This window comes from Juglans regia, chromosome 12 (genome assembly GCF_001411555.2).
Source record: "Juglans regia cultivar Chandler chromosome 12, Walnut 2.0, whole genome shotgun sequence".
NCBI lineage: Eukaryota > Viridiplantae > Streptophyta > Magnoliopsida > Fagales > Juglandaceae > Juglans > Juglans regia.
In genome coordinates, this window is record NC_049912.1 from 13,309,672 (window position 1) to 13,381,760 (window position 72,089).

The 72,089-nt window shown below is 35.6% G+C and overlaps 1 protein-coding gene across 2 annotated transcripts; it reads right to left on the minus strand.

The window, feature by feature from the left end:
* Positions 1-22,644: 22,644 nt before the first annotated feature.
* LOC108992475 (electron transfer flavoprotein-ubiquinone oxidoreductase, mitochondrial) lies at positions 22,645-46,503 on the minus strand. Of its 2 annotated transcripts, XM_018967053.2 has the most exons (18): positions 45,772-46,503; positions 44,347-44,423; positions 43,318-43,424; positions 42,675-42,756; positions 42,489-42,597; positions 39,491-39,537; positions 39,305-39,379; positions 38,095-38,211; positions 35,900-35,968; positions 34,238-34,330; positions 32,990-33,092; positions 26,463-26,587; positions 25,949-25,998; positions 25,801-25,867; positions 24,512-24,591; positions 23,774-23,902; positions 23,623-23,689; positions 22,645-22,891 (listed from the first exon to the last, which is right to left on the minus strand). In XM_018967053.2, exons 1-18 carry the CDS (start codon positions 46,310-46,312, stop codon positions 22,808-22,810), a joined length of 2,022 nt encoding a protein of 673 aa, XP_018822598.1. In that variant the 5' UTR covers positions 46,313-46,503; the 3' UTR covers positions 22,645-22,807. The 2 variants fall into 2 exon arrangements, with proteins under 2 accessions (XP_018822598.1, XP_035539366.1); XM_035683473.1 differs by lacking the exons at positions 22,645-22,891; positions 23,623-23,689; positions 24,512-24,591 and having other exon boundaries at positions 45,772-46,478.
* Positions 46,504-72,089: the final 25,586 nt, after the last annotated feature.

A 72,089-nucleotide genomic window follows, 5' to 3' on the forward strand; every position in this document is an offset into this window, starting at 1 on the left:
TTTTCTCAACCATCAAGATGTTGGTTACAGGGTGCATCTACTTGTGTCAAACCAGTCATGATATTAATACATAAACTCAAGAAAACATGCAATCTCATATTATAGCACCAATAAAAAGTAAATCCCTCACTATATTAATCATCCTTTTTCATTATAAGACCCTAGGGCTAAGGGATCCTTGATTATTTCAAGGTCCTGATGTGCCATGAGTCTAGAACAAGTCAAGAACAAGAGATCCTTCAAAAACCCACATTGAAACAAGAATAAAAATACAGAGACAGAGTCTTGCTAAATACCATAGCAACCAACATTACTCGGAAGGAGGAAGCAAACCCCATTCCCCACAACCCTAGTTGCAGAGACTAGCCTAGAATCATCCTGTAAACAGATGATTTCAAAACTTTACAGAAACCCTAACAAAGCAACACTTGTAATGGAAAGCGAAAGTAAAAAATAGAGAACACTACAAGAATAACCAATAATTGCTACTTGCATCCTTGCTCCTCGACCCCTTTTATCCTTACTTTCCTTCACCATTTCTCCCTCTCTCTCCTCTAACCTTTGCCTTCTCTTTATCTCCATTCTACCCTCTGGAATAACTCAGCTTCTTAGCAGAAGAAATGTAAAGGGTTTGAATGGTTGAGAGGCTTAATGCTTCAATGGACTCAGGGCTCAACAGTTGAGTGGGGCTCGAGCTCTTGGGCCTTCAATACCTAAATAGTTAAACCATCAGTAGCCCATGACAAAGAATAAGCAAGTGTTGGAAAAATAACTTTTAAACTACACAGCCCAATAGACTAGGTCCATTTCATAAAAATGTAACATTTAATCACATTTGTATGACCAATCAACCTCAACTGCCTTACTTTGAACAGATATAATAACAAAATATCCTGCCAATCACTATATGCTGCTCCCCATGAAGAAGTTCACTCAAACAAGCATCCAGAGATGGTACATGATGACGATTCATCAAATTAGCAATTTCAAAATTGAGATGTAGCTTCATCAAGAATTGATCTCTCTTGCTTGTTTCATGCACTGCTTGAACAGTAGAGAGAGCTGCATCGGGAACATTAGCATAAACAATGTCTGAATAGTCAGCCCAAAGATTTTGAAAACCAAAAAAAAATTCCTCAATAGAGAGACTCCCCTGTGTGAAATTAACCATCTCATACTCCAATTGAAATTGCCTAGTCATGTTGTCTTGATTGTAAACCTTGTTGAGGTAGTTCCACATGTCAGCGGTAGTTTTGTAAGGCCTTAGATTGAGAACAAGGTGAGGCTCAATCGAGCTAAGGATCCAGGTCAAGCATCCTTGATTTCCCATTTAGACAAAGCCTCTACATCTCTAGGTGCGGGATCACTCCCATCAATATGACCCCACAATTCTTTCCCTTTGACAAATAATTGATATTGAAACTCCTAAGCAGAATGATTTTTGCCAGTAAAATGACTATGGAATGAGTCTAAGTTATCTGATGACATGATGTAACCGAAAAGAAATTATCCAACCAAAAGATTGTTGCGAGAAGCATGAAAAAAAACAGACATGCCCAGAAAAACCCAGACCAGAAAATCAAAATAGTTGGCAAAAAAATTACCACACCAGAAAACCACAACAGAGAGTGCCAAAATTGAAGCCAAACCAGGAAACACATCAATTAGCGTTGAAATCCAGAAGAAATCACACTGAGAGCACCAACACGCAGAACAGAGCCAAGAACTTGCACAGAAAGCACCGAAATCCACTTAGGCATTGTCGATGATCCACAAGAAGAACTTAGATGGCGCCGAAAGCCACAAGGAACCCCAAACTTCAGCTTAGACAGCGCCAAAAATTCCCAAGGACTCAGATAGCGTCGAAAATACCAGGAACCCTAAACTTCAACTCAGATGGCACCAAGAATCACACGAAGGCCAACCATGAACTCAGACAATGTCGAGAATGAAGAACCCACAAAGAAGCCCCCCTGAGAAAGGAAAAAACAATCGTATAAGGCAGGAAAACTATGAACCTACTTTTGATACCATGTCAAAATGCTAAGCAACCGAGAATACTCAAAGAACTTTTTGGAAAAACTATTCTGCTATGTACGCAGCTTCTTCTCATTAAGTAGGCAAAATGCCATTCTTTACAAGGTAAGAACTAGGGTTGAAAAATTACTACTCGACAGGCATCTCGAATTCGACTCGATTAAACTCGAAATCGACTCAAATCGTATATTAAATGGGCCGTTTGTAAACACATAATTAGGCTCGATTATTAAACGATACAAACTCATATAAAACTCGACTAACTCAAATAATGTTCATGAAAAAACTCGAGTGAAGCTCGACTCAACTCATCAACTCGACTCGTATATATTTATACATTTTTAATACAATATATATATAATATAATAACTAAATGGTATATATGTATTATTAATTGTGTATATAGAATTATAGTGTGACGCCTCCAGATTTCGCTTGGGATCGGATGGACATCCGAAGCGTCAAAACATGCAACACAAGATTACCTACCCCCATTCATGACATATAAGATGTAATGTTCCTAACATGCATCTAGCATTATGCAATATTCGCAATGGATAATTTTTTTTTTTAGCAATACTAAGCACCAAACTTATAATATGCCAAATAGTTAAAACATAACCCATGCATACTTAATGAAATAAACATCCACGATTACAGCACGGTCTCAAAAGACTGTAATCTCAAAACAACGGAGACCCGCCTCCATAATTACATTGCCAAAATATACTATTGGGCTAATTCGTTGAGTAACTCGCATAACTCGACTAACGATACCAGAATACTATTCAAAGACCTAACTATGGAGGCTGCAAGCTACGCGTTGCGTCTACGACGTCTAGTCAACCTCCTTCAGTCTGCCAGTGTTTGTTTCCTACTTTGATCGTGACACATCGCCTACCATTCAGGGGAAATGGTAGTTGGGACTACCACAATGAGATTTGATTACAAATCTCAGCAAGTTAACAGGAAACTCCCACACAGGTTAATGATGCATACTTGTCAGTAAAAGCATGAATGCATAATCAAAGTCATAAGTAAGTATAGCAAAACTTGACATATAGCATGGCATAAATGACATAACTTGAACTGAAACTAAAACTTAACTTGACGTGACATAACATGTACGTGAACTTAAAACATAACATGGACTAGCAACATAGCATGAACGTGAACTTGAAACTAACATAGACTTGAAACATAGCTTGAGCATGAACATACATAATTTGAACATGAACTTGAACATAACATGAACCTGAGCATAGCATAACATAAACGTGAACTTGAAACATTACGTGAACATGAACATGACATAACATGAGCGTGAACATAAATTGACATCAACGTGAACTTGAAACATGATATGGACTTGAAACATAGCATGAACGTGAGCATACATAACATGAACGTGAACTTGAACACAACATAATGTGAAATATGACTTGAACGTGAAATACATGAATTTGGAATCTTATTCAATAGACTTAATTAATAAAAGTGACCAAATGGGTGCTACACAGGTCCCCTTGAGCGGTGTGTCCCTGTCGATTACTGCATCACAACACAGGTATCTATAACAGTTGTGAGTGCGTTAATACGTACTCCACAGTTGCTGTGGACCCACGTATTTTACGTGTCACAATATTTGTGTCCCACGTAGTGTATGCTCTACAGTTGTTATGGCCCCATACTTCATACTCCATAGTTGTTGTCGCCCTATGAATTGTTTGTTCAACATTTGTTATAGACACACGTAAAATAAAGTGTGACTCCATTGGCGTTAATGTCCGGCGCGCTCCGTGACCAGTTAGTTAGGCTCCATTTACAACCTGTTGACTATACTTCGTCAACTCAGAGAATTTCACACCTATTTAGACCCTTCAGCGTGAGCAAAAGAGTTCCACTAAGATATTAACTCATCCTAGCGCTTAGGGTCGTGATTGACATGAATAACTTAACAAGATTGTTCTCGAGATACACAGACTGTATTCGAGACGGGATGACATGAATATGAAAAGATAGAAGTCCTGACGTAGCGTAACGTGACATGAATGTAAGACAACAGACATGACATACTTTGAGAAATAAATATAACATATAACATTTCATACATGTAACATAAAATATTTCGTAACATGGTATACCATATAACAAACAACATTTCGTAACATTGCGTAACATGTGACAATGAATATTACGTGACATGACATGCATATAACAGATGACATACGTAATGTGACATACTTGCAACAGATAATAACATGAGACAAAATATATTGTGTAATAGATAAGATTTTCATGGCAGAATAATTCGTGTAATAGATAAACATGTGATGACATGGCATGACATATATAACAACATACGAACATAAACTGTAGTTCCATTACCAATCACACATACACAGTAAACTGATCGTAAGTTAAGAGCTAACTTACCTCGATCGTTGCGTTCTACGAGAATAAAGTGCGAAATACGAGAAACTGTAAGAGAGTATTCTAAAAGTTATAAATTTAATTGCTAACAATTAGAAATTTGAAAAGAGACAACTAAAAGTAAAATTACCATTTTGCCATCTACATGTGGGAAAATGATCATTTTACCGTAACTTAAGGATTTCACATCCTAACTCCAAAAATTACCAAAATTTATACTCTTCAAGTAAATTTGATCCTAAACTCAAAGATCAACTCAGAAAAATTTAAAATCATTCACAACTATGGAAAACTCACTATGGCCAAAACATTCATAGGCTATTTCTCTGGATTTTGGTTGCAATTTCTTCCATCTTCAAAACCCATGATTAATTGAAAATTTTGTAACAAAGATCTTCATATCCTAAGTTTAAAAACACACTTAAAATATAGATTACGAAAAAGATAATCATCAACACCAAGCTTCTTGTAACAAGACCCAAACTTTTTAACAAAAAGTAAACTCTTAAATCATAAGTTTCGACCTTAATAAAAACATTTCAAAGAATTCCAAAAAATCAAATATTACTTCTAACATATTCATAACATCATCCTAAGATCAACCATGCTTTAAATCATCAAATAAAAGTCACCAAAAACCACAAAACAACACTTGGAGTTTTTGGTTTTACACTTAGTCCAAAAACAAAAACTTTTCTCTCAGTTAACTTTGATCAATCTCTTGATCCATGACTTAAAGACATGTCATCTTCAAACTAAAACATCACATGGTTTAAAAATGTGTCCTAAAGAAGCTCCAACCATCAATCTTAAAATCACATGGCTAAAAAGCAATAAAACATGGATCTAACCCAAAAACATCAAATCTTAGGCCTAACCAAAATCCTCTTGCATTGAAAGATCATATCTTTAAAAATATTATGAAATATCTTCAAAATAATATCCTAACATGTATATAAGAGGCTTAGGATCATCACATAAAAATATCAAAGCCTTTAGAATAAGATTAAACCACAAAATATTCAAATTTTCACAAAACAAAAACTATTTTTCCACTTCCAATTTTCAAGTTTCTAGATCTAAGAAAATCTATCATCAAAAGCTTTATTCATGCAACAAAACCTCAATGTACATTCATAAACACATACTAACAACACTCCATAAAAGTTTCGGACCAAGATAAGTCTATTAGCTTGGTCAAGAATTCCAAAACATAACATACTCTCCAGTTTCACGCCCAAAATGACTTTCCATAGTTAAAAATACTTTTGACCAATCAAATGAGCATGGAATGAGACTAATAAGATATTCGTGGAAACTAAACTAAAATTTGAACAACTTTTATGAAGAATTGATCGTGTAAAAATACTTACAAAGGGTAAACAATCTCAACACAAAAAGACCCAGAAATTTACCCGAGAGAGCTCTTTTGAGTTTCTTTCTAAGAAATGGGAGAATAAGTGATAAAAGGGAGTGAAATGTAACGCCCGTCCTTGTGGTGGGACTTTTTCTAAAATATTTTTATAAAAAGGACGAAGGGAATTATCGTCCTGTTTAAAACTTTTCACTTGCATCCCCAGGGTGCGAGACTCTACGTTTATAAATAAAATGTGATTTGATCATAAAAGAGGGTTACAGCAGAAAACATAAATCTTATAATAAAAAGGCATCGTACGTTTAAAACTCGTGCCTAGACTTCCGTGCTCTTCCCCATGGGCCGTGTCCGTCCTGATCGTGCAGTTCCTGTGAGGGGGAGGGACATGCATAAAAAACTGAAATGAGTCGAAGACTCGTAAGCATTACTTCATACGGTTAAAATATAACAACATAGGTTTTCATTCATGCATTCATCATTCGTACATACTATTATGTGCGTGCCTACGTGTCTTGTGTGCGTTCGTTTGAAAACGTCACTGGACGGGGCTTTTCTTTCAAAAGGCTTTCCTCTATTTAAAACGTGTCCCCCGTAACTGCCTTCATTTCTTCAAGAGTCGGTGTACGGGGTTTTACTTTAAAAAGAGCTTTATCGTCGTAAAACGTTTCCCCCGTCAGTGCCTTCATTTCTTAAAGAGCCCGTGCTCTTGTGCTCTTGTGCATACATGTGCATTCGTGCGTTCGTGCGTGCGTGCGTACATCCATTCTTTCTTATCGCTTTCATAGGCCAGTACACACAATTACGACCCGTGTGTTTGGGGTTAGCGGTCTTCCTTTGGACCCGGATTCCGCCCGTGGCCACGGGTTGGGAACCCTTTTTCATAGGGGGCAGCACTGGGTGCACTTCCAGCGCTACTTACCCGGCATTGCAATCTGCCCATTCATCGATACCCTTTCATTCATGTCATGTGGCCGTTACGTGTCTTCATATATTCATACTTTCGTTTTCTTTCTTTTCATTCATTCGTTCATGTCAGCTCGAAGGAGCTGGCAGCTTTCATTCGGTTCGTTCTTTCATTTAACAGTCCTTTCTTTTCATGAGAAAACATTTCTTTTCGTGAGAAAATATCTTTTGGGGCGTAAGCCCGAAAATGGTCTTTCCGTTTTCTTTTTCAATTTCATTTCAGTTCTATCCTCTTTTTAACAAAGAACATACATGGGCTTAAGCGTCAGCTTCCGTGGCATCCTATAAGTGTCACCTTGAACGTCGTCAATCATGGCATCCGCGAGTATCACCTCGTGGTGCACATGAGAGCGTCGGTTCGTAGGATTCACGAAAGCATCTGCTTTCATGCCTTTCATGCATCTTCATCAGTTTATGGATTTTTCTTAGAAAATACATACAATAGATACAGCGTATAGTCATCCATTCACATGCGTACAATTAATACTTTGGGGTGCGTAAAAAGGGGCTGCCAATGAGGGGCCGTACATACTTATACTTTTGAACATTGAGCATTTTCTTTCTTAAAACGTTTTTAGTCTTTTCGTGAGCATTTTAAGGGAAAAGCGTTTCTTGTATCTTTGATAACTCTAGAAGAGTATGAACGTAACACTTACCTGGACTCCATGCTACTTGCATGTCATTCAGTCCATTCACGTGCTTGTCAGATGGCAACCTACATGCATACACATAACCTTAGCATCATTCTATATCTAATGCATAAGTAACTTAAACTATAAATAGAACTACGCTATACTTAGAACACTCTCCTTCTATCCCGTGCACTTACGTGCCCTTCACTATGTTAAACCCTTCGAGGACCACTTACGGTCACCACAACTTCCAACTCAAAGTCTTGTCTCGAGTGCTCATCCACTAAAGTGAACCCCTTATTCACCTTAGGATTAAGACACTAGGACATTCGTCTTACTCTTCTTACAACCACATTCGACGCATGATTCCGACCGATGGAATCACACATCTCAATCCTAACGATGCATCCGTCACTATCTTCATGCATCTTGGCCCACACTAAATCCTCATTCCCATCCATAAAGACACATGGCTCTAAGCCAACTCTGAGGCTTAAGTACCGTGCAACTATGCTCATGACAGATTACCCATTACATATGGTGAATCCGTCCGGCACGTGTCTCTCACCATGTTACACAGGTACCTTACCCCTTTATCACCTAAGATCAACGTATATAACACGTTGATCACCTGCTCGTAGGGACAAGGGCCATACTCCGATACCAATCTTCTCTTAACCCGGCTAGCATGACTCTTCACGCTACCCGTCCCTTTTGACAGTTCATCCCAACACTTAACACGACAAGACTCCATCCATAACTACGTTTCATGTCACGTTATATAGCCCGAGATTGCTCCAGTGCTACACCGTGACCTTGTCGTGTTACCTAACATTCTACTACATCACTCCTGACTCATCACGAGTACAGTTCCTCTCGTACTCCCGTCACATCGTGACATCTCGTCACGTTCCCATTACGCCATTTCTACACTTTAACACTTCACCCATCATAAGCATGACTTCCAACAACCACGTCACTTCGTGACGTTGCCCAATCACGCTTCCGCTGCATACTCTTACACTTATTCCACTACTTCACCCATCACAAGCACGACTGTCAATAGTCATGTCACTTCGTGACATTCCCCAGTCATGCTTCCGCTGCGCACTCTTATACTTGTTCCGCTACTTTGCGCATACTCCTGGCCATAAGTCCATCACAGTGACACCTGTCACTTCAGACTACAGGCTATGCCATAACTACTTCGGGACACTGTTTCACAGTTCCCGACGCTATCCATCACGTTCCACGCCCATCAATCATATAACCATCATTATCTCTACGACACGCCACAAGGAGTGTCGCTGCTACGTGGAGTACACTCCACGTATACTCCCTTCATACACACCACGTTACCATTATGGCATACCTACCATATGGTACATCACTCCATCACAGGGAGTACGTTCCACTCGTACTCCCTTTACATAAGCTCCATCACCACTATGGCCTACACGCCATATGGTGCATCCCCAATCATATGGAGTACATTCCACATGCACTCCATCCATACACACCATATCACCACTATGGCATACCCGCCATATGGTACATCATTATATCACATGGAGTACACTCCTCGTATACTCCCTTCATACACACTACGACACCTCACCATTATGGCATCCTTGCCATATGGTGAATCACCCATCATATGGAGTACATTTCACATGTACTCCATCCATACACACCATATCACCACTATGGCATACCTGCCATATGGTGCATCACCATATCCCATGGAGTACACTCCTCGTATACTCCCTTCATACACACTACGACACATCACCACTATGGCATACACGCCATATGATGTATCTCACCATCTCATGGAGTACACTCCACTTGTACTCATCCCTTTCCACCATACCCCAAGAGGGTATATTTTACATATACTCTCCTTGCCTCACATTATGCCACACATAAAGTACACACAGCGTGTACTATTCCCATCCCATGTGCCACATCACCATTATGGCATATCCGCCACACGGTGCATTACTCCACCACATAGAGTACACTCCACGTATACTCCCCTCATACACACTACGGTATGTCACCATCATGGCGTACCCGCCATATGGTGCATCTCACTATCACATGGAGTACATTCCATTTGTACTCCCTACATATACAACACGCCACATGCACACAGAGTACTCTCAGTGTGCACCGTATCCATTCCACATACACCATGCCACCATTACAGCACATATTTCCCAATCACACTACACAGCACACTTCCCAATTACGCCCAACACATCACAGTACACTACACGGCACAATGCACCTCCATACAACACAGATAAGCCCAACACTTTGCTACACAGAATGCCCAACACTTCATCACAATGCCTCAACTCCACAAATACTAACAGCATAGTCCACAACCTAGTCAACTAATCAATATCCGACATAATTAATAAGGGATAGAGGGTTATACCATCGACGGGATAACCCGTGCGTTGCTTGCAGATCGTCATAGCCGATGATGTCGGAAGAGTCGTACGTGGCGGCTAACTCACGTACGGTGACTATTTAGGCGTTTAGATAGCTAGGTGTGGTCTTGGAAAGGCTCGTGATAGCCTTGTGATGATGGTAAAGAGCATAACATGGCGGATCTAGCCATGTACAGTGGCGGTCAATCACACGCAGTGACTGTCCATCACGTGCAGTGATTACCCATCACATAAAGTGATGGTTTAGACCTAGGGCTTGGCTAAAGGAGGTGTGGTGAATCTCGTGGTGGCATCGAGGTGGCGCCACGGTGGCTCACGGTGGCAGATCTGGCCATTCCATGGAGGACAAGCCGTGGGAGAGTGAGAGAGAGTGTGGGTTGGCTTGGTGGCGGCCTGAGGAGGCTGGACATGGCGGTCATCAGCCATGGGTGGCGGTGCACGGTGGTGCACGGCGTGCAACCCGTGCGTGCGTGAGTGAGGAAGCCGTGAGGTGGAGGAGGGGGTTTCTGGCCATGGGTCACATGGAGGAGCTCGGGGAAAGGGAGAGGAGGTCCATGGCGTCGCATGGTGGTCGTGGGTGGCCGCGTACGGCGGCGCACGGTGGGAAATGGGCTAGAGACCCATTTCGGGTACTTGCCGTGGAAGGAGGGGGAGGACTGCTTCATAGGGGCTGGCTTCGGTGGAGGATGATGGCCAGTGGGAGAGGAGCTTGCCGTGGGAGCGGTGGAGCCATTGGGCGGCGCACGGCGGCGCTACGCTCACAAGCCCGTTCGGGCTTCACACTTCGAAGGGAGAGGAAGAGGGAGCGTGAGGTGGAGGGGTTGGCATGGTTGAGCTCGCCGGCGTGAGGAGCAGCCGGTGGTGTCGACGGTGTGGCCTGGCGACACATGGCGGCGCTGGGCTGTGGGTTGGAAGGCTTCGGCTTGGAGTGGCCTGCGTACTTCGTACGCTGAATGAGAGAGGGAGGAGAGAGAGGGTTACGGGGAAATGAGAGGGAAAAGAGAGAGGTCTGGGTATTTAACCCAGTCATTTCGTCTGGGGGTCTACACGATGATCTAACAACGAGGAATTGAAATACTGATTTGAAGATGCGTAAAACATTAACTTAATTAAAAGGACTTAGAGGAATTAAGGTAGATATTATTTTAAACTAACTTTAGCTTATAAAATAATATTCTTCATTATTAATAGAATGATGAAGTCTCACTTAACATATTTAAAAGGGTTAAACCATTTATTTAATAAAAGTTCTCAACATAATTTAAATATCATAATATCTTAAATAATTGAAATCATTTTAATAATAATATTAAAATGATTTCCGGCAATTATAATATTTTTGGAGCTCTTCAATAATATTATGATTGTTGTATTTAAGATCAAATATTAATTCAATAGTGATGGAAATACTCATTATAAATATTTCCAGCATATTTAAAACACCGGGCGTGCACTAGAAGTCACACGATATCTTTTGAGACACGCTATCATGGTTCGACACGCATAACGTGACTCCCAATCGGTAGTGAGAAAGGCAGATGATCACATAATCTCTGCCGTTAGGGTTTGCTTACGTCATCAAGACGAAACATACGTCAGAAAGAGAGAAGCGTACGTAAGAAGAAGGAGCTGGGTATTACATGAAATGTGTCTTGCATGGCTTTAGACTCCTGGAGGGGGAAGTTGTGGGCTTGAATGACTCTTGATTAGAGGTGGCTATATGACATAATGTGGAGAATAGTGAGGGGTAAGGACTATCTGCAGCAACTGTGAGATATGGAGGTTGATGGGGTGGATTTCTCCTTCACATCAAGGCACTATTGGGTGCAGCCAATGGCAGTGGATGGTCTGCCATGTGCGCGAGGAAACTTCTTCAAGAAGCTTTGCCAAGGTGGCTAAATTCATGGGCCTCAACCAAGTGGGCTTCAATTTGGAGTTTAAAGGGGGTTTGGTTAGGGTTTGAAGTGCTATCAAGCCCAAATCCAATTTTTCTTGGCCCAATCAAATTTTTAAGGTTTAAAAGTTTGGATAATAAAGTCTTAACAAGGAGTTGATTAATTAATAGCGTGTGGAAGTGATTTAATCAAGTGATTAAACACAATGATAGAAATCAGATTAAAAAGGGTTTGGAGGCCAACTGTAGGGTTTGGGAAACCGTTTAGGGTTTTAGTTTCAACGAAACTTTTGGAGTTTCAATTGGATCCCAACCATTTAGGGTTTCTCTAGGATTGAAACCCTCTTTGGTCTGGCATAGAATGGTTGATCAGATGAAACAAAGGTTTGCTTAGGTGGTATGATCTCACACCTTGATTTCCTTCACACTTTTATCTAATGGTTTCTCTTTGTGCCAAGTGTCTAATACTATTCACTATGTGTGGCTAAGATCTTGCCAAGTGTCCAAATAAAACTTCTCTAACCTAATTTGGACATTTCACACTGTGATTTTGAAAACACTATAGTGGGTGCGTTCATCGAGGTTACTGTTCACTTAGAAAAATGCTAAATAAACTTAGTACTGAAAAATCCTAAATATTTATATTAACCTATAGTGAAAATCGTTTATCGAAATTCAACCCCAAAGTGCCACTAGAAATAATTTCATAATTTCGAACAGGCATTTCGTCCGAAATTATGAAAATGGGTTATTGTGCCATAAAATCCTAAATAATCAACTGAGTCTAATGGCGTAGACCATAACGCATTTTGACACTTCTAACTATCTTAAATAATTAAACTCATATTTCTAGTATCATAGTGAATGATATCACTGAATATATTGACAGACTAAAACCTGAGCGATTTGTTGATTCGTAAAATTTTATGGGATATTCATGAGATTTCTAAAGTCAATAGAAATTCCACCAGTGAATTTCTAGCTGACTGTTACATATAGTGACTTATAGTTATAGGCTTTCTAGTTTCTTCTATAAAAAGCTATGCTTACAGGCTATAGGCTATAGTCATAACTTATAACTTATCACTTATGATTCTATCATTCTATGACTAACTATTGAAGATTTTACAACATTGTTATTAATCTATCATAATATTATTATTAAAGACTTGTCACTTATGATTCTTAGATTCTATTATTATATATTCTATGAAGTTACATCATACTTATGATTCTATCATTTTATAAAGTACAAATAATAACTTATTAGTTATTACTAGTTATTAATCTTATTACATTATATATAATTAATCAATAATCACTAAACTCTAGAAATATTGTATTCATAAGATTATATAAATTATAGTAATATACATGTTTATTGTTAATATCTATTATTATTAATTAATAAGCTCATACTACTAGAATACTAGACTAGTGTCTATTGAGTATTGTGTAGTGACTCTAGTGACTAGTAGTATTAGTTTAGTATTAATTGTTACATAATACATATGTATAATGTATTATAAGTTATAACTACAAGCATAAATAATAGTTTTAGTATATTATACTAAGTAATATAACTATAATATTATAGTTTTTGATATGTAACTATAATATTATATTATGAGTACTAAATTATAATGTTTAATAAAATATAATGTTAGACAATTTTATATAATTAAATACTATAAATAAATATAGTTTTCTCTTACAACACTACTTGCTAGTTTTAAAAATTATAGTATATAGCAATTAACATGTATTATAATTTATAGACTATAGTATTTTTTTAAATAGAATAATATTTAAATTAATATAGACTTATAGTATTTAATTTTGTACTTAAGCTAAATTGGTCCTGTGACTATGAGGGCCTGAGGCCGTTGGATCAACCTAAATATATTACAGAAGCCGTTAATTCCATTACCCTAGGGTTACAAACTTAAGTCTTTAGACTATTTGTGCCGTTTCACTCTCAACTCTCAAGTCTCGACCTCAGACTCACACTTCGACTCACTCTTTCCCGAATCCCTTCTCTCATTGCATGGAATGATGGAATCAAAGGTTCAATCCTTGATTCTTGAATGCTTGCAGCCAGGGGTAGGGATTCTCGAGCCTCGAGTGATACCGGTTGGCGGTGGTAATTGCGAGAAACCCTAGTAGTAGCAGATGCAGCCGGCGGCCATATTCTCAGCCTCTAAGATTGCAGCTGGTCCTCGACAAATGGGTCATTAAATGCATGCATTTATGACTCCTAACCAACTGAATCCTTGATTCTATGGTTCGTGATTCTCTGGTTCATCGATTCGTCTGTCTATGAGTCAATTACCCTTGTTATTTTCTTATTTCTAAGCATCTGGTTGGGATTTAGGAGCTTGGCAGATTTGATTGATCTTATCTAGTTATATTTTTATCTGAGTGTCTTTGAGGATTCATTCTGGTTCTATCCTAACTCTCTATACATTCTAGTATTGTTAGTTGTTACATTGTAGATCTAGATCTAATCATCTAAGTACACTGTACACCAAACATGTTGTGTGGTCAATGGTGTGACATTGTTCTGCCATACATCACCAGTCGTATATGCATGCTTTTGTAGCTTTGTGACTGTCTAATGTCCATCACTTTGATTGATAAGTTTATGCTTTATTTATTTTTATTTTGTAATGGCAAAATATGCCCTGTTAGGACTTTAGGCTATTTTGTTATTGTTTACAATTACAAATATATGTTGAGAGCTTTATATTTCATATATGAGAATTGTGGGAAAAAAAACATTCTGAACAACTTGCCTATAGATCTGTGCTTGAAGCAAAATTTACAGCCCACTGTGAGTTTAACTTATTCCCCCTCCTACCTCGTGCTATGTTATATTTATTTACTATAGATTTTCAATTTTTCATTTGCTTCTCTAAGTTGTCTCGAGTTATTTGTGTATATTGTTGACTGGAGTGTGGAGATTTGGTTATGGCTATATGTTCTTGCTCCCAACATTTAAATATGTTTTCTTCTAGTTTTTGCTTAATTCTTTATGTTCTTGCTTGAAGTATTTAATGATGATTTATGGTTCATGTTTGGTTATTGTCTCAAGTATTGAAAGATGCTTTATTTAACATGTATTGGTTAATTAATCTTATCTAATATGTTCTATGTTTATATTCTTGCTTCAAGTATTTAAATATGCTTTCTTGAATTTGTTTTGGTTGATTATAAATTATCATATCTGGTTCTTGCTTCAACTATTTAATTATGTTTTTTTTAACATGTTTTGGTTGATTAATCTTATCAAATATATTCTATATTTATGTTCTTACTTTAAGTATTTAAAGATACTCTATTTAACATGTTTTGGTTGATTATAAATTATCATTTATTTTAGATCTTTATGTTCTTGCTGAAAGTATGAAATAGTGCTTTCTTTAACATGCCTTGGTTGATAAATATGGTGTTTTTTTTTAGCATATTTTGGTTGATAAATCTTATCCAATCTGTTGTATATTTATGTTCTTGCTTCAAGTACGAAATGGTGCTATGTTTAATATGTTTTGGTTCATAAACTTATCCAATCTGTTTTAAGTTTATGTCCGTGCTTCAAGTATGAAATGGTGGTGTGTTTAATATGTTTTGGTTTATAAATTTATCCAATATGTTCTATGTTTATTTTATGTTGTTGAGGTGCCTTGCTTCTAGAAACACATCAAGCCACCAAGGCAAGACTATATACTGAAACTATTGGAGTCAAAATTGTTTGAATTTAACATCTTCTAGTTGATTAGTATCAACTGTATCAACCTTGCCTTCTGGAGGCACATAAAGCCATCAAGGCAAGGCTATATAACAAAACTGTTGGAGTCAAATTTTTTTGACTTTGACATCTTATAGTCTTTTAGAGGCACCTTGAGCCATCAAGACAAGATTTTTATTTTAGTTGATTAATATAACCTGTATGGTCAATATTTATATGCTTATTTTATGTTTTTGATTTTGTGTTTAAAAAATCTTAGACTCTAGCAAATGAATGATCCTATGAATGAACTTGATCCAGTGGAGGAGTATGAAAATGAAAACTTTATTGGGATTATCTTAGTAAAGCCCATAGCCCATACTGAGGCCCCTAATACTGTCTCTATTAAGGGCTCAACAGAAGTTCAAACAGTAGCATATGATAGAAAGAAAAGAAATAGGACTTCTGTTGCATGGAATGATTTTGTTGAAATTGAACGAGATGAGGTTAAACAACCACAATGTAAGTGGTGTAAAACTTTTTTTAAAGCATCTCGATCAAATTCTACTATTACACTACGTACGCACTTGCTAACTTGTTTGCCAAACATGGATTCTAAGAAAAAATAGAAAATCTTAGCAATTGAGTCTAAGGAGGCAGATGGTGGCTTCACTATCTAAAACTTATGATCGTAGTAGAGTCTGAGAGCTTGCCTCTCATATGATACTTTACCATGAATATCCATTTTCTTTAATGGAGAATGTGGTATTTAATAAGTTCATGAATGCAAACACTCCATTTGAGAACAAATGTCTCGAGCTGCTGCAAAGAATGAATGCATGAGAACTTATGAGACTGAAAAGACAAAAGTTAAAGTCTTTGCTTAAACTTATTAACAAAGTTCATATCACAACTGACATGTGGACTTCTTGTCAAAAACTTTCATATATAGTAGTGAGATGTCATTTCATAGATACTGATTGACATGTTCAGATGCGTGTGTTGAACTTTTGTAACGTGTCACCTCCACATATTGGTCTTCTTAGAGCACTCTCATTGGATTAGCTAAAAGCTAAATCTAATGAGTATTTAGCTATTAAAGAGTAAAATATGCTCATATTGGATTAGTCAAATTCCAAATATTTGGAATTTAGCTACAGTGACTTTCAAAATTTTTTCCAAATTTGAAGGTTACTGTACATACATCAAATACATATTTTATTAATTATTTCTCTCCCTCTTTCTTTCTATCATATATTTTATCACAATTAATATATTAATTTGACTTAGTGATATATTAATTTAATAATAACATGATTATTAATTAACATATAATAAGTAGAATAGTAAAATATGATCAAATTAAATAAATTAATAATTAAAAAAATTAAATATTTTTGAAATTAGTAATTATTCATTACCATATAATGAATAAATGTATAATCTAATGTGTAGATTTAATGTGAATAATCAAAATCAAATTCATCTTATATTATTTTATTATTATATAATGAAAAAATAGCTATTCCAATGTGGAGATTTATGTGAATGGAATAGTCAAGAGTCAAATTTCTCTTACATTCATCAAAACTGTCCTTTAATTTTGGCTAATCCAATGAGAGTGCTCTTATTACTGATGCTTTAGGAAAGTGTTTCCAATATTGAGAAATTGAGAATAAAATTAGTTCAATTACTGTTGACAATGCAAGTTCTAATGATATTGCCATTAGGATCTTGGAAGATAATTTTAGATTGAAGAAAACATTGTCTGTCAGAGGGAAGTTGTTTCATGTATGTTGTTGTATACATATAACTAATTTACTTGTGCAGTATGGACTTGGGGAGATTAGGCAAATCGTTGATTGTGTGAGAGATGGTATAAAATATTTGGTAGCATCAAAGAGTAGGCTAAAACAGTTTAGTGAAATTGCAAAACAGTTACAATTGCCCTCAAAGAAACTGATTTTAGATGTGCCTAGAAGATGGAACATCACATATTTAATGTTGGATGCTGCAGTTCAGTTCAAAGAAGTTTTTCCTAAATATGGTGATAGAGATAACAGTTTTGAATGGGTTCCAATTGTTAAAGAGTGGGGGCAAGTTGAACATATTTGTCAACTACTAGCTATTTTCAATGAAGTAACCAATATTGTATCCAGAAGTGATTACCGAATAGCAAACTTATTTCTTTCTGAAGTATGAAGAATGAAAGACATCTTAGGTAAGAAGAGTAGAGATGAGAATGAGTACATGAAATCAATGGTAAGAAAAATTAGTACTAAGTTTGAGAAATATTGGGGGGAGTGTAATCTATTGATAGCAATTGCTATGGTGTTAGACTCTAGATTCAAGATGGCCCTGATCCAGTTTGGTTTTCCTTTAATTTATCAAGAGCTGGAAACTCTTAAGAATATTGAGCATGTCTCTCAAGTGTTGGATGAGTTATATGATGAGTATGTTTAGGAATACAATTCGACTCTTGAGGTACAAAGAGAGCAGAAAAATGCTCAAACTCTTGCTTCTAGTTGTTCCACAAGTGATGGGAGAAGTATGCAAAGTGGCCAGTCATTATTTAAATCTTTTGTTAGAAGTGTTGATACAGTGTAGACTCTTAAATCAGGAACTAGACAATTATTTAGAGGAGAGTATGTGTGTGTGTGTGTGTGTGTGTGTGAAGAGGGCTCATATGCAAGTTTCGATGCCTTGGAATGGTGGAAAACAAATAGTCTCAAGTTTCAAACTTTGTCCAAATTGGCCCGAGATATATTGGCTATACCAATTACCACAATTAGTGCAAAATCAACATTCAGTGCAGGAGGCAGAGTCATTGATCCTCATCAAGTTTTATTATCAATTGAAATTGTACAGATGTTGTTATGTGGGTCTAATTGGGTTAGAGCATTATATGGGCTTAAAATATCATCAACTAATTTTGTAAGTGTTACATTTATTTGAGTTTTAAGTTGCTATTTTATTATTTTATACACCAATTATTTACTGAAATATTAACTAACATCTTTTCTTGTCAATAGAAGGATATTCCATCAAAAACTCATATTCTCTTGCCATAGCCATAGAGATCCAGTTTGTATTATTTCCACAGTTTACTTTTAAATATTTGGACAGTTTGGTTGTTCTATTTAATTTTGTTTGGGATGATATGAGTCATGACAGTTCAGGTAATTTCTAAGTTCTAACTCCTCACCATCCAAATTTCCTAAATTTTGTAAATGGCAAATTAAATTTTGCATTGCTACCAAACATCCATTGACAATATTACTAAGTTAAAAGTACTTGAGTAATGATGCAAGGGACTAAAAATGAGATTAATATTTCTTAGTGTATAAGTGTATGCAGGTTGTTGTCATGGTGATTTTGTTCAAGTTTGGGAATTTGTTGACTTCTATTATGGTGATTTTAGATTTTGTTCAAGTTTGGTAACTTTCTGTCATTTTGATTTTTTGAAATTTGGTAACTGCAGTTGTCTGGCTGATTTTGTTGAAGTTTGGTAACTTGTTGACTTGTTGTGAACTTCTGTCATGTTGATTTTGTTTTGGTTTGATAACTTGCTGAGTTGATAACTTCTTGTGTCATATTGATTTTGTTTTGGTTTGGTAACTTTGCTGATTTTATTTTGATTTTGGCCAAAATAGGTAACTTGTGTCATGCTAATTTCTATAAGAGAATCTAGTTTGGTAACTTATCTATGTTTATTATCTTATATGCATGCTAAGTTGTCTTTTATCTTATTTGGCTTGTATCTTGCCTACTGTTATACCTGATGGTTTATATTATTTTACTAAGTTAAAAGTAATTGAGTAATCACATAAGAGATTAAAAAAAAAACTTTAATTTTTTTAGTGTATTAGTGTATGCCTACTGTTGCCTGCTAGTTTATCTTCTTGTGTTATGTTAGGTTGCTATGTTTATCTTATCTGGTTTGGTAACTTGTCTCTGTAAGAGAATCTTGTTTGGTTTGTCAATTTTTGTAAGAGAATCTGGTTTGAAACTTGCGGCTTGCCTACTACTATACCAAATTCCCTGATGGATTATTTTATTTCTTAGATTGCTTGTGTAATTGTGTTAGAAATATGACATTGATGGTTGTGGAAAATTAAGTTTTGCATTCCTGTCAAGTATCCCTTGACAGTATTACTAAGTTAAAATTACTTGAGTGATGCAAGGGATTAAAAATAAGCTTAATTTTTTTAGTGTATTAGTGTATGCAGGACAACAAGTTGGTGTCAAAGATTCTGGCTCCATTGATGAAGACTGAGAACTTTATTGAGTTTACTCCACATTTTTTTGTTTTGAAGTTTAATGTACTTAGTTCCATAATTTTTTGTTGTAAAGTATTTTTTGATTCTCTTGTTCCATTAAGATGTCAATGTCATTTAATGTACCTTAGCCATACTGTAGAGTCTTGAAGGCTTCATGATGTAAATTTGTATTTAATTTGTTATTTGACCTTTTCTATTATTTAAATTTTTTATTATTTATTTTGCTAAAACAAAGATATTTTCAATCTCAAGACGAGCTCGAGTTCAGCTCGTTAACAAATCGAGCTCGAGCTCGCTTTACTTGTAAACGAGCCGAGCTCGATGTAAAACTTAGGCCCGGCTAATAAACAAGCTAAGCCTAAGCTCGCTTATCTTGTGAACGAGTCGAGCTTGCACATCCCATGCTCGCTCGAGCTCGGGTCGTTTACAACCCTAGTAAGAACTATACATGGTAATAGCTAATGTATATCTCCTAACTATTAGCACCTATATAGTAAGAATAACTATTGAGTATATATGATGAGAATAACTATTAGCATCTATACATGGTAAGAAGAATATCTATTTCTACATTAGCAACAACGCGACGTGGGAAACCAAACGGCGCATCAAGACAGGTCTGAGGAGTCTAGTCATTAGGCTGAGAAGGTAAAAGCGTTAAAGAAGAAAGGGGAAGGGAAAAGAAGAAGGAAAATTAAATTCCCATAGAACTGGTTCAATGAGAATTAGCAAGGTAATGGAGATGGTAAAAAGGCCCAGTCCAAGAGCCTGAGAGCCCACGATCCAAAGGGAGGCCCATCAGTCTGGCAAAGTTAAGATGACGACCTTTGGTGGGCTTGTCCCACCAAGTGAGAGGCATGTTCAGCCCGGCCCAAGACTAATGAGATGCCAACAGAGGTTGCCAAGGGTGACATATGCCGACCTGTCAGACATCTTGAATCATCACCAGCACGTGGCTACCAAAAAGCTATAACCACCATTCACCTGGAAAAAGAAAGGTGGGCGCCGCCAAGACAGGCCGAGGATGCGCAAACTCATCAAGTCCCTAGATAATAACTACTAGGAAGCGTGCGGGAGAGGTAACCATGACTCCTACACTGAGGAAGGAAAGGTGGGTGTTGCTGCTGCAACAGGCTAAGAGGCAAACAAAATGATGGTCGTGAAGCAATAGCCGTGGGAATGCATGCCGAAGGAACAACCATGGCTCTCCCCGTAAAGAGAGAGAGGGACTCGTCAAACCTAACTGAGGGGGTGCCAAGACGTGAGTCAGAGCTTAATGCCTCATTAATTATTTTCCTTAGGGTATCATGCCCCCTAATTGATTCACATGCATGCAGCATGAGGCACGATGGGACAGCTCCTTGGGATAAAAGCAACAGAACTCCCAACTGCCTAGTATAAAAGCCTAATTAAGATATGATCAAACTCATGAAATTTTAGGGCAAAGTAAACACTTCCTAAAAAGGAAAACTAACTTAAGCATCAGAGGGTCTCCTAACCACCCCTGAGCTCCATTCTTTATTTGTATGTTTGCAGGTCCCTTGGTCCACCTCCCAGCTGTTCGAGGAGTCCTCCCGGTATGTACGAAACATGTCCAAAACACTAACAAATGAAGAATATTCCAGAATAACTAAGACGTGTACAAGACTGATAATAATGTGTTTATATATGCAATTTAATCTAGATACTTTTTAGTATATTGTGAGGATGCATACAAATAACTTGATCACGATCTCAAAGTGTCTTTATAGATGTAGAGTTTTAGTCTTGATTTAATAAATAAAGGATCAAAGTATCAGTTGCCTTAAAAGAATCAATTAAAAAAAGTTGAGAAATAGAGGGAGATGAACTACCTGGGGATTATAACATGATTACCGCTTCGATATTGCAGGACAATGGCTGAGATGGTGAGTGCATGAGGCAGTAACTTTGAGAGTTTAAGACTGTTGGGCAGTTATATTGAGATAGAAGCTGACTGGCCGGTTGGATGAATATGCAGAAATCGGCGGAAGGGAGAGGAACTAATGAATTCGAGGGCTGAAATCGTGAAGGAGAAAAAGAGGGTGTATGAGATTTCTTTATGACGTGTTGAAATTAAGAAAAAGAAGATACTTTTGAAAAATTACAAAATAGCTATCGACTTCCATACCGGTTATGCTTAAATAAATACTAAAGATTTATCATAATTCCACTTCTAATCTCTCGAAATAGTTTGAAAGAGTCCCTCTCCATCCTCCAAATCTTGCAATTTGGTTGATAAAACCATCTAAATATGAGGTGTACTAACCCCAACATCAACCATATCAGGAACAATGTAAACTGAAGATCTTTCTTTCTCTGCAATTGCAAGTTCTTGATTTGAAAACGTAAATGCCACTTAGTACAGCTGAAGACATCATAGGAATATTCAACTCAGAGGCAATAGTCTGTAATCCCTTCACCATCTCTACATAGAGCTCTCTGAAATTCCACCCCCAGATGCTTCTAAAATTTTCTAGGGCAAAGTCAAAAATTTCCAGTTTAGAACCCTAGCTTCCTATTAGTAGAGAAAGAGAGAATAGTTTTTATAGTCAGTTTTGTGTATTCGTTTTCATTAGTCCTAAGATGTAGAACTCTCATAAGACAGAGAGAGTGACTTTTTCATATGGAGGGCAGAAACCTAAAATATTGCTTTAAAGAGGGACAAACATAAAGGGAAAAAAACAGAGTCTTCTTATGTGGAGAAAGTCCTTTTCAATAATTATGATTTCACGTTTGAAAGAAAATCAATGGATTATGTTCCCCAGATATCTCTTTATAAAATAAGAAAAAATTCAGCTTATTTGATTGATATGACACTCAGGCTTTTAATGCCAATCCATGGCGTTTCTTTATTAATGTAGCATCTAAAATCCATTGAAAATAATGCATTGTTTAAGCATTTACTTATTTCCTGAAGGGTGATGGGCATTATGAATTTTCTGAGTGATTTGCCCCTTTTTTTTACAGCAGGTGAGCGCTTGAGCTACATGACTGAGTAGCCTGGACCACCACCTCCTTCTGGCACAGTCCACTCAATATTTTGCTTTGGGTCTTTAATATCACAGGCCTGAAATTATTCAAGCAAAATTAGTACAACTTCAGCTTGAGAGATAAGGAACATGTAGTGTAACAAAAACAAACGAAATGAAGTTATGACAAACATGATTCCGATTTTTTCTAGGGTGTGTAAGCTAAATTCCCAACAAAATGAAAAAACCAAATTCAAATTATAAATTTCACTATTAATGTCATAGTTCTATTCAAAGTTTAATTGCCATGTTTGACATGAAGTTTCACTTGTAACAAGTAATTTGCTGCTTCCCAGTTAATGGGCTTCAAACCAATGGGAACTGTAAAACATGATTTTCATGGGCGGACAGGATGTCGGACAGGATGCAGCTACTTGAAAAAAAGAAAGTGTTTATATGGTCGATGTAGACTGGAATGGCTAAAAGCATCCCAAGTATATGCATTGTCTGTGCAACAGTAAGTAACGAAACAGTCATACACCAACTATGCCTGACTGACGAAAGGGAAATAGATGTTGATTCACTTGAAAGTTGTCTGCTCAATTTTTTCATTTGTAACTGCCAATTATATGCTAAGCTGGGAAACGATGTACACTGTACAAGGAAAACACTTCACCATGTGAACCAAAAATGAGGAAAATATAAATTATGCAACTGTTTTGAAGTCCACAAAATCTTATTTCCAGATGTGTGCATGTATGCAATTTTAAGTACATATGATTATCAATACTGAGTTCCAACTAACTTTCAAATGCTCCAGGAAAATTACCTTGCAGTGTAAGCAATTTTGAGCATTGATCTGCAATTTCAGTTGACCCTTTTCATCTGGAATATACCTAAATTCCAAACAAAGAGGATCTGAGGGATAATCAATTTATAGAAGTGTACTCAAAGCAGAAGCCATAGAAATTGCTTATTACTCGTATACACGTGCAGGACAATATCGTGACTCAGGTCCAGCATAGTCTGGCAGATTAACAAGTTCAGGAATCTTGGCGTTCCTCAAACGAAGGTGAGCAGGTTGGTCATGTTCATGATTTGTATTGCTCCTATATATGCGAATAAAAACAAGTATATCAATGCCTAGAAAAGCAGAGAAATGATGAACAGTAACATATGCAATCTTCCCTAATAGATTGAATTTCCTTAGATTGCCATCTGTTTTTTGTTCCATACAAAAAAAAAATGCCGCCAAGTTTTACCTCCATGAAGGAAATTTGGGCACTCTTGAGATGAGTAAAAATATGGTCATTTTTCAGTTCATTACCTAAACTAAACAATTGGGTAGTCCCATATTTATCATCTCCCATGATAAGAATAGATTAAGAGACCGTTTGCTCTAATGGTTGCCCCTCCTGACCATGTTCAAGTAAATAATGCTACTTGTCTTATCATGCAAGATCACTATCAGGTAACGCTATGAACTTTATTTCTACTAAGAATATACATGGGAGGCTACGCTCCACATCTCATGTATCATGGGAGCAGAAAATGCAAAAAGGGGACTTCTGAGGCTGGAACGACCAGTGCAAGGCACCATTGAGAACAAGAACTCAATTAAGGAGCCTACAAATTGCTATGACAGTGCTTTTTCTATAGAACTCAAAGAAACTTCTCAAATGAATCCTGAATAAGAAAACACATTTATTTTTTTAAACCTGTGTAAAGAGGTTGGCACATCAAAAGACAAAACCCCATCAGGCTTTGGATATTGAATTTGAGAACATAAACTTGCGACCTGCACGCATATATGCAGGTACTGATCAGTAATTGTTTGCAGTAAAAAGAGACTTTTATGCTGCTTTTCGCAGCGCGTAGCTTGTAATTAGGCTCATTCTTGTATACTTCCTGTGTACTCGGGCATTGCCAAATTTATGTGGATTAATAAAATCTCTTTTTACTTACCAAAAAGAAATTGTTTGCAGTAAAACAGGTAAACTTTTTTCTAGAGCATATGCTCACAAATCAGACTGCACTAGTAATCTAATTCTGAGACATTCAATATGCATGTTACTTATTGCTGCTGTAAGAAGTTTTCTTATTTGATCAATTAGTTGATATTCGAAGCCAGTTTTGGCAAAAAATTACTAGAACACAACCTTGCAACCTGCACATATATATATGCTGGTGCTGATCAGTAATTGTTTGCAGTCAAACAAGTACTCTTTTCTAGAGCATATGCTCACAAATCAGACAATAATATTCTAATTCTGAGACATTCAATATATTATTGCTGCTGTAACAAGTTTATTATTTGACCATTTTTTTTTTTAAGTTTGCTCTGCATCAAGAAAGGGATTTGATCTAAAATCCCCTCACATTAATTATTTGATCAATTAGTTGATAGTCGAAGCCAGTTTTGGTGAAAATGACTAGAAGAAACCTTCTCCAGCGTTCTTTTTTTTTTTATAAGTGAAACCTTCTCCAGAGTTGGCAACAAGGATTGTATGTTTATCTCGCCATTGCAGTACTAATGATTTGCTTACACTTCAGCAGGGTGCGAACAGGTGTCAAATGGAAAAAGAAAACAAGGAATAATCGAACACGAGCAGTTAAGCCCTATGGTGCAACAAAAACATGCATGTTCAGATTGGGAAGACATAACCTTGATCAGCATAGACAACGTGGCTGTGTTATGCATAATCTTATAATATAGAAAGATGCAGACTCATATCATGGTCACATGCTGTTCGCTGACATATTGTCACATAGCTGAGGATGAGAGCTCAATTTCATCTTATTCTACTTTTCCAGTGCTTTTTCCACAAGCAAAATCAGACCTGCCTACTATATTTCTTATAAGAAAAAAAACAAAAACAGCTTTGCATTAACTACTTCAACCTGAGCTAATAACCTAATACTCAATTACTCAGTGCTGACTATCAAATCTGGTTTTATGAGTGCAAGAGTAATTTGAATACTTGGTTTCTTCATAAAATCTCCTCACCTTTGTTGCTTCATGATCAGGCTTGCCATGCTTCAGTGTTAATGGGGATTTCCCCCTCAGTATATAGCTGCTAGGTAGAAAATATGGATGAGAAGTTTTGGGGAGAGAGAGGAGATCTACATATAATAAGCAGAATGTGAAATCTTACTGTTCTAATGCACTCATAGCTAAGCCAGGAATTAGCCCGTATTCAAATGCCTATAATGATAAGAAAAGTATCTGTAAGAGGAATTACTTATCAAAAAAAAATATATCTGTAAGAGGAAAGATACCCCCATAAATCATAATTGATGCAAAACATTGCATACAATTTTCAAATAAATGGAACTGCAGTGGCAATCTAATATCTCTGTGCATCAAACAAATCCCGTCATGTCAGAGATCAATGAGAGACAGAGTGCGATTCTATGACTCATTTTACCTACCATCTACTATTCAGACAACAATAATTTATGGGTTAACTGTTCTATGTATTCTGGAGGAGCTGAATGAACTTACCAACCATAATGATATAATCAGTCTAAGTAGTGCCTAATTGAGGTATGGTTTTCAGGAGATGGTTCGACCACTGGAGACATAGGAAAACCACAAAATTTGAAAAGATGGGCTGTACAAATTACTGGCTGTAGATGGAAACTTAGAGACAATGAATAGCTACATACCGGTCGGTAGTTTCGAGCTCTATATAGCTCTTCCCATACCCATGAGTTCTGTAAAGCATCCCAATATGTTTCCATATTTGAACCTTCATGAAGAGCATCAAATGTAGCTTCTGCTGCTAGCATTCCTGTAAGAAACAGGAAATTTGAAAAAGCATCCGTATTGTTATTGCTAATAGGCACACATGAACAATCTTGTGGATGCACATTGAGCCTTGACTGCTGAATGCTGAACCTTTTACAGGAGTGTACATTATGTTTAATATGGCATTCCAAATGACCAGAGAAGGAAAGCCAAAAAAGCAACATTGGGGAGCGATTTTATGAGAGTAGGAACACCAAATGAAATATTTCCAGTTTGAATTGGATATCTCCTCAGGAAGAAGTGCCCAATGCAAAGGAAAAGTAATGAGTGCATCTTAAAAAATGGAAATTTCACATCTAATAATGGTATTGCAAGAAGTAATATACTATGTACATATTATAACAACAAACTAGAAATGTAGGTATGCATATATAACAAGAAGGGAAGATAACAACAAAAAAGAAAAAGAAAAAATAGGAAATTTTACATCTAACAATGATAGGTAAAAGTTACACGCAATGGTTCATCCAGTCATCATGGTAGGTCATCAAAGACTAATAATTTTGTCATCTATTCCCATGCATACATCAAATACTTGAGGGGAAAAAATGCTAGGAATAGCTATTGAGATTTGCTGCAATCTGTATTAAAACAACTCAAGCACCCACATAAGTTTGAACCTATGACCCAATACTCTACTTGTTTATGGGAGAGAGATCCCGCTTGATCCAACAATCATAACTTCTGTTCTTTCCATTTTTTGTCTTTTGTTAAATATTCCAGAAGGGATGGGAAGAAAAAAAACTCTAATTTACAGACAGAAACCTATAAAGCTCTGGCACTTTCATTGAGCAAAAGTGGAAAAGGAAAACCATAATTAAAAACAATGTATTATCTATAAATAACATTTATTTTGATCTGAATTATTAGAATAATAATTAAGACATTCTCACCTTGCTTATATCTAGTGATGCTTTTATGTTTATTAACATTTTGGTTTACATTAAAATTGAAAAGAAGTATTTTGATTGGTATGGCCCAGGGTTTAATCTTATATGTATTATAAAATATCCCAGGAAGAACCAAAGTGCTAGATTCGATATGGGGCAACTTATTATTTTCTCATTCATTCCAATCCAATCAACAAGAGTCTTTTTTTATCGAATGGGTGAATTTCTTGATCTTGATGAATCGTGAGATAAAAAAGACCTTTTCTTTATCAAGTTATCAATTATTTGATGATTATTAACACTAATCTTAGTATTTTTATTCCTGTAAGTGATGCTATCAATATTAACTTAGACAGGAAAATTAATGACTTACCATGATATTGTAATGTCAATGGACATTACAATCTTCTTTCCTTCTATTCTTCTTTCCTTATTTTACCTTTACTTCATTTACTTAGGCTTGTCAATTTGCATATTGACAGAATATATAGTTTCCATATAAGGCTAGAATGCTAGAATCACTCAGCAATTAGTTTCTTTCCATGTATAGTTCTCTTGTAAAGTTCATATATAATATACAGATCACTCAAAGGCCAATTATTCGGCAATTCACACAATACTTTTGACTTACTTTGACATGGTATCAAGAGCCGACTACTAAGCTCTTTGTTTCCTTCAATTTTTTTTTTCCTTCTTGGTTTTGGAGACTTTCAGCACGTCTATTTTTTTCGGGTTTGGGTGTTCTTCTCTCGCAGCAGCATCTTGTGGGATTTTTTTGGCGTCATCTGGGTGTTCTGGGTTTTTCGGCTTGGTCTGGGTTGTTTTTTGGTGAGTCCGACGTTCAGTTCTCACCTTCTTGGAATTATGCTTCTTGGTCGGGGTGTTTTAGGCACTTTTGTGCCTTTGTGACTGTCGCAGCATCCTTCAGGCAGGTATTTCGGCACTTTTGCATCTCCGTGCCTCTCACACCTTGTTTCTGGGGGGCATCTCGACACTTCTGTGCCTTCATGATTATCGCAGATTGCCTCTGGTGGTAATTTCAGCATTTTTCTTTGTCTTGGTGGTTATCGCAGCACCTTCCTCGGCTTTTGTGTGTGGCTCTCGGTTTCTCTTGCTGAATAGAGTGACTCATTTGGCTCAGTTTATCACTCGTACCCCCTGCTTCCTCTCACAAGCAAGTCAAAGGTTTTCTCCTTCATGGGCTGTACTTGATGCTCGGATTATGTCTTGGCTTCTTGGTTCGGTGGAGCCACATATTGTTACCAACTTGCAGTCTCATTGCTCCGCTCAATCCATGTGGAATTACTTGAAAAATGTTCATCATCAAGCTAATGATGCTCGTCACTTTCAGTTAGAACATGTGATTGCCATGTTTCAACATGGTAGTCTTTCGATCGAAGACTACTACTCGGCATTTCTGACTCTTTAGCATGAAAATATTGATTTGGATCTCCTGTTCCTTCTCTTGACATTTGTTTTGGTGAGTTACTTCGCGAAGAACGTCTTAGTACTCAAGCTATTCTGGAGCAATCTCATGGCAGTTCCGGGACTGCAACTATGGCTTATGCTGCCCAAGGATGAGGATCACCTATGAATTCTAAAAATTTGCAGTGTTTCTGCTGCAAGGAATATGGGCGGGCATATTGCTGCCAATTGTTCTAAGAAATATTGTTCTTATTGTAAGAAGAAGGGTCACATTATCAAAAAATGTCGTATCCGCCCCCAGAATCGTCAGGTCCAAGCATTTCAAACTTTTGTTATTGTTCCTCCCGCAACAAATTACTGCACACTAAAAATGGTGCAACAGATGCTAATTTCGGCATTATTTGCAATGGAGTTTCAAGGTAAAAATTCTACTAAACTCTAGTACATAGACTCAAGGGCTTCTAATCAAATGACGAATACTCCCACCGTTTTGTGTCATGTTCGGCCCTATGATGGTCAATCTATCATTCAGACTGCCAATGGCAGTTCTTTGCCCATAGCTACTGTCGAAGATGCCTCTTCTAAATTTACTAATGTGTTTCTTATTCCTCAGCTTTCCATGGATCTTATTTTTGTTGGTCAATTAGTTGATAACAATTGTGCTGTTAATTTTTCTGGTGATGGTTGTGTTGTATAGGACCAGGTAACAGGAGAGCCGATCGCGAAGGGACCTAAAGTGGGGTGCTTGTTTCCACTATTTTTACCTGTTCCAACACTTTCTCCAGTTTCTTCTATTAAGTCCTTTTGCTTGTAATAATGTTCCCGATCTGAGTATAGTGTGGCATCGTCGTTTAGGCCATCTCAATACTCAGATCTTATCTCATTTATTGCACTCTGGTTTTCTTGGTAATATAGAACGTTCTTCTTTATCTCTTGAGTGTAATTCTTGCAAACTTAGTAAAAGCAATACTCTTCCATTTCCTTTGCATGCTAGTAGAGCTTCTCACTGCTTTGATCTTATCCATAGTGATGTTTGGAGACCTTCCCTTGTTAGTTCACATGACAAATTTAAATATTATGGGACTTTCATTGATGATCATAGCAGATCTGCTTGGGTCTATTTTCTTCACTCTAAATCTGAGGTTTTCATACTTTCACTGAGTTTTTAGCATATGCTGAAATCAATTTTCTGCAACTATTAAGACATTACGCACAGATTCTGGTGGTGAATATTTGTCTACTGAGTGTCAAGCGTTCTTGGCTTCTAAAGGTATTATTCATCAACGTTCATGTCATGCTACTCCCCAATAGATTGGAGTAGCCGAACGCAAAAATCGTCATCTTCTTGATGTGGTACGTACTCTCTTGTTAGAATCCTCTATTCCATCCATGTTCTAGGCCGAGGCTCTGAAAACTGCTTCTCACTTGATTAATCATTTACCTTCCCAAGTCTTACACACGGAGTCTCCCAATTTCTCCTTGTTTGTTAAGGAACCTAGTTATGATAATCTCCGTATTTTTTGTTGTGTATGTTTTGTTCATTTACCTCCTCAGAAGCGACATAAATTATCTGCTCAATCTGTTAGATGTGCATTCTTGGGATATAATCTGTGTCAAAAGGGATTTGTTTGCTATGATCCTACATTATATCGTACACGCATTTTTAGGAATGTTATTTTCTTTGAAAATCAACATTTCTTTCATGTGTCCTCTATGCCCTCTCCTTCTATTGTAGTACTCCCCTCTTTTGATCAGCAGTTCTCTGATCTTCATCAAGTCAGCTCTCGCTTTAAACTAGGTATTGTGTATACGAGACGCTCCTGCCCACAGTCTCTTCTGGTGGCTTACTTGATATTTGATCCTACCATGCTCCAGAACCGACTATTTAAAGTACCTCCAATGCCTTTGGTACGTCGCTCTCCTCGAGTGTCGGTACCCTCGAATAGGTATGGGTTTACTTCTTCCAGTTTTGGCAATTCTATTCAGCTCTTACTACTGTATTGTCCAATTTTGATATTCTCACATCCTACTCACAAGCTACCAAGCATGACTGTTGACAACAAGCTATGCAGGAAGAAATTGCCGCTCTAGAGGCTGGACATTGAGCCATGTCCTCCAACAATTGTTCCTTTGGGTTGCAAATGGGTTTACTCAATCAAGGTTCGATTTGATAGAAGTTTGGATCGTTACAAAGCTCGGCTTGTTGCACTTGAGAATAATTAGGAATATGGTGTCAATTATGAAGAGACCTTTGCTCCTGTGGCTAAAATGACTATTGTTCATACGATTCTAGCTCTTGCTGCTTCCAACGATTGGCCACTACATTAGATGGATGTCAAGAATGTTTTTCTTCAAGGGGATCTTAAAGAGTGTATTTATATGAAGCCACCCCTGGGATTGTTTTCTTCTTTGACTTCACATGTGTGTAAGCTTCGTCGCTCCCTTTATGGTTTCAAACAAGCTCTGAGGGCCTGGTTTGACCAATTTTGAACCACTTTATTACAATTCTCATTCAAGCAGAGCAAGTATGACACTTCCTTGTTTCTTCGGAAATCAGACATAGGTATTGTTGTTCTTTTGGTTTATGTTGATTATATTGTGATTACTGGTTCCGATTCTGTTTTACTTGGCCAACTCAAGATTCATCTCTCTGAGTCCTTTCATATGAAAGATCTTGGGTCTCTCACATATTTTCTCGGTCATGAGGTGCATCGTAGTCCATCTGGTATTTCACTCAATCAACATAAGTATGCTAGTGACCTGATGGCTACAACTGGCCTACAGGAGGCCACCTCTATTGATACTCCCATAGAATTGAATAACAAGCTTTGCAAAGAGAAGGGTGATTTACTTGCTGATCCCAGTTTATACCAGAACTTGGTGGGTAGTCTTGTCTACCTCGCCATTACTAGACCGGACATTTCCTTTGCAGTACAGCAAGCTAGCCAGTTTCTTCAAACCCCTCGTCGTCTTCATTTGGTTGCTGTCCGTAGGATCATACACTATGTTCAGGGCACTTCAGCCCATGGCTTATTTTTTCCTGCAGGCAATTCTCCTTGCCTTACTGCTTATAGCAACGCTGATTGGGCTAATTGTGCTAATACACGTCGATCCATCACTAGTTGGTGTGAATTCTTAGGTGATGCATTGATCTCCTGGAAGGAGTAAGAAGCAAGACAAAGTCTCTAAGTCATCTACAGAATCTAAGTACCGGGCAATGTCTCTTACTTGTTCCAAAATTATTTGGCTTCGAGGTTTGCTTGTTGAGCTAGATTTTTCTGAGACTGATCCTACACCTCTACATGATGATAATACGAGTACTATTTAGATCACAGCCAATCATGTATATCATGAGCACACATATTGAAGTCGACTGTCACTCTATTCGTGAAGCATTTGAAGCTCGTGTTATCACTCTTCCACATGTTTCCACTGAACTACAAATTTCTGATATTTTCACCAAAGCTCTCACTCGCCATCGACAATGCTTTTTAAGTAGCAAATTGATGCTTATTGATCAACCCACATCAATTTGAGGGGGACTGTCAATAAAGCCGTCCATAATCAATCTTCTTTCCCTCTATTCTTCTTTCCTTATTTTACCTTTACTTCATTTACTTAGGCTTGTATAGTTAGCATATTGACAAAATATATAGTTTCCATACAAGGCTAGAATGCTAGAATCACTCGGCAATTAGTTTCTTTCCATGTATAGTTCTCTTGTAAAGTTCATATATAATATACAGATCCCTCAAAGGCCAATTATTCGGCTATTCACACAATACTTTTGACTGACTTTGACATGTAACACCACTAACATCAAAATTAAAATGTTGAAATTCCATGAGGGAGAATGCTATAATAAGGGTTAAGTGATTAAATTAACTTTTTCCTTTCGGCTTAGGATACTAGAAGAATTGATAATCAATCATAAAGAATTGTAAATCATAGTCCAATAGCATTTTCACCACTCCAAACTTCTGTCGTAACTTGATATGTCCTCGTTAGTGATATTCAAGCAGCACTAGGATTAAAGATTAACCATTCAATAAAATGATTACGAGTGATACCTGATTTCATTGCCATGTGCGTCCCCTTTATCTTTGGTACATTTAAGAATCCAGCTGAACATCCAATAATTGCTCCTCCAGGGAAAACTGGATATGGAATAGACTGAAATTTAACTAGCATCATTGGTATTTGGATAACACATGAAAGCAACAAAGAATGTACCTATCATTGATAATTAACTGTTGGATCACTAACAAAGGACAAATAAGAAACTTTTATCCCTCCAAGTGCTTCTTATTCAGTGAATGTGACAGAATTCAACTTGATTGGTAACTATACGTACTCAATAGCTGGATGCTTCGTCATTAGATCATGCCACCTTTTAGGAGTGTAAACTCAAACAGGAAAACCGGTCCGGACCGGACTGAACCGGACCGGTTTTAGCGGTTTTGAACCGGTCCGGTCCGGAACCGGTTTTTAAAATGTAAAAACCGGCCGGTTCCGGTCCAGTTCCGGTTCCGGGATTTTTTGGCCCGGACCGGACCGGTTGATTAAAAAAAAATAAAAAATAATATTTTTATATATAAGTTTTATACAAAATATTTTATATATATTAAATATTAATATATATAAATTTTATATATAATGTATAATTATAAATTTTTATGTGAAATTTTATATATAATATATATATTCATATATGAAATAATTTTTTATTATAATTTATAAATTATTACATAAAATGTTAATACTAAATCACTAAAAGTTTATAACTAATACTAATATATAACTTATAAATATACCAATAGTCTAATATTAATACTATTATATAGTCTAATATATTAATAAAAGTATAAAATAGTTTTTTTAAATCAAAAATTTTTTTTTATAAACAAATTTTTAATGACAAATTGTGAAACTTACATTTTAAAAAAACCGGAAAACCGGACCGGACCGGACCGGAAACCGGTAAAACCGGAAGTACCGGTGCGTAATCGGTTTTGAAAAATATAAAACCGGTACATACCGGTTCGGTCCTAGATTTTATCCAAAACCGGATCAGACCGGACCGGTTACACCCCTACCACCTTTAACTACTGAATAAAATTTTGATACGTAGGCAAAGGCAAGTAATCACATAAGTAACCTTTTTGTTTTTGTGGGAAATAAAGTTTTCCATAAAAAAACCAGATCCTCAAGATACAATGTAGCTGCAGGAAATTTGGAAAGATAACTTTGCTTTGGTTTTCTATGTGATGTTGGTTTCCTGTACATAGAATGTGGAAATACAAGTCTTGCTGACATACCTGATAACCACCTTCATTTAAAGTGCGAGCACCATACTGGAGAATGCTCCCACCTTCTAAGAGTGATTTGATGGCAGGATGATGCTTAAATTTCTAACAGCAGAAAAACCAATGCATAAGATTCAAAACAGTCGTATCCACAGCTAAATGATAGAGTTGGGATGGACATCACAACACATTTTTGGAATGTTTTAAACAGAAAACTAGTTGACGTATTCAATATATAGCCAAAAGAAATTTGGGGCTCTCCACAACCTAAACTCCATTTACGAAAGGATATTCCATTTTTGCTTTCCTTTCTCTTGTTAAATTGCATATTTATTATCAATCCGGACCCCCACCCTTCACCCAGGATTCACACCCACTGAACTTTTTGCTTATGTTCATTGCGGCCTCTCTTATATCAATAACAGTAGTTTCAGAAAACAAGTAATATTTAAGAGTGTTTATGTCAGGCTAATAACTGCTCATTATATTAGTTTCAATTATTGATGGATTGTCAAACAAGTTTAATAAATTTAATTTTTCCTAAGATTAAAATAAATATAGTATCATGTTTTATCTTCCAGCAACCCTTTAGAATAATAAATAATAATTAAAAAGAAAAAGAGGATGGCCTCTAACAACGGCAGACTAAAGTTTATGGCAAGCAGTCTCCAACCAAAAACTGTCCACGCAGAATAATTATTATATACAGAATAATTAGTCAACTTAATTGCATACATTTTCAATATACATACATTTTATATTTTAATATAGGTAATAGGATCATCTCAGGCAAAGATTTTTTCACAGTTTCTATAGCAAATAATGCAGGCCAGTGCAAAAATTAACTATCTCATTGACAATCATATTGGCTATTTCCACTCGAAATCTCAAGAAATGAATGCTGATCTAATTATTGATATTTTTTTCATGATTCCTAGTAGGGTAATAATATATAGAAGCGCCACAAACAAGGAAGCTATAGCTGCTTTCTAAGATAGTCAATGCTACACTATTTCTGTACCCCGTAACATGCCCCTGAAAGGCAAAAAGAAAATTCTGCCCAGAAAGTGGAGTTAGTTCTCACGTAACTAACTATAGACTTTTTATTGCATTGAGGAAAATATGATGCAAGACTTTAGATCAATAAGCATTGCATGACATTTATATTTTTTTAGAATAATTGTACTTAGCATCCCCACACACACCACACATCACACCTCTTTTAGTTTTTTTTTTTTTTCTCTTTTTTCCCATAACAAGTATGTTATGGATAATAAGTAGAACAACTCAGTTAGTTTAACAAGAATAAAATAAAATTAATATTAAAATATATATGGCGTGTGGTGTGGGATGATGAGTAGCATAACTCATTTTTTTATAGGTAAGATACATATTAGATATATGTGAAAATAAGGGGCACGTTCATAGTACATGAGAAGTACACGAGATAAACCAAGGGAGAAAAGCATCAAAAATTTAAAAGATCAATCAGTTCCAACAAATTTGAAAAATCAAAACAATTAGTTGCAGCCAACCATATAATCCTACACTAAGTTCTCAAACCCTTCAAAATTATAAGCATTTCTCTCCCTCCAAATACACCACAGAATGCACATGGGAGTAGCATTCCGAGTATCACTAGTGCTATTTAACAAAAGAAACAAAGATTTCTACCTGAAATTCCTCATAAGGGTTCAGAAAAGGATTGTGATAATTCAAAGCAACCACAAAGCCAATCGCAATCTGTACAAGCAAACAAAAAAAAAAAAAACTGAATAAATGGCTATTCAGATCCAGAATTATGTAATGGAAAATTCATGTCAATGATATACAATTAAACTTGTTAAAAAAAAAATAATGGATGGCATCTAGGGAAATGATAGAAAATATAAATCACACATTGAATTAAATGTGTGTTTTACTCCCAGAAGTACCACCGAAAAGCTTAAGGATGATACCAAATTTTCAGATTCAAGTATTTTTATTTTGATAAAGATTTTTTATCACTTAGAGTTAAAAATATGGTAATGTTTCGGTAAATACACTGAATACAGAAACAGTAGCTGCTAACAAAATTGGCTAGCAATAATAAATTAATAGTAACGAGATAATCATCTGAATAAGGGGCAGGTATGTCTTAGTCAGACACCTGGCCTACCATGACAATGAGATGAATGTGAAGACATGATTGGAACTTGTCTAAATCTCTACACTAATTCATGTCTGACAATGAAAATTCAAGCCTTGACATAACATTGTTTAAAAATAAGCTCACTCCGCTCAAAAAAAAAATAAGGAAATGATGGTAAAGATGACAACATAAAATCAATTATTTTGTTGTTATCTGAACAGGTATTCATCTGTTAAAACTCAACAAAGCATTGATTTAGTATAGAACTCTACTAGTAAAGATGAAACAATTCCATTACTGAAGAGACACTTTTTAGTACCTCTACATGGATAAAGTGGTTATTAATGGGTAAGTGCAGCAAGAATTGGTACTTTCTAGGGCTAAACTGCATTTGTGTTGTCATAAAATGTCTTCCATTGGAAAATAATTTAAAAAAAAAAAACTGTTGTTTGGTTGAATCCCTTAAAATGGATTCTGTAAACCATTTGTACTGTTTGGTGTACACACTACTATACCTAAATCCCCATAGAAAAAAACTAAAAAAAGAAAAGAAAAATGAAAAGACAAAACAACAACACAACTCAATTGAAAGCCAATCCTAAACCAATTTAATCATCAAAAATAACCTCTTTCAATACTAGATTCAATTTTTTCCTATTCAACATAAAAATGCATTCACTTTAAACTCAAAATACACTCCTTTGTCAGATGCCTATATATCATCAATCAGAAGATAGGTCATATGCCATAACTGCAGATATAGGATTACAAAAACTCCAAAACTGGTTCAAATGCAGTTCAAATACCACAAAATAGGTGCCACAAGAGTCAATTGCCTAATCCAAGTATAAAAAAAGAAAAAGGAAAATTAGAAAGAAAGAACCCACATACCTAAAATATTACAGCTAATGAGTTGCAAAATGGCGGTAGATCATACTGATGGTGGCAAAATGGTGGTAGATCATATTGATCAGTATGAAATAGAGAGAGGATCAATTTGTAATGGAGAGAAAGAGAGAGAGTTTGTTATCCCTTTGTTCTTGTGCTGCTATGCAGGGTGGGGAAATGGTTTCACGTCTGTTATCTAGAAAATAGTTTTCATTGACTTGCATTTTCTGATTGCACCAAACATCAGAAAAAAATGTCAAAAATTCTATCCGGGAAATATTTTGTTCTTAAACAGATGCACAGTGTCACATGAAAGCTAATGGAAAGGAGTTTCCTAAGCAACAACTGGCGTATACTTTGACTACCCAAAAGAATGAGACAATGACACACTAAAGTCATTCAACCAAATAAATCAAATGTCTGAGACACTAAATATATTACATATTTACCACACCCATTCACCCTCTTCTCCATAAATAAAATTATACACACACAGATAGTCCCTGAGAGACTGAGAATTCCGTAAACAATCACATTTTCACATTTGATATCTAAAAGAAGGTGAAGAAAACAATCCTGGAATCTAGCCTGTCAACCAGGGATCATTCACCTCTCATTCACTACCGGCATAAGGGCGTTAAAAAGGAGGCACACATACAGAGAGAGAGAGAGAGAGAGAGAGAGAGAGAGAGAGAGGAGGAAGCATAGAAATAATACAGTATGCCCTCTTCAACCTTTCATTCAATATGATAGCTGCAATAAAAGAAGAGAAAAGAACAGCAAAAAAGCATGCATCTTGGTTGGATCAGTACCAAATGAAGAGGATTTAGCAAGAAAGAGCCATTGTTACCTGGCTATCACTAAGGTGATACAGAAACGATCCTCCATATGTCTTTTGATCTAAGGGCCATCCTAAAGTGTGAAGCACAGCACCAGGGTTGTGTTTTCCCTTCTCAATCTCCCAGACCTGAGCATGAGAAAGCTTTGAAACTTGGGCTCAAGCTACATAGATGAACTTTTATGCATTAACTGGGTGAAAACTAAGGAAATTCTTCTCTTCCAAGACCCAGTGGGTGAGATTTGATCAAGTACCAGGTTGCAACTTTGAATGCAGCCTGCCTAAAAGAAATGTTCAAAGGGACTTTTTGTTTTTCATAAGTAAAGTATTGAGAGTAAATAGGCATAGCGCAAGTACACAGGAGGTATACCAACAGCAACACCTAGTTACAAAAATCAGGAGCTAGAGAGTGATACAAGAAACTCATTAAAGAAAGCTCCGTTAAAAACACAAGATGAAGCCCAAAGAAATAAAGTACAGAAAAAGAAACTTCTAAGCTCATACAAAGAACGCTCCTTATCTTCAAAGGGAAAAATATGGATCCTAAAACAGTGCTTACAACCCATTCAAGGGCCTGTGCAATCTTTAAGAAGAATGATCAACATAGCAGGAAAGTAAAATTGGAGAAAAATACACTTGACACGTTGCACTAGGGTACCCAAAGTCACTTTTGAGGGAGCAATGTGCCAAAAGTGGTAGTTTGGATACCACAGCACAAAAGCAGTGATTGGTTGAGTGTGCATTTCCACCATAAAATTGCAAAAGAATATGCATTGCTATCTGTTAAGGGGAGAAATGGTAAAAAGTGTTCACTTTAATGTCTTGGTTTTCCGCTATTGTATTGCATGGGGACTGTTCATGAATTCTTGTCTTTAATTTATCGCTTTTAGAATGTATTTAGGTGTTCTTCTGTATACTTCATGTGTACATGGGCTATGCCTATTTCATTCAAATATATAATATTTATCTCTTAATTATCAAAAAAAAAAAAAATAGTAAAAAGAGGTGCTACCAACTAAGCATAAAGACGCAAATAGCCAAAAAGTTTACAACCTTATATACAAATGTCAACACACAATAGGATGTAATAAAGCTAATATGTGAGGTTCATTAAAACCACAAAAATTAAAGAAAGTATATGCGATGCATCCTGTACTAAGTAGATATGAATTGACAAGAACAAAACTCATTATAGGTACCACTGATGTTAAAACCAGTTTACCTCTTTAATTCCTAAAGCATAAGTCTGATGTTGAGCATGCACTTTCTCTCTCAAGTTGTATTTTTTCATTATTTTCTGCCAGGTGAAACAAAGTGATGTCACAATAAAGTTTGACCAGCAAAGTCCAGAAATGTAGAGACCATTACACCCTATTGAAGCATATACATAAAAAATAAATCTGTAAACCTCTGATAATGATCCTCGACAGCCCTCAGCTAGAAGCGTTATTTTCCCTGCATATTGCTCTCACAGTTTTATATTAGTTTGTACACAAAAATAAAAAAACATTAACAAGATAATTCCTAACAAAATATCTATCTGTTCTTCTCGAGCCTATTTGTGGCTATATATGAATATATCAAGGTCTAACTACAAACATGTGCATAATGCATGTGCAACCATTTCTATGCATCAATGCAAATATTCTTTTTTTTTTTTTTTTTTTATAAGTAATAATATTATATATATATATATATATATATATCAATAGGAGTAACCAAGTACACTGGACATATACAAGAAAACACCTAGCTCATACAAGAGAATCTCTAATGACCCAAAAGCCCATGAAAACCTACCCAAAATATACCAAGCCCGAATTGGAAAACTATCGTTAGATCTCCCCGACCCCATCCCCTAGATTCTATAAAACTAATCCTCAACCCGAACATCCCACTACGAGAACATCTTCACAAAGCCCTCCCTTTAACCTTCCCTCAACTTGAGCTACCTCCCTTAGCATCGTAGTTGATTGCCCATGAAAGATTTTTTAACTCCCTGCTTTTCTTAAACTTAGATTTGATTTCAAGCACGTGGCTCGCCTCGATTACAGTGAGTAGTGCTTTAAATTGGTCTTCATATTCTCCATGTTCTTCATATGAAAGTCCCAGGGTTTGTAGAAACCCGTTATCTTTATTCAGAATCCAATCCGATATTAAACCCGCTATATCGTTAATCGGAGGAAGAGAAACCAGAGGAATGATATTATCCCCAGACATAGTACCCGACTGCACTCCCGACTCTAAACCTTCCCCCACACAAGGAACCAACGACAATTCTAAACCTTCCCCCACACAAGGCACTAATGACAAATCGATAATTTCCTTCCCGCCAAATGGTTGCTCGACAGCTATATGGTTGTTGTCCCCTCCATCTATTACCATTACAGGTTCCTCCCCTCCATCAAGAAGGGAAGCACTACCTTCTATTACCCCGTTTGCATTTTCTAAAAGAGGCTCAACTGTTTCTTCCAAAATACTCGAAATCTTGGAGGGACCCCCGTCTTCAACTACAAATGAACCCTGGATAGAAGGACCAACTTCATCTGCAACTGGTGCCTGAGACCCTACAATGCCCTCAGAAGGCATAGTGACACTGGCATGAACAAAGATGTCAATGTCCAACGACCCTATCGTTGACACACCCTTTGCCTACACACTTTCCGGCACACTTTGTCGACACACTTGAACCCACAACTAGGTTCAGCCCCTTGTCCACTTTAATCATTAGATCTCTTACATAATCCATAACTCCCTTCAATTGAGATTTGACATCCCACAAGACCCCCTCCAACTCTCCCAATGTCACCTGAGGTCTTTTGTCTCCTACAAGTGCCTTGCCCTTTGTTTCTACCGCTGAGCTGCTCTCGGCCTGACATGCAAGTATTTTTTAACACAGTTAATAATTGTTTTTTAAGGCGGGTGGAAGAACCCAAGTATTGAAACTTCCTCGTATCCAAGTAATCATTGTTTATGTACTCCAAAACTATAAGTGGCTGCTGAATGCAGAAGTAGAAATGTGTGTTGGTCAAGAAGGCTTATGGCAAACAAACTTGGCAGCTAGTAGAACAAGAGCATGCAGAATAGCGCCTCACCAAAGAACTCACATTAAGCAGTGACTAAAAAGAAATCAAGCTTGGTGATGGTAATTGAAATAATCCTGTCTGTAAAAATATTGTTAAAAGGTTTTTCCTGCAACCACCTGTTCTTTGTTTGTTTGGAATATATATTTTTATAAACAAGCAAAACTAAAAGATCGATCAGATAATACTGTGACAAACTGTCATGAAGGTATCGAACAGAAATCAATGATCACGCATAAGAAAATAGTGACTGAAATCCAGGAGCTGCTTGAAATCTGCTTACCAAAGATCTAGTAACCCAAATCAAAAAACTCAGCTCTGGTACACAATCATTCAAAACATCATTCCACTTTCCATGAGGCAGTATCAAAAGATAAAAAACCTTAGTGGACCGAAGGTTTTAGAGCAAAATCAGGCTGTGAGTATAACCACATTCCGGGGTCATGTCCTAACATTAATTCATGTCAAAAGACATTACCAATTGAAATGGTAAATACTGTACATTTAAATATAATCGATATTACCATTTAGTGAAAAGTATGTTTCACCCATATCTGGTTTCACCTCCCCTCCGCAGGGATGTCCAAAGTATGAAAGAAAATATAAGCTACACATTACCTCCTAAACAATCAGAAAATGCCATGACAGTGTATAGTTTTTTTTACTATGTATTTATTCACAATGAGAAATTGGTCGTTAACTAGAAATATTAAATTTACAACTTGAACCTGACCACCATGCGGCGGCTAAATTTTGTGATAAATTTTTTTTATCGGTAAAGAAATAAAGTTTATGGAGGTTTCACACATTAAGACCTAACCACACAAGCTTCAAAATGTTTTCCCTTGCATATGTAATATTCTGTTTAGTTAAACAATGAAAAAATTATCCAAATATCATACCTGAAACATCTAATCAATATATAAGCATGCTAAAACATATTAATCTTCCACTTAGTGGACTGTCATGTATTTTAGCTTTCTCCATTCTGGTACCAAATGCTTCCCATGTACATCTATTTAACTTAAAACCCATAATTTCCCTACCAAACATCACGAAAAAGCTGGAAACCTTGTTCAATAAAAAAACCATAGCATGTATAGATCCTCAAATGAACACAGGATACTGACCAGCATTTCAGTTACTCAGTTTTTTAAAAGAAGAAACAGTATTTCAGTTACATGACAAGGTCAAAAATGGCAAGACCAACGTCTAGTGACAGCATGCCATATATGTGGAAGATGGGAGCCTTTTCATGCTTAAATTTTTTTCTATTTTGTGTTTGTGTGCGTGCTTGTGTGCATGACAGAGAGAGAGAGATGCCTTTTAATTCCACGCCACGCTGAAAAGTTTCCTTCTTTGAACCATCTTTGGCAACTCCCATATCATTAGTTGCAATGCCAATAACCTTGTTGTTTGCATCATATAATATCTGGCCCATTACATAGCTTCAATTACAACTGTCCAGTAGCATGTTGAGTGGTAAAAAGACAGCAAAAATAGGAGTACCTCACTAACAGCAAAACCAGGATATATTTCTACCCCCAATTCTTCAGCTTTCATCCCCATCCAACGTACTAACTGACTTAAACTACATCAGAGGGCCAAAACAGAGCTTGTTCAGAAAATTTAAATCATTTAATGTGAAAAGAAGGATTCCAAATGGAACATACGAAAGATGAAAGGAACTTAGGGTCGACAAGGATATAAAGCCCAATTTTAGATATCTATAAGCCAAACTAGTAGTTCAAAGATCCCATTCCAGTCTTCTTTCTAATTGTCTACTTTAGCAAAATACTAGGGCACCGACAAGGCTCTGCCAAGTCCACTACAAACCAGCTATTAAACATAAGTCAAGGGTCATAATAGTCACAGTGAGACATAATAAGCATATAACAGAATCTCCCAGAACCATTTCCAGGTAGATTTCAGTTACATATTGCGGTAACTTAATTCAGAGCTCAAGTTCCAAGAGAATTGCAAAGCACAAAAATATCAAATGAAATAATAATAATGCAATATGAATGTGAGGTTCTCTCTTTGATGTTTACAAAATAATTTTAACCAGCCAAAAGAATACTGTGTTCGGCTTAAAACAAATGTTTCTAAATAACTGCCCCATGCATTATACAAGCACATTATATATAACTACCTTATAACATAGTTCCCTTTGTTATTAAAAGGACAAGGAAGTGAAATTGCACGATTCTTTGTAAGATACCAAAACTTGTCAGAAGAAACTGGAACATTTATGGGTGCCTGCAGGTAAATTTGGTAGAGAATATAGATTAAAATTAAATGAAAGAAAAAGTGAAGTAAATTTAAACATTACTTCAGCCAATGATTTGTTCCTTGTGCTTAATTATTAGCAGATAAACCACATTCCTTCCTCATTTAATCATTTTACCTATTTCTGTGCAGAACCAGAGTACACGACGAAAACATGCAGGTATAGGATAACACTTCTGAACTGGATCAAAAAGGAGCTATCACTAGATCAATTTTTTTTTTTTTTTTTATGTCGGGGAACCTCTCCAAGGTAGGGCCCTTCGGACCCACCCCTGCAGAGTAAACCCCGGTCCCATGCACCGCATCCTTGGAAATCACTAGATCAAATTATATAACAGTAACTTTTTCCCAAAGTTATATATAAACACGACTTTAAATATTATTGTAGAAATATTTTTTTTCTGGATATATATTATTATGAGTAAGACTTTGACATTGTCATTTGCAATGGAGTTCAGAACATGAAAGGAGGATTTTACCTTTTTTTCTTAATTTTTTCAGTTTTCCCTTCCAAATGATAGCATGAAAAGGCTAAATCATAATCCAGCCCATGGAGAGTGGAACCCCAGGACTCCATCTTTCATAGGAGGAGAACCAACATTAGGCTCCAGGGCCACTGGAACATGTTTCATTCCGAATTTCAAACCATATAGCTTCCCACATGAAACAACACTTTATTTTTTTGTTCAATGGGCCCACATAGATGATATAACAAATCCCATGTAGGTAACATGAGCAATAGTTGGTATATAGCAGATTGGCCCTATCTCCCTAAAGTAAATTCAGTGAGTTGCTATGCATAACCTATGTTTTAAAAGACTGATACAGCCATCAATATACAAAAAGGGAAAAAACAAGTTGAAGTAAAACTAGAGAGAAAAGAAAGAGGTACCTCTTCTTGTTTCCACTGAGGAAGAAGTTCATCTAGTGCCCGGGGTTCAAAAACATTCCCAGAAAGGATGTGAGCGCCTAGTATAACATGGAAATGAAAAATGCTGTGGGCAAGAATTGTTTAAGGGCATTGACCTCATAAGAAAGATGAACAAGTCACATTTGAAGTATTGGAAAGAAGAGATTCTGATTAAACTCATTTATGCATCATGCATTAGTTATGCTGTCATACTTCATGAGTTTCAGAAGTTAACAGAAAAAAAAAAATGACAAACTCTAATTCATAACCAAATATTTATAAGAAAAACTGTCTGATCTATGTGAGAGACAACCTAAAAGACAAAAGCTTTCTTTGTCAGGCAATGCATTCTATCAGCAAATCTCTTCTAAATCATTGTCTAGAATAATTCATGCTTTATTTTTGTCTTTCTCGCAGCTCGGCAGAACCTCCCCCTCAATATATCACCTGTGATCACCTGCGAAGTAACATCTCTAATGGATTTTTTTCCCATACTGTCTGCAACTAGTGCCATCTCCAACTTTTCAAAAATGCATCCATTTATAACTTCATTTTTATCTACGTATAAACTTTGCAAATCTTACAGCATTAACAGCTTTGTTCCGTATCCACTATATTAAGGATATAATTCACATAATTAAATCTCTCTCTTTCTATTAGTTTAAGCTTTTGGAACAAATAGTGATTTCAATAGTATTAGAGTCAGGTTCTTTGACTCTACAATTTATTCATTTAATTAAATATGCTAAGTGTTGGGTCCATTTATTGGAGGGAAGTCTAGCCTGCACGTAAGGGAGAGTATTAAGGGTATGTTTATATAATTAAATCTACTTCTTTCCATCAATTTAACCTTTTGGAATAAGTAGTGATTTCACACTGTAGAGATCACTGTGTGAATCATACTATCAACGTTCTTAGATTACAAGACAATACACAGATAATCAGACCAATCACAAATGGTGCGGTAGGGATCTTGGACAGTGAAGGCTAAGATGGAAACTCGCACACTGGAAGCAGATGTAAATTAGAGCCAGCACCCTAACATGAGATGCAAGTGACAAGTGACAGTAAGGTTTCCTCCGAGATACCAAATAGTATTTGAATCACATCCTTTTCCTTTTGTACTGTTGGATAGCATTAGAGCACAAGTCTAAAGATACACAAAGAGACTAATCATTCAAATCACGAAAGAATATTCTGAAAAATATGAAAATCGGGAGAAGGGAAAGAACAGGAAAAAATGAACTCATTCGAAGTTTTTTGGACAACTTAATCAAAATCCTTTATACTGCTACGTTCCATTAACTTATATATTTCCATTTTCCGAACAAGGTGACTAACTAGATGATAACTGAGGCTAAACAAAGCCAACCCATTCAAAGCCAATCAAAGTGAGGTGTAAAATACCTACTTCAGGACCCTTTTCAACTACACACACCGACAAATCAACACCCTTTTCAGAGCAGATTTGCTTCAAACGTATAGCTGCTGATAACCCGGCCGGTCCTGCCCCAACAATAACAACATCGTACTCCATAGACTCCCGGTCCGATTCACTACTGAAGCTCCTCAATCGACCCACAGAACCATGAACACTCAAAAATGCACCTCCATTTCTCTCAAAGATCCTCAAATTGGCACAATTCAGCCAATATCCACATGAGAAACCCGTACGAAACCCAATCTGGGAGCTGAAGGAACCGAAATTTCGCTCCAAACGGTGAAAGAACGAATACCCATTTGGAGGCCTGGTTAGATTTGCGAAACTGGAATGGTTTATAAGAGACTCCGACGGGCCTGTAGAGATACAAGAAGTGGATTGAGGGGAAGAAGTTGGCCTCGCTGAATTGCAAAGATGCGTGTGCAAGTAGCTGGATGTGTAGGAGAACGACGAGTTTGGCTTTCGTAGAGAGCTGGATTTGGAGGAGATTGAGAGAAGCCTGAGCATGGTTGTGAGAAGCACTAGGAGAAATCAGTCATCGGCAATCTGTCCGGAGCTTGTTCTATCATGCATGAACAAAGGATACAAACAACGATACGAGTGCGTTCGGAGAGGCGCCGTTTCGTACGCTATTGAATAGGAAAATTACCGGTCCGACGGATACCTGGTGGTGTCGAATAAATAACTAAGAAAATAATAATACAATGAGATAAGAATAATTGTAGTGTATACCTCTAAATTTATTTGGACAGATACGAATAATCATTTGTCCATTATCCATTTTTCATTTTCATATTTTAAATTTATAAATTTTTTATAAAATAAGAGAATATTTTTTATAAAATGTGTAGATATTTTTTATAAGATGAAAAATATAAAATGATGAATAATAACTTATAAGAAGAATTTTTCGATGGCATATGATCCAATTTTTTAAACAGAAAATTTGAGTTCAAAAATCCACCTCTCATATATATATATATAATCCATACTGCATTTCCTCGCATTATTATTTTTTTTTTTTTTGAAAAAGTTGTACTTCATCTCATTTTTTGTTTGATAAAAATAACTTTTTTTTTTTTTGCTCTTACAATTTTCCTGTCTTTATAAATCATTTATCTCGTACAACATTGTTTATTTTTGTTTATTCAACTATAGATCTTAAAAAAATTATAAGTGTGGTTTATTTTTGGAGATGAAAATTATATTTTGGTAGTCGGATATTTATACTTAAAAATAGACTAATAGTTTGAGAGTAAAGTGTGGTTTTTTTATTTTCATTTAATTTTTTTAATTATTTTCTTATTATCAGGAATTAAATTTATTCTTTAATTCTTTTATTTTATTATTCATTTTATTCATCTTTGTATCACATGTTAGTCACATATTTTTATTTCTTTATGTATTACTATAAATACTATGACGCCCCCAATCCCCGCTAAGGATGGAATGGAGACTTAGAGCGTCGGGACATGCAATACAACGTTACATACCCACGTTCATGACAGTCAATATGCAATGCATTCTAGTATGCAACTAGCAATATGCAATAATCGCAGCGGAAATAAAATGTTAAGGTGAAAAATATGCCAGAATAACTAAAACATCCCAAATTCATTAGATAATCATCATGATCGAAATTTTAAAGTAGTATAGATTTATATACAAAGTCATATCATTCTCTTAATGCGATCTAAAGCATAAAGGACTTGGGCTATGAATATCAAAATTAAGTCCAGCTTCCTCTCCAGATCCAACTCCTCCTCAGTCATGCGAATCCAGTGCTCCTTCAATCTTGTCCTAGTCGATTCTTGACACAACTTCTATCATTCCGAGTAAAATAATAGGGGACCCATAAAAGGGTGAGATTTACTCGAACTCTCAGTAAATTAAACAACTAATTGACACAAAATTAAATCAATCATAAAAAAATGATAGATATGCAATGCATGAGATGTGAAAAAATCAGTATGCATATCTCCTTTCCAGATTCTCAACATCTTTTTTTTTTTAAATATGGGGACACGGGTTTTTACTTAATAAGTAACTTCGTCATCATTTTGATAAGACATAACATTTTCATAAAAATTTTATCATAAACTTTCATTATCATAGACTTACATAATTATCTTAATTAATAACATAATGCGTGGTAATGTCACAGTTCCTCATATATACTGTGAGTACCTGCAGGTGACCGTAGTATATACGAAACTACGTTGTCAATAGACTCATTATCAATGCATTGGTAAATAACATAACATCATAAAAATTATAACATGTACACCCACCAGCGTTAGGTGTCATAACATGTTGACTTTGCTCCGGCGTTCTTTAAAAAGAACTCATTTGAAACTTGTTGACTGTTCTTTATCAATTCATGGGTTACCACTCCATTATTAAACACTCCAGAGTGGACAAAGGAGTTCCACTAGAATAATTCCTCATCCCGACCATTGAGGTCGTGATAAAAATTATTTTCATGCTATGCTTTTAAAAAAATATATTTTTCATGACATGTGCATATATAGTAAATTTCATATAAAAATGAAATTTATAAATGTAATATGCAAAAATGGTGAAAATGTCATATATTATGTAAGTATGCACTGAAAATGTCATATATTATGTAAGTATGCACTCAATATTTCATATAACATGATAATTTATGCTCAAAATGATAATTGAAGAATAAATGAAGCATTTATCAATAATTCGTAAGAAATTTATTAAGGTGTAAGTTAGAAGCCAACTTACAAACTTCCGGAGAAATTCGAAATTAGCGTCTTAGCTGCATAAATCGTGTGTATATTAAGTTAGGATTAATACTCTTATGGATAGGTTCAAAATCAAAGGCTTCAAAAATTAGATATTTACAAAACTACTCCTAGACTTTCAAAAAATTGTCATTTAGGCCCTAAATTTTCACTAATTGCAAATGAATTCCAAATTTCATGGACTTCATATTTTTGGCATTCTAAAATCATCTATGCCCTTAGATTTCCAAGATTCAAAGTGGAACTTTTCCAATTAGTCTCAACCCGTGGCATGCATCCTAGTTGATACCTATGTGTATTTTCAACTATTGATCTCTATGAATGCATGCATGTGAGATTTTCTTTAATCATTAATGATCACTAACATCTTTAGGGAAATTATGAAGTCTAATCCTTGAGTAATCAAGTTCATTCCAACACTTAGTCAAAGCTAAGAAATCCTTAATCACCAATATGCTTAAAACCGATTCATGCTTGATGATCAAAACAAGATAGATTTAAAACCTATCATGACATGCTTCTAATCACAAATTTAACCTTCCATAATCATGTTAGGATATTTATAGATCATATCAAATCATACTTAGGACATGTTATAGCTAAACTTCCAATTAAATACATTCAATCACTCAAACCTTCCTTTAATTAACCCAGTTTTGCATTAAGCATCATAACGTTCTCAAAACTCAACCAAATTTTGTACCAACACTTGGAAACAAAGTTTGACATGCTAGATAAGATCAAAAGGAATAAAACTTACAAATTTTGTGGCCTTCCAAGCTCTCTAGACTACCTTACACAAGAATACTCAAGAACTCACCAAAACTCACTCGGTTTGCACTCTTTTGATCTCTAAGAGGGGGAAATGCTCTCAAGGCTCAAGATGATGCTTGGAGCTATAGTGTGGGTGAAATTAGAAGGGAAGGGAAGTATTTATAGGTGGCCAAGAGGTGAGGGACGTTGGCTTGGGTGCTTGGTGATTGAGTGAAGTAGGAGGTGCTTAAATCTAGAAGATTTCCAGATTTGCTTGCATGAGCTTAGGTCACTTGTGCATAATGGAATAGTGCCCTAAACCACCATCATTTCCTCACCACAGTAGCTGCAAGGGTCTTGTAGATGACTCCAGGTCGTGGGGCATCATTTGGATGGCAGAAGATCCCTCAAACCACTCTTGAAAACAGGTGGATGAAGATGGTTTTGTAGTGGCAGAAAATCAATTCGGTTTTGGATCTTTTTGGACAGCAAAAATGAGTCAAAATCCTTCATGATGGTCATGGGACTTCTTGGTAATTGGGTGGAGAAGGAGGTGGCGTGGGGTAGTGTTGCAAACCATGGCAGGAGGCTGGTTCAAACTCAATCTCATTGGTTCCTACACAAACTAGACCAAGGTGCACCCGGTTTGGTTCTTTGAGTTGGTTGATGCAACCAATTTTGTCCAAGGTTCAAAATAAGTTTTGGAGGGTCTCATAAGGTGTTTAAATACCATATTACCCTTGAGAATAAACCACAAAAATGTTGGACCCAAGGGCAAAACAGTCCAAGCATTACACAGGGCAATGCACAAAATCGATTAAAGCATAGTTTAGGCTTGTTATGTCATTTTTTCTTAATGACAAGTGGAATGGTTTAGTTAGGGTATTAACATGTTCTAATCATGGTTTAAGGAAGTATTAATTCAAGAAAATTTGAATTAAAAAGTTTAAGAAAAGATTAAGCATGATTAAGTTTCAAAGCATAGCTTAAAGTGCACTAACCTCAAATATGATGGTTAATAGCCTTAGCAAATTTTTAAAACTTAATTTGGGTACTTTGAGTGTGATTTGGGTTTAAGAAAACTAATGGTATGGTATATTGGGCCTTTGGTGTTTGAATGGTAAAATGAGTCCAAAATGGCTATGGGCCATATGAGCTTGAAAATGGCCAAAGGTCCAATCTATACCAAAAGCCTTATGCCTTCCTATACTTGGACCAAGACTAGCCTTCATTTCCTAAGGGCTTGGTTCAAGTTTTTTTTTTCTTAGGCTAGGCCCATGAATGTACTTGGGTCCTAAAAAGCCTCACCAAAATTCCTAATGGGCTTGCCTCTCTAATCCTTAGCTCATTAACACTAAGTACCAACATTAATGCTAATCCCACTATCAACCTTAATGAAAGTGATTAAGCCATAATTAAAAGCCTAATCTAGAGTACTTAAGGGTTAATCAAAAGTTAATTAAGCGGGGTGTTACAAATATTGATACTGTATACAGATGTAAATACACTTTACAATAATAATTTTTCTTTCAGTTCTTCCAAAAGATTTGCCATCTCTCTCTCTCTCTCTCTCTCTCTCTCTCTCTCTCTCTCTCTCTCTCTCTCTCCCTTTGGTCTGCTAGGGTTTCACCCTTCCCATGCTCTGCTAGGGTTTACATTTTACATGGTATTAGATGTCCTTTTTCATTGCTTCTATGGTGCCATCTCACAAATCCATCTCTGATGATGCCACTTCTTCTTATTTTCTTCATCCTAGTGACAGTCCTGGTGTTCTCTTGGTTATACAGCCTCTTCTCGATGAGAACTATCATGCCTGGTCTCATTTGATGTCTATGGCTCTCTCGACGAAGAATAAGCTTGGATTCATTGATGAATTCATTACTAAACATTCGGATTCAACGGATTCTCTTTTTTCTCCATGGCTTCGATGTAAAAATATGGTGATATCCTGGATCTTAAATTATGTTTCTCCTGAAATTTCTCCTAGTATCTTGTATATTATAACTACTTGTGAGATCTGGTCTGATCTTAAGAAACGATTTTCTCAGAAAAATGGACCTCGCATTTTTCAGTTATAGAAATTGATTTCCTCTCTCTCTCTCAAGGTTTTCTTTCGGTGAGTAATTATTTTACTCGTCTTAGGGGCCTTTGTGATGAACTTATTAATTACAAGCCTTTTTATGCTTGTTCTTGTGGAGCAGTACAAAAGTTGAACTGTTATGTTCAACAGGAATGTGTTTTACAATTTTTGATGGGATTGAATGAATCCTTTGCACCTACTCGTGCACAGACTCTACTTATGGAGCCTCTACCTCCTCTTAATAAAGTTTTTTCTCTTGTTTTACAAGAGGAACATCAACGAGAAATATCTGTTGTTTCTTTGCCTCTGTTGACTCACCCCTGTTGACTCACATGTTTTTGTTTCTTAAAATGATAGAACCAAATCTGTTAAATCCTTTTCTAAGAAGGATAGACCAATTTGAAAACATTGTGGAATTACTGGTCATGTGATTCAAAAATGTTAAAAGTTGAGTGGCTTTCCCCCAAGCTACAAACCAAAGCAGAGGCAACAATCTATGGCTAATAATGTTGTCCTCAATGATAGCAATTCCTCAGCTGTTTCTCCTTTTTCATTGAATGAGGCTCAGTTTCAGTAGTTTCTAAATCTGCTGATGAAGTTCCTTCTGCTGTCAATGCAGTTGTTTCAAATAATTTTTCGGTATTATTTTTCCTCAAAATAATACTCATTCTATTATTTTTATTGCTCAGTCTGCTACATTGAATTCAAATTCTTGGATTCTTGATACTGGAGCCACTGATCATATGATTCATTCTATTGATTGTTTTACTTCCATTACCAATTTTGTTAATGCTTCTGTGAAGCTTCATAATGGACAATTTGTGTCTGTTATACATTGCCTCTGTGTCTATTTCTGAACATCTTGTTTTACATGATGTCCTATGTGTTCCAACCTTTAAATTAAAATTAATTTCCATTAGCAAAAGTTAACACAATCATTAACTTGCTGCTTTCTGTTTTCCTTTGACACTTGTCTAATATAGGACCTGATTCATTGGAGGCTGATTGGAGTGGGTAGATTGCAGTGAGGCCTTTCTATATTGCAACAATAAGGTCTTTCAGTTTCTAAACCTAATTTTTTTTCTAGTACATATGCTATTTGTTTACTTGAAACAATATCTTCACATGTGTGTTTCATTTCTCCTAAATGCTCTAATTATGAGCTTTGGTATAATAGGGTTGATCATCCTTCTAATTCAAGAATGTTGTTTGTGAATAATTTTGTTCCTAAATTTACTATTCCATGCAATCCTTGTATGATTTGTCTTTTGGCTAAACAAAGGAAGTTACATTTTCCTAATAATATTCATTTGTTTGCTGCCCATTTTGATCTTGTTCATTGTGATGTTTGGGGACCATATTCTGTACCTATTGTTGAAGGTTACAAATATTTTTTGACTATTGTTGATGATTCAACTCGTGCTACATGACTTTATCTTTTTAAGCATAAATATGAAATTTCACATATTTTTAGAGTCTTTTATAAAATGGTTAAAACACGATTTCATTTAAAAATAAAATCACTTCGCACTGATCATGGCACTGAATTTTCTTTTGCTTCTTTTCTGCATTTTAAAGGTATCATACAGCAGCATAGTTGTGTTGAGACTCCTCAACAAAACTCTGTTGTAGAGAGAAAACATTAGCACATTCTTAATGTAGCTAGAACAATGATGATTCAGTCTCATTTGCCTATTAATTTTTGGGGTGATGTTGTTTTAACTGCAACTTACCTCATTAATAGGCTTCATACTTCTCTTTTAAAACATAAATCTCTTTTCGAGCTTTTGTTCAAATTTTCTACCTCTTATGCTCATTTAAGAACTTTTGGTTGTCTTTGTTTTACTTCAACTCTACAAAAATCTCGAACCAAGTTTAATCCTAGAGCTCGAACTTGTTTTTTTCTTGGTTATCGTTTTGGCATAGAAGGTTACAAACTTCTTCATTTAAAACTAATCAATCTTTCATCTCAAGAAATGTTTTTTTTCATGAACATATTTTTCCTTTTATTTCTCAAAACACCACTGATTTTTCTTCTATTTTTCCAGTTGAAAAGTTCAACTTTTAGGTTCTTTAACTATACCTTCAACAACATCTTATGTTGATTCATCTCTTAACCTCTCTTCACCATCTATTAATTCTTCACCTTCTCATTTAAGTGTCTCTTCACCTTCTGTTGATTCTTTACCTCCTCATTCAAATGTCTCTTCACTCTCTGTTGATTCTTCTTCCCCATTGCCTTATGTCACCGTTCCATTATCTTATGATATTCCTAGAAGATCTTCTAGAATCAGAAAGGTACCTGGTTATTTGCAAAACTTTCATTACAATCCCTCTTCTACACACTTTACTTCAGATCCTTCAACAATTTCTAATTCATCAGATTATTCTTCTTTTTTGTCTTCATCTCCTAAATACGATATTTTCAATTTTCTATCTTATGCTAATCTTTCTCCTTCACATAAATCCTTTGTCATGTCCATTTCTATCGATACTAAACCTGAGTTCTATCATCAAACTGTCAAGTACTCTTATTGGAAAGATGCCATGTCAATTGAGATTGCAGCCTTGGAAATTAATAATACATGGACTGTTACTTCTTTACCTCCTGGTAAGAAGCCTGTTGGCTGCAAATGAGTTTATAAGATTAAGTATCATGCTAATAGTTCAATTGAAAGATAAGGCAAAGTTGGTTGCCAAGGGTTACATCCAAACTGAAGGATTGGATTATTTTAAAACTTTTTCGCCTGTTGTTAAAATAGCTAATGTTAGAACTCTTTTGGCCATTGCTGTTGCGAAAGGTTGGCATCTTACACAGTTTGATGTAAGTAATACTTTTTTACAATAGGACTTATTTGAAGAAGTGTACATGGTTTTACCTCGTGGCTTTCATGTTAACGGGGGTCTCAAGTTTGCAAGTTGAATAAATCACTCTATAGCTTGAAACAAGCCTCACAGCAGTGGTTCTCCAAGTTTTCAACTTCTATACTCAGTATGGATTTTCAACAATCTAAATTTGATTATTCTCTTGTTACTAAGACTGAGGGTTCATCTTTTATTGCCCTTCTTATCTATGTTGATGATATTCTCATTGCTAATAATGATATGAAATCTGTTGAGCTTTTGAAGTCTTTGATTGATGAGAAGTTTAAACTTAAGGACCTGTGTAAGCACAAATATTTCCTTGGTTTGGAAGTGGCTTGGTCTCCTGCTGATATTTCTTTGTGTCAAAGAAAATACGTTATGGAGATTCTTCATCCTAGTGACAATCCTTAAGTTGAGTAAGGATTGAGAGAGTTGCTGGCTGATCCTACAGTTTATAGAAGACTTGTAGATCGACTTCGTTACCTCACATAACTCGGCCAGATTTATGTTATTCTGTCAACAGGCTTAGTCAATACATGGCTCAGCCTAGGCAACCTCATTTACAAGCAGCCTACAGAATTTTACAATACATCTAAGGCACTCTTGACCATGGTCTTTGCTTTCCTCCTGCTAATACATTGTCCCTCAAAGCTTTTGCTGATTCTGATTGGGCCTTTTGTCCTGACAATAGAAGATCTACAAGTGGTTATTGTGTTTTTCTTGGGGATTCTTTGGTTTCATGGAAGACAGAAAAAAACCATTGTTTCTAAATCTTCTGCAGAGGCTGAGTATAGATCCATTGCTTCTACCACTTGTGAAATCATTTGGTTTCTCACTCTATTATGTGATTTTGATATTTCTCATTCTCATAGTGCATAACTTTTTTGTGATAGTCAGGCTGCCTTACACATTGTTGCCAATCCAGTCTTCCATAAAAGAACAAAGCACATCGAGTTGGATTGGCACTTTATTTGGAAAAAGTTCAAGCTGGAGTTATCAAGACTTTTCACTTATTTTTTAATCATCAACTTACTGATGTGTTAACTAAACCTCTTGGTTTTCAACAATTTCTATTATTCTATTATTATTTAATTCTTTTATTCTATTATTCATTTTATTCATCTTTGTATCACATGTTAGTCACATGTTTTTATTTCTTCATATATTACTATAAATACTGCTAATATACACGGATATAAACACACTTTACAATAATAATTTTTCTTTCACTTCTTCCAGAAGATTCGCCCTCTCTCTCTCAACCTTTATTCTGCTAGGGTTTCACACTTCCTGTGCTCTGCTAGGGCTTACATTTTACACTTATCCTTCTTTCTTCAATTCTTCTTCTACAAATATAATTAGAAATCAATTGTCAAGTTTTAAGTTCGTTGCCTTTTTCTTCTTTTCCATATATAAGTAGTACTTTGAAGTTAAATATAGATGGGTAGGGCAAGGGGATTCAAATGACGAAAAATTATATTTGTAGTTATAAAATGTGCAAATTTTATATATTTTTTTAAAAAATAGATAAAGTTAAGATCTACATAAAAAATATTTTTTTTAATAATAAACTTATTATTTTAAATGAATACGTAAAACTTGAATATTTTAAAACTATATCTGGTGATGATAACTAGGGGTGTAAATTTTAATTGAAGAACAGGAAAACCGGACTGGACCGATCCGAACCGGTCCAGTTTCGGACCGTTTTCGTCCGAAAACGATTTCTAAAATGCAAAAACTGCCGGAACCAGTCCGGTTATATGATTTTTGGGATCGGACCATTTCACTATAATATTACTTAAATTAAATTTTTTAATATCATATATAATATTTTTATATTATATAATATATATATAATAATATAAATTATGATTATATATAAGAATATATATTATAATTACATATAAGATATTATATAATTATCACTATGACCATATATTACTATATAGTATTAATATCACTATTAGTATAATATATAATATTACTAATAATTTCGTATCAATGTATTATTATATAATATATAATATATATTCCATAACATATGGTATTAGTATCATTATATCATTATAATATATATATACACATTGTAGTAGTAACATTATAATAATATAATATATATATTATTAGTGTATATTAATATATTATAAGAGTTATAGTATAAGATATGTATAATAGTATAGTTAACTTAATATGTTAGTATTAATATCACTATGAGTATAGTATATAGTATTAGTAATAATTTAGTCTGAATGTATTATTATATAATATATAATAAATATTCCCTAATGTATAACATATAGTATTAGTACATTGACATACTCTAAATTAGTAACAAATTAACAATTACCATCATAAATAATTTTCTTTTTATTGCAGATGTTTTGTATAACATTTTGTTTTATAGCATAATTTTTTTTACATAGCAGATTTTTTTTTATAACAGATATTTATAGTAGAATTTTGATTCTTAATAAAACATATTTTTTTAAAGTAGTTTTTTTTATAAGCAGATTTTTCTGTGACAAAATTGTAAGTTATTTAAACTGGAAAATCGGATCAGAAACTGGTAAAATCGGAGGTACCGATTTAGGAGGATAACCGATGCGTAATCAATTTTAAAAAATGCAAAACTAGTGCATACTTGTTTGATACTAAATTTTGTCCAAAACCATACCAGATTGGATAGGACCGGACCGGTAACACCCCTAATGATAACCAACTCTAACAAATCTGCTCTGTCGCAACTAGTTCGGAAATGTACATACGTGGTGAAGGAGATTAGATCAATGTTCAAAGAGATTCAAGTCCTACGAGGGAAATCACATTGGCCTCATGGGGAATGAGGTGGCAGTACACACAAGCTAGCTAGCTCTGCATGTAGCATGCTTGGAAATAGGGGTGGGGTGGGCAAAATTTCTGATTTTTCGATTCCGACCGAATTTCGATAAGGCTCCTATTACGTCGGAGTCAGAGTTTGTGGAATTCAGAGTTGGAGTTGGAGTTCGGAGCTCACATGAATTCTGATATATTTTTTTTTTAAATGCATCAAAACGACGTCATTCCACTTTAAGAGAAACGATGTCGTTTCATCAAGCTGGTCCAAAATGCAGGGGACGTTTTGGTCAAGTAACTAAACGACGTTGGGTCCAAAACGTAGGGAGACATTCTAGTGGAATGATGTCATTTCGTGGAGAAGAGGGTCCAAAACGTAGGACCCCTTTCTTACTTTCACACAACAAACCTGCAACTCCCTTTGTCTCTACATTGTGCTTTACCTCTCTCAATTCCCCACCGCCTGTCGTCACCTAAGGCTGCCGCGAGCCACATTTCGGAGTTCATCATAAATTGTAAGCCACTCGACCACTTAGTTTTTTTGTAGAATTTTAGAGTTTCAAAATCATTGTATTTAAACATTGTGGTTTGAATCTTGTGGATGTGTTTGATTTGTTATTCATCTCAATGATTTATTGTTTGCATTTCAATAATTTTGATTTTTAGGTTGTTAAATTTAGGAATTGAGGGATTTAACTTTTGGAAAAATAGGGTGTTTTTGTTCTTGGTGACATTCGCTCAAGTGTTACTTGAACGAACATCACACAAATTGTTCACTCGAGTGTGGCTCGAGTGGACGTTCATTTTTTTGTGTTTTATTTATTTTTAAAATCACAAACACAAATAGAACATATGTTTTTCCTTTTCAATATGTTTCGAATTTGTAGATAATTTTCATAACATGTTAAATGACGGTTGTTTGTTAATTGTTTCAGTTTATTTGCTTAAGTTATGGATGCTACACCATCTCCCTGCGATTCTCCACAAGAGGATGATGCAAAGTTGTTGGCGTCACCGACACGTACTTCGAGCCGTAAATCCCTATCTAGGGCATTACCTCCTGTGCAAGTAGTCGAGTTCTAATAGATCTAGAAGACGTTGATATGCTTAATGAGAAAGATGAGTTGATGAATGTTGAGACCGATCCACCAGCATGACCTAGTAAAAAAAGGTCGTGGACACGAGAACATTTGACCAAAATTCATTGTCTCTGACCACCTTCGACGCCCTTGTTTGCACATAAAACTGATTAAGTTCAACGCCCATTAGAGTAGATACCATTGATGCCAAGAGCTATAGGCTTGAATCATGTAACTTTATGATTTTAAATGATTTTTTACATAATTTTAATGTTTTCATTATTTAATTTATATTTTATATGATTTTGTAGACCTAACTGTGAACCCCAGACTAATTGTGGATGACTGAGATGGGCACATTGTGTGATGGCCCCTTTATTAGTAAGAAACTCAATTCTAAAAATTATCATCATGCAAAACTCATCAGAGTTAGATGTGGAGGTGAGTGCATAATGTGTTCTATTTTATGTCATATATCACTTAGCTGATGGTTTAGAAGTTTATAATTAAATGACTAAAGAAAAGATAGTGCATCTGATAAATAAAACTTCATGTAGGAAAAGTAAAAATCACTATCTAGTCATTGACTCAAATGCATGGACTATCAAGACTAATGTAGGAAATTGTGACTATTTTATATTTGAATAAAATCTATGATATTACTAATATTTTAGTGCTGTAAATTTAAATTTATTATGATTTATAGTTTTAAATTTAAAATTATCGTTTGCGATTTGTAGTTTGATTTAGTCATTGTATTTAAATTTTAGCTTTTTTAACTTATTTTTTTACAGTATTTTAGATTTTCTTACATTATTTTATTTTTTAAAAAATATTTTTAAACAAGAGTGGCCCAATTTGAATTTCAGAATGGGGCTTGGATATTGGGCCGTGGGCCCAGGCCCAATCTGAGTAGGGCAACCAGGGCCCAATTGCTGGGAAGCCCACTTCTACTCCGATCGGAGCTCCGAGCTCCAACTCCAAGCTCCAAACTCCGATTGGAGTTAAACTCTGATTCCAGTCGAAGTCGAAGTCAGAGCAACTTTTTACCTTTGACCCTAGTCGAAGTCGAAGGTTAGAGGTGGGCATTCTGACTCCGTCGGAGTTGGAGCCCACCCCTACTTGGAAGATAAGGTAGTTGATTTGGTGGAATTCCTATCCGATTGACCGAAACTTAGTTGCCTTTAATTGATTCAAATTTGCAATGGAAAGCTCTATTTAAAAATATCTAAGTATCAATACTTAGAATAACTTTGTCCAGCCAAGAGTCTGATGGTTTGATCGTAAATAACCAAATTCCCTAAATAGAAAATATGGATTTGAAACCTCTCATCCCTTTATAAATAATAATAAAAAAATTATCCAATTTCATGACCAGGTCCTTTTCATTAGAAGTCAATTGCATTGGAATTTGAGGACATTAAAGCAATAGTTTAAGTTATGGATAAAAGATTCGCTCAAGTTTTAACTACAAGAAAATCTAGTTTTTGTGGCAAATAAAACTTTGACGCTAAATGTCTCTTTATGACGAGACATTTGTGCTACTCAATAACACGACATTTTTCATGATAGAAATTGGGTTTTGATAGTGGTGTAATCGGTTCGGTTCGATTTAACTTTGGATATATTTTAAAATCGGGTCAGTATACACAAATTTTGAAATTTGAAGAATTGATACTTCACCGATTACACCCCTAAATTAGTAATTCTTTTTTTATCGATTTCGGTCCGATTTTTTTGGTATATATATGATTGAGCAAAGTTATTGAATATTTTATACATATAGAACCAATATATTTTATTTATCTCATTACATTATCATTAACTTTAGATGGAAAAATAGTTAAGATGCATAAATCCATGTTGTGATTTAAATTGGTTAATAACATGGTTTATGCTTAATTTTATAACTTGTGATTTAATTGGATAATTTTCCTTCACATGCACAACATATTTTTGATATTTTATTCTTCCTTTTTATTTTATTTTATTTTATTTCTTTTCTAATTTCTATTTTTTTTATAGGCAAAGAAATGAAAAGCATGAAAAAAGAGAGAACAAAATTCACATTTGCACACGGGACCCAGGAGGGGGAATTCATTCTTATTCACTGGACTCATACACACGTGGGACCCAGTTTTTGGTTTGGAACTTTGGAGAAAGTCATAGCACACACGCTGGGAAAAAAAAAGAAGAAAAGAAAGGGTCTTTTGGTTTGGAAAGTAATGGACGCATCACATATTTTGGCCAAGAGAGTTTTACACATGTGGGCCCATTTTCTTTTCGTTTGGATTTTGACCCAACACATTTTTGAGTTTGAATGATGCGAACGAGAGATGAATTATTTCTTTCTTTTTCGTTTTGAACTGCTCGTGAGAAACGGACGCACATAGGAAAAGAACGTCGCGGCTTGAAGAATCTCGAGGGGTCCAAACTACAGCTTCTCCAGCCTCCTCTACTGCTTTCCATCTTCATCTCCATCCATTTGGCTTGCTCTTTTCTTTCCCTAATCTCTATTTAATTTTAGTCTGAATTTTATAGTGTATTTTTTATATTTTTAATTTAGAATCATTTGATTTTGGATATTTTATTTTCAATATGTTTAAGTTTGATGTAGTTATTTTTCTTACTCTTTTAAGCTTTCGTTTAACAGTGATTACAATTGCTATGGATTGATTTTGAGAATTTGTGATTTGAATACAAGGATGAACCCTAGAATCTTGATTTTGGGGCTTTTCAATTTTCAGTTCGTATTTTGTCAATTACTTTCTAATCTAGTTTAATTCTTAGCTTAGTTTTATTAATCTCTTAGTTCTATTGCATATTAGATTGATTAAAACTTAATTAGGACTTAAATAATTTCGATTTTATTAAATAATTTTCTGATTAATTAAGATTGTTTAGCTTAGTTGGTTTCTTGATTATTAATTTCAATTTGTTAGTATTTTACAGTTCATTCCGACACTCAAAAAAATATAAAAATATTAATCTAGTCTATGACTAATGCCCTTTTTATTTCCGTTGCACTCTTTCATTCATTGCACTTACCACCACTTTTATTTTCTTTTTGTGAATATTTTCACAATTTTAAACGAGTTTGATTTTAAGTAACTTTTCCTGAGGAGACGATCTAGAAATTTATTCCTAATTATTACGCAACATCCTCCTGCACTTGGGACAGCCTTTGTGCTGCTCATTTTTTAGTGAGTCAAGTTTTTGTACTATATATATATTATAGTATATAATAATAGAGTACTACTAGGGTGCCACCAAGTAGTGACCGTTGGCGTTCTCCTAGGCAAAATCCATTTTTTTATTATTTTGTTTCATTCTTTTAACATCTTTACATTTTTAAAAAATAAAAAAAAATGCCAATACACATTAATAGTCACTTCATTAATTAGTTAGTTAAAAAAAATAAAACACAATTAAATACATGAGTGGTCAAAATGAGGGGACAAAATGAGGAGGTAATTAGTCATAATAATATAATGATAATATAACGATATATTATCATATATTATAATATATAGTGATATAATATTAGTATTAGTACATATATATATAATAATAATAATATTTTAATGATAATATGATGGTTACATACACTTTTATATGAGTGTATATGTCAAATGTTCATGTTTAAGATTAAAATTTTATGTTATATTAATTAGCAATTTAGCATATAATATAAAATTATTTTATACATATTATATATAAAAGTTATATACAATATAAAAAATCATATAAAAAATATTTATATAATATTACAAATTAAAAAATATATATATAAACAGGCCCGGTGTTAAAAAAAAAATTGAAACTAGAGTGGTTTTGAGAAAAATGGAACCAGTACCGAACCGAACCCATCGGTCAGGTTCACCTGTTGTTTTTTTTTTTCATCCCTAAGTTTTGCAATAATTTTATGACTTTTTGCAGTGACTTCTTGTCACCCCAGAAGTCAGTATTTGTTTTAGTATTTGCAGTGACTCTTTGTCTACTTAATGAATTTGGAGGAAGAAGAAGACTTTTATAAGCTAAAACTTAGCATGAAGAAAGATTATGCTTAAAATATTGATAACTGTGAGGACTGTGCCCTTTGAACATAGGAACTCTCCACGCGAATCAACTGTGCAATATCTCGTAATCCCTGGCGTAAGGGAAGGCCTTACCAAATGACCAAGGCGAGCAAAAAACACGAGTGAAAGAGGCTTAGGCAAGCACGGCCCTGGGTGAGAAAAGGCTCAAGTAAACAAAAGTGAGTGAGTGGAACAAGCATCACTTCTAGGCAGGCAATGACAAGGTGACCAAAGGTATGCAGAGTTAACATTGGGTGAGAAATGGTTAGTTGGGCAAGTTCGAAAGTGAGCAAAAGGTATTTGGTTCGGCAAAGGTAAATAAGCTGGATATCGAAACATATTCTACAAACAAGGAAATACAAATCTGAGTGAAGTACTACTAGGGATGCGTCCCTCGCCTACCCTCCATCTGAGCCAAAACTCAGGTCCAACCGTGTGCTTTAAGGAGAATGAATGAACAAAGTGATCAAAATGAGTAGGGTGTGATGGGAAGAAATTCGAAAGCAAGTGCTCTCACGAAAATCTCCAAAATTTAAATGAAAACATTTCACAAGAGGCACTCGTGGTTCAGAGGAATCAAGGACTTGAACACCATGTGCTCGACCATACACAAAAGCTTTCCACTATGTGGGCAACATTCACTAGTGGTAGACTAAGCTTTCCATTTCCTTGGTCGAGTTTCTAAGACGTGCAGAGCACATCCACTCCATCTTTGTCACTCCCTCCATTCGAAGTACACTTGGACCATGGATGTTTGCCGATTCACCAACCAACCTATGTCGATAACTGATATACCTGTGACGGAAGTCCCCTCCATATGAAAGCACCATATTAGTTAGCCTCACTCGTACACTCTAAATTCTCCAAAACCCAAACACACACACACACACACACACACTCTCTCTCTCTCTCTCTCTCTCTCTCTCTCTCTCTCTCTCTCTCTCTCTCTAACCTTCCAAGGAGAAGATGCAACCCCAACCCTACGAGTAGATTTCATACTCGCATGCACTTGTACACTTGGAGTCACCATCGGACCAAGGGAAGCTAGGTCACCAACAATTGACTCAGTAAGAACTCATTGCTAAGGTAGGTTCTTCTTCTCAACAACACTTACAATGAAAGTTAATGACTATGAGCATGCTATATTGTGATTCAGTTTTTTTATTACCCTTAGAATGTTGATGCATAATAGATTTATGGCACCTTGATTTTTGGATTATCCTCATGAGTACTATATCACTATGATTACTAGCTATTTTTTTACTAAAAGTTGATGTTATTTTTTAAAATGCTTACTTATTTCAAAAGGAGTGTGTGGGTGCTTGAGTGAATCAAGATTCTTAGCTGAAATGAGATATTATCTTGGTGGAGCTTCTCTGGTTATTCAAGAGTGACTAAGAATTGAGTGACGTCCCCTAAGTTGTCATTGAGCGACAACAACGGGCAAGATGGTAATGCTCTAGGGTTAAAGCCATAGATTCTCAGCTAGCGGAAGCTAGAGGATGTTGTGGTCAAGTACGGGGTGCAGAGCCAAGCGTTGCTCATACTGAAATCATATGCGGTTGTTACCCAATGTGGTAAAGTGAGTCAGGGTGTGTGTACAACCTTTTTGAAGCGAGATTGTGGTGCACACATCAATAAATGGTAATGGGTTTGTAAGATAATTTCATGTTGTTGAATGGATCTGGGGTTCTCGGTTTAAAACCTATGAGACATTTTGGGCATTGGATGCTTGATTTAATTACTTGGAGGCCCTCAGCTCGATATAAATAATTCCCTTCTTGTTTTCTCTTTAGTACATACTTGTGCATTTTTATTTTTGTTCTGAAATAAAACTTACTGAGATTTTTTTTTTAGATCTCATTACAGTACCCCACTATAGTTTTGCTCCTTGAAACCATAAGTTTTGATGTACCTATAGGGAACAAAGGTGATTTTGATTAAGAGGATCCAATGTAGCCCTATAACACTCCCTTCTCGTAGGTTAGGGATGTCACGTGTTTTCACAAAAATAGCCAGGCAAGAGACTTGCATAATTTAATAGAATAAATATTTATTTCATAAAAAAATTATTTAATAAAACATATACCCAATTATATTAAATCAAAAAAACTTTAGTAACTAAATAAACTGTTTGTCATAAAGATAATTTATTTTAAGACGCCTAGAACTAAATCAAACTACTCCGTCTAAGCCTGACTTACCTGCTCAAAATCATCATCATTCTCACCCAGGTGGTCTAAAAACATGAAATAAAATTAAAATGAGTCGAAAACTCAGCACAAAACTCATCCCAACGTAAATATAATAACATAAGTTTTTTTCATAAAATATTTCATGCTGAAAATTTAAAATCATGATCATTCATACATATGTCATGCATGACTTGTTTTGAATTATCTGACTTATCATACCTATCATACTTATCTTACTGGCCAACACACTTAATCATGTGTGCAAGGTTATGCATCGGCTCCACATCCAGTGGCCATAAGAAGAACCGCTAATAGTTTTCAGCATACTGTGGTGGACCACGCTTACGTCTGTGACTTGCACATAGGGCTGAGCAAAAATCCGACAATCCGACTCCGAATCCGACTCCGCTCCGGCTCCGCTCCGGCTCCGCTCCGACTCCGCTTCGGCTCCGACTTGTCGGAGTCGGAGTCGGAGGTTTTTTCTTCATGACAGTCGGAGTCGGAGTCGGATCCATTGATGATCCGACTCCGACTCCGCTCCGATCCGACTCCGATCCTCCGCCTCCGCCTCCGACGTCTCCCTCCGACTCCGCCTCCGCCTCCGCCTCCGATTTTATACATATTTTATAAAATATGTGTTTTTCTATATATTAATTATTTAAATTTTATACAACTATATCTTATATAGTTAGTTAAACTCAATAATATACTAGTTAAATAATATATTTATACTATAATATATAGACTAAATTGACTAATAATAGTTTAGTATATGACTATATGTAAATATCATACTATTACAAATTTACAATATTACTACCATGTAACACTAAATTACTAATGTATAAATATAATAGCATATAATACTAATAACTAATGTATATATAATATACTATAAACACTAAGATGAATAATAACATCGACATGTAATATTGTAATACTAATGTATAAACACTAATCTATAAATTTATAATAACATATAATACTAATGTATAATAACTAAAGTATTATTCATATAAATTACTAATAGTCTAATAGTATTAATTACTATATATAAATTAGTAAACCACTTTAAGCCTATATATAAATGACTATATAAATTACTGTAGTAATAGTATCAATTACTAATACTATATTACTATATGATACTATTAAGTTATTAACTATAGTGATATACTAGTATTAGAAATTAAGTATACTAATACAATCAGTAATATAGTCAGTATAATACTAATATACTAATACTATTATATAGTTATACTAAATTAAAATCATTATAGCAAATACTAATATATAGTTATTCTAATCATTACAACTAATTCTAATACTAATATAGACTATAGTTATAACTTGTAGTATCATAACTATACTAAATCACTATAACTTATACTAATATAGTTATACTAAATGACTATATCTATAACTATATATATTATATAGTATTAATATCACTATTAGTATAATATATAGTATTAATAATAACTAATAGTCTAATACTAATATAACTATTAATATAACTAATATCACTACTAGTATAACTAATATTAATACTAATACTAATATACTAATACTATTATATAGTTATACTAAATTAAAATCATTATAGCAAATACTAATATATAGTTATTCTAATCACTACAACTAATTCTAATACTAATATAGACTATAGTTATAACTTGTAGTATCATAATTATACTAAATCACTATAACTTATACTAATATAGTTATACTAAATGACTTTAACTATAACTATATATATTATATAGTATTAATATCACTATTAGTATAATATATAGTATTAATAATAACTAATAGTCTAATACTAATATAACTATTAGTATAACTAATATCACTACTAGTATAACTAATATTAATACTAATACTAATATACTAATACTATTAGTGTATTACATATATTTATATATATTAATATATATATATAAGTATATTAGTGTATTAATAATATTTCGTATACAGTGTCGGTGTCTTTTTTTTAATATTCATATATAATAATATATATCATATATTTTTTTATGAATCTTCATATATATATATATATATATAAATTATAATGATAACATTAGATTGATATTGCATGGTCTTCTATTTAGTTTAGATTGTAATATTGATAAAGTTGAAATTTGAAAGCTCACAAATTTTTTTTTTTTTTTTAAAAATGGGTCAAATATGAAATTAAAAAAGACAAAAAAATAAAATAAAAAAATCCGACTCCGCTCCGACAAGTCGGAGTCGGAGTCGGATCGGATAATATACATCGCGGAGTCGGAGTCGGAGGTCGGATTCGACCTCCGACAAAGTCGGAGTCGGAGTCAGAGTCTGGGCCCTCCGACTCCGAATAGGTCGGTGCTCAGCCCTACTTGCACATCCACTTATAAAATCGCATTGGTACAATGCATCTAAATAATCATCTTATTAACTGTTCTGAGTTTATTTTACACTTGATTTTATAAAAGCTTACATGTCTTATATAACGTGAGATGAATGATACGTACATAACTATAATATGCGGAATGAAACATGATCATGAATTATGAAGAATGAGACATGCTTGTTGCAAATAGCATGATATGTCATAAACACTGGTTTCCAGATAATTGAGTTTAATAATAATATATATGATTAGCTAACGTATGTTAATCCTCATTTATGATCAAGCTACTTACTTTATAATGCTAATCTAATATTTTCAGCACATACAATCACTTATAAAATTGGCATGTAATTTGCATAAATTTCTAATTAAATATATACTTAACAATTAAAACCTAAAATGCTAAAAATAACCTATTATTCCTAAAACCTAAAATCTTCATAACCCTAAAAATATTTCCATGTCTATAGTCTATTTTCTCTTTGTTCTTATCACAAGAATATCATCATAAATGATAAACAAATCACTTATTGTGTAGGATACGTAATTTTATTATTAGACACTTATACCTCACGTGGGCACCTTTTAGACGTGGAGAGAGAGTGCGTTTATGTGAACCAGAGGGAAAGTTCGAGAGATAGGGAGGGCTCTCGAAGAGAGAGAGAGAGAGAGAGAGAGTGTGAGAGTGAGAGTGAGGGCTCTACTCAGGGTGAAGGAACATTGGTGGCTGGAGGCCCACAGGGTTGACATTGGTAGCTTGTGGCTAAACGAGGTGGGTAACCTACTTCCATGCAAGGGTCATGTACGACAATGTGTGGTTGAGTTGTGGTGACTTGAGAGGCCTTCATGGGGCTAGGGTTGGCAGTTCCTGACGGTGTAGCTTGGAGGAGAATGGCTTGTGGTGGTTCACTGGTGGTGAACGATCGTGCAGGGCGGAGATGAGTTGAGGAGTAAGGAAACTTGCTCTGTTTCAGGTGTTAAAAAATAGGGGCATTTCTGTTGGCTGTTTACAATGGCTGAGGACATGGGTCTATGGTGGTGTAAGGCAGTGGGCTTGGCTACTTCTGCCGTGCATGAGCAGTCGCCTACAGTGGCTGCTTGTGCTGGACGTCTCATATGGTGGCATCCGATGCGGCTTGTAGGGGTCAAATCAACAGCTTATAATTTAGCCTCGAGATAAGATAAAAAAATTAAGCTAAGAGATAAAGTCATGAAGAAATAGGACAAGTTGACTCAGACTCCTAAAAGAAAAGTCACACAGACTCCTAAAAGGAAAGAGACTCAGACTTTTGAAAGGAAAAAACTTCACAAGGCAAGTTGGACTCAATCACTTTAAGGAAATAGACCTTTATATATATGAGGAGATCCCTCAAAAATCTGACAGACTCTCCACAAGCTCTCTATACAAAATATCGCCACAAAAGCTCTATATGCCAAACTCCACCATACATAACGACTCCAAAGGATCTCCCCTAAATTTCTCCATTGTATTGTGAGATATGTGAGGTCATGAGAAATTGTAAAATCACTCATTATAGTGAATTCTGCCCCCAAACAACCCGTGTACGTAGGCATTATGTCGAACCACGTAAATTTATGTGTATCTTTTTATTTACTTTTATTCACTTATTTATTATTTATGTTATAGATGAATGCGAAGAACGTCGTATTGAAGTCCGAATCATCATCGTGGGCCTGGAATGATTATTTCCTCCCTTCTGGTCTGTTGTGCAAGTTAAGGCATTAACACGACTTTCGTGGGATGAGGGATGTGGCTTGAGGAAGTGCAATGGCTCATGGTTGGTTCGTGGCTACAACTTGCTAGTTGCGACGATTGCTATTGGGGCTTGCTTCTTCTTTAGATGCTTGATGCCAATGGGAAGGGCTGCTATTTTGGTCGTTTTGCATGAATGAGCTACGTGGTTGCCACCATGAGGCTTGGTGGTTCTCGGACGTGTGTTTCCCAATCGCTTTGGTGTTTGCCAGTTGAGTAGGTCAGTGAATGAATAAAGGAGGTTATTGGTGGTTTGGGTATCTCAGTTTGGCAACTACGTTGGGGAGATAATAGAGGGAATGAAAGAAATATATAGAGAGATTTGGGAGAGGTGCCGAAGAGTTCAACTTGGACTCGATTAATGACTGTCGTGACACTAATTTTCTGAAAATGCAGTCGCCATCAATCGATAATAGAATTTGGAATAGAACATAATCTAGGAGCTCATTTAACATAGGACTATGAGTGATTGAGATTGTGTAGGGCTCCTCAATTAGTGATAACTTTAAAATAAGAAAACTCTTAATGGATGATCTTAAATTCTAAAATGAGTCTAACTTGTCAAATAAATATTTTTGGACTTTTAAAATAGCATTTGAGCCTATCACCAATTAAATAGGCCCACTCAGTCCATAAATATTAAATGGGCTTTAAATCCAATTATTGGACCAATAAAGTTTTCATATTTCATCCTTAATAATACTGGATTAGATTGTTACAAGCCCAAGGAGTAGTATGATTTGGGCTATTGCCTTTTTGTAGTAATCATGTTATTTATTGCAAGCTAGATGATGAACAATTTATGGCTTGTATTGCCCTAACTTTTGGAGTTGTAGCTTATGGATAATTAGATGTGACAAATTCATTTCTCTATTACTGAGATTAATTGTTATGACATGTATCTCAAAATTTTCCGCTATGATTAATTTTACATACGTTTGCCACATACAAGCACACAAAGTCCCACAGTACGAAAGGAGTGTAACTCGTGCGATGCGCATCCCGATGTTACGGCCTTCTGCCAAATCATAAGCGAGGGCCGATAGCATCATAGACTCGATGATATCAAAGCTTTTATGGCTTTAGGTAAATCCATAGGTCACCTAAGTATAGTACCAGAGCTAGACTTTAATCTTTAGGTTGAATCTTGGTAGTTTCGGGAACAACCAAAAGTGATGGGGCCTGGATCTTTGGCAGGAAAGACATCATAGTACGACCAAGAGTCCCCTAAAACAAATGACCGGAAGATGTGCATGAGGAGGGTTAGCCTCATAATGATAGAAACTACACAATGGCCCAAGCAATAAATCGAATGGTGGAGATGCTGCAATAGCAGTAGGAGCTCTTGTAACAACACTGCAACAGTAGAAAACTCACCACCAACGTGTTGAGCAAAGAGGCTATTCGTACGAGTAGTTCTTGGCCTATCAGTACCCAGGATTTTTTGAAAAAGTAGGACCCATTAAAGCGGGAAAATGGATCAAGGATCTTGAGAAGGCCTTCCGAGGTGATTTATGCCAGTTACCCGTTGCAAGGGAAAGCTACAGTCTGGTGGGATACAAAGAGCCAGTTGATGATAATGGAGTTAAGATCGATGAAGTCTGTGACCTGACAGAGATTTAAGGAGTTTGTTCCCTGCTGTCATAAAGCAGTAGAAGGCTAGGAAATTTGCTAGTTTGATTCAAGGTGGTATGGTTGTCAAACAGTTTTCTGATAAGTTTATGGAGCTAGGAAAGTTTGCCTTGCATCTCATCTCCATAAAGGAGATGCTCGTGGAGCATTTTCAAGATGGATTGTAACTGTAGATACGTTCCCAAGTAGCCTACCTGTAGATACAAGATTTCCAAAAGCTAGTGGAAGTAGCCTCTATTGCTAAATGTGAGCATCACAGTCTAGCGACCATGCCAATAGGCCAAAAATGAAGAAGATACACTAGGAATAGACTAGTTCCGGGTCACCCCAAAAGTTTGTGTCCAAATCAAAGACACGTTTATAGGCGATTCTAGGAATTCACATGGGTGGCTGGTGCTTTAGATGCTTTCAAGTAGAAAATTTCGCAAATGAATGCCCTAGAGCAGCCCAAGGAGGCAGGACTACCTAGCTGAAGGGAGATCAGGTCAAATGCAGTCAGCACAGGTGCATGTGTATGCCTTGACTCTTGGAGAGACCGATGAGGAGACCCTAGAGACCCAAGAAGCAAGAGTCATCACAAGTATGAACTCGCTTTAATTGAGAATTTTTGCATCATATGAAGTAGTGCATCATTAAGATTCAGAATATTGGATCATATCAAGGAGAGTCAAACTGTACGAGTACTATGCATGCGCTTTGTTTGACTCGGGTTCATCCCAGGTTGTGGCAGTGGCTCTGCTGACTAGGGAGGTGGTAGTGTGTACAATAGTTGACATGAGTTATCCCTTAGAATTGGGATGAAGAGTGTTGGAAGTAGACCTCATAGTTCAACCTGCTAGGATTCAACATTATTTTGGGAATGGATTGGTTGTTTCAGTAGTACACTGGTATAAATTGCCGAAGTTGGGTGGTTAGCTTCCACCTGCTTGGAGGAGAAGAAATGTAATTCACAGGTAGTATGCTTAGGGTGATGCCAAGGGTGATTTTAGCCTTACGAGCTAAGAGAGATTTGGCACATTGAGTAGAAGCATACCTAGTTCAAGTAGTGCTTAAACCAACAAAGATGAAGTTAGTAAGGGAGATTCCTATCGTCAAGGAGTTTCTAAAGGTGTTTGCCAACAATCTCCCTAGATTACCTCCAATGATCTCTCCCCTATAAGTATAAATGTATCACCTTTGTCAATTTACCTCATCTTTATCACTAGCCCAATTAGCATCGCTGTAACCCTTCAGTCTCATGTCTCCACCCTAATAGTAAAGAACGAAATATGTTGTCTCACAAAGGTATCGAAAATTTTTTTTAACATTTTGCCGATGAAAAAGTTCTGGGTTACTCTGATAATGACTAACCAATCCAAATATAAAGTAAACGTCAAGTCGTGTACATACTATAGCGGGTGAGGACGCACATTTCAAAGGTAGGAACACCCTGCAAACAGGCAAGTGTGGCTAAGCAAAGACTCACAATCTCGGGCACAAGGAAATACCCTATCAAATGGTCAAGGTGGGCAAACGTCTTAAGCGAACTAGACTTAAGCAAGCATTACCTTGGGTGGGCAAATTGTCAGAAAGGAATAACAATGAATGAAGTAAAGCATCACTTTGGACGACCAAAAGGAATACGAAATTAACACCGGGTAATTTCGAACCATGGGTAGAAGCTTTCTAAAGTAAAGCATCACTTTAGAAAAAGTAAACACAAGTCTGACAAATGGATCACGAACCATGGGTAGAAGCTTTCCACCAAATGGGTGACATTCACAAATTGTAGGCTAAGATTCCCATCTCCTTGGTCAAACTTTTGAGACACACAGAGAACATCT

Bases quoted from the DNA above. Each gene is read 5' to 3' on its own strand.
- LOC108992475 (XM_018967053.2), bottom strand. From the start codon at position 46,312: ATGCTCAGGCTTCTCTCAATCTCCTCCAAATCCAGCTCTCTACGAAAG. The intron at 43,425-44,346 runs GTACCTCTTTCT...ATTTACCTGCAG, and splicing joins CTCAGTGGAAACAAGAAGAG to GCACCCATAAATGTTCCAGT. The intron at 26,588-32,989 runs GTATCACTCGTA...TGTTTCTTACAG, and splicing joins GCACATGGCAATGAAATCAG to GAATGCTAGCAGCAGAAGCT.